Genomic DNA, 71,375 nt, shown 5'->3' with positions numbered 1-71,375 from the left:
CTTATTATGTGCCAAGCACCGTACTACGCTTCGGGGTAGATCCAAGACCATCAGGTGGGATACAGTCCATGTCCCACATAATAATAATAATAATAATAATTACGATAGCAGCCGCATGGCTTAGCGGAAATGGCGCGGACTTGGGAGTCAGAGGACATCATCATCATCATCAATCGTATTTATTGAGCGCTTACTATGTGCAGAGCACTGTACTAAGCGCTTGGGAAGTACAAATTGGCAACATATAGAGACAGTCCCTACCCAACAGTGGGCTCACAGTCTAAAAGAATCATCTAGGACATGGGTTCTAATCCCGGCTCCGCCACTCGTCTGCTGGGTAACCGGGGACGAGTCGCTTAAGTTCTCTGTGCCTCAGGTGCCTCATCTGGAAAATGGGGATGAAGACCGTGAGCCCCACGTGGGACAACCCGATTACCTTGTAACTACCCCAGTGCTTAGATCAGCGCTTGGCACATAGTAAGCGCTGAACAAATACCATAATTATAATAACTGTGGTGTTTGTTCAGTGCTTGGCACATAGTAAGCGCTTAATAAATACCATAATTATAATAACTGTGGTATCTGTTAAGCACTTACTATGTGCCAAGCACTGATCTAAGCACTGGGGTAGGCACAGGACAATCAGGTTGGAAACAGTTCACGTACCACAGCATCATAATAATAATTGTGGAATATGTTAAGTGCTCACTATGTGCCAAGCACTTTCCTAAGTACTGGAGTGCATACAAGCAAATCAGATTGGACACGGTCCCTGTCCCACAAAGGGCTCATGGTCTTGATCCCATTTTACAGATGAGGGAACTGAGGCCCAGGGAAGTGAGGTGACTTGCCCAAGGTCACACAGCAGACAGGCGGCGGAGCCGGAATTAGAACCCAGGACCTTTGATTACCAGGCCTCCCCCATCTGCTCTAGGCCGTGATCATCATCATCATCATCAATCGTATTTATTGAGCGCTAACTGTGTGCAGAGCACTGTACTAAGCGCTTGGGAAGTACAAGTTACTGTGATGATTCTCAACACAGTATAGCAGAGGTGGATAGAGCCCGGGCATGGGGGTCAGAAGGTCACGGGTTCTAATCCACCAGAAAAGGGCATTCGTGAGGGTTAAAGCCAAGAAGGGCCTTTAATAAGAAGAATTGTGGCTTTTGTGAAACGCTTTCTAGATCATCATCAATCATCATCAATCGTATTTATTGAGCGCTTACTGCATGCAGAGCACTGGACTAAGCGCTTGGGAAGTACAAATTGGCAACATAAGGAGACAGTCCCTACCCAACAGTGGGCTCACAGTCTAAGAGGGGGAAAGATCTAAAAGATGCCGAGCACTGTTCTAAGCATGGGGGTAGATACAAGATAATCGGGTTGGACACAGTCCCCGTCCCACCGAGGGCTCACGTTCTTAGTACCCATGTTACAGACGAGGGAACCGAGGCCCAGAGGGGTGAAGTGACTTGTCCAGGGTCACCCGGCAGACGGGTGCCGGAGTTGAGATTAGAACCCGGGTCCTTCTGACCCAGGCCCCGGGTCCTTGCCACTAGGCCACGCTGATAGGTCTTCCCTCAGCCCGTCGGATGAGGAAGACCCCGGGATCAGGGCATCCAGAGGTGCGCCCCCCGATAGCTTAAGTCCCCGGGGCTGCGAGTGGGTAAGCGTCAGGGCACAGGCCGGGCCCGGCTCGGCGGCCCCGAGGAAAGCCGGCCGGAGAAGGCCCGGTCCCGCGGACGAGCCCGGGGGTGGGCTGGCGTCTCGGCCGCTGAGCGGCGAGGGTACGGGGGTCGGGGGGTGACGGTCCCCCCGACGGCTCCGAGGCCGGACTCCCAGATTTGTTCGCCCGGGAGCTCCGGTGGCCGCCCGGAACGGTCCGGAATGGCGGCTCGCCCCGGCCTCACCCCGGAAAGTCCCGCCCCATCGCTCACAATGAACAGCTGGCACCTCTGGGTTGGGGTACCCCCGAGAGGAGCGAGTGGGGGGCTGGTGGGCCCAGGGAGGGCCGGGAGGCGGGGTAGGCCGCTGGTGGGGGGAGTCGCACGACGCCTCAAAAGCCCTTTCCCCGTCTCCCCCCCATCCCCGCCCCCCCAGGGGCTGACTGCAGGACAGGACAGGAAGGGAGGGCGGCAGGGCGAGAGGCCCTTGATGTCCTCAGGAACAGCCCGTGCCTACTGCAGGTGGCACTGACCTGCTCACGGGGCTGACGTGGCAGCGTTCGGGGCTCCACCGTGGGGGGAGTGGCAGGCCCGGGCCCGGACCCACCCCTTCCCCCCAACTCAGGGACCCCCGCCCGCCCCCTTATCCCTTGAGCCGCTCAAAATCCGATTCCCGGCCCCCCGCCTCGCTCCGAGCCGGGCCTCGGCCGGGCCCCGGGGCGAGGCCCGCTGGTCCCCCCGAGACCGGGGGAGGGTCCCGAGGGCTTTGAGATTTCTTCTGGCCCCCCCCCGGGGGGATGGGACCCACTGGCAGGGTGTTGCGGCCCCACCCTCCCTCCTCCTCCACCCCGGGAAGGTATAAGTGCGGCCTCCGGCCGGAGCCAGGGCAGTGCCATGCAGCCCGCCAGCCTCTCCCTGCTGCTCCTCTGCGCTGCGGTGCCCTCCCTCGAGGGCCACGATGTCACCGGTGAGTCGGGGGGTGGGCATCCGCAGCTCTGCCCATCCTGCCCTCGGAGGGGTTCGGGTTCCGCGGTTCCCCAGAGGGGGAGAGGAAAGGAGGTGGGGGGACCCATCCCGGTCGGAGATTTCCAGCAAAAACCCCCCGACAAGGGCAGGCCCGTGAGGCGGTCCCTCCCGCCGGATGATGGTAAGATCCTGGAGGGCAGGGATCGTGTCTCCTGACTCCCAACCAACCACTCGATCCATCCGTCAGGAATAATATGAATAACAATGATGATATTTGTTAAGCACGCGCTACGTTCTAAGCGCCGGGGTAGATACAAGGAGAGCAGGTTTGGTCCTTAATATCACTAATAACAATAATAATGATGATATTAAGCACTCACCGTGTGCCCAGCGCCGTTCTAAGCGCCGGGGTAGATACGAGGAGAGCAGGTTTGGTCCTTAATATCAATAATAACAATAATAATGATGATATTAAGCACTCACCATGTGCCCAGCACCGTTCTAAGCGCCGGGGTAGATACGAGGAGAGCAGGTTTGGTCCTTAATATCACTAATAACAATAATAATGATGATATTAAGCACTCACCATGTGCCCAGCACCGTTCTAAGCGCCGGGGTAGATACAAGGAGAGCAGGTTTGGTCCTTAATATCACTAATAACAATAATAATGATGATATTAAGCACTCACCATGTGCCCAGCGCCGTTCTAAGCGCCGGGGTAGATACGAGGAGAGCAGGTTTGGTCCTTAATATCAATAATAACAATAATAATGATGATATTAAGCACTCACCATGTGCCCAGCGCCGTTCTAAGCGCCGGGGTAGATACGAGGAGAGCAGGTTTGGTCCTTAATATTACTAATAACAATAATAATGATGATATTAAGCACTCACCATGTGCCCAGCGCCGTTCTAAGCGCCGGGGTAGATACAAGGAGAGCAGGTTTGGTCCTTAATATTAATAGTAACAATAATAATGATGATATTAAGCACTCACCATGTGCCCAGCGCCGTTCTAAGCGCCGGGGTAGATACGAGGAGAGCAGGTTTGGTCCTTAATATTAATAATAACAATAATATTGATGATATTAAGCACTCACCATGTGCCCAGCGCCGTTCTAAGCGCCGGGGTAGATACGAGGAGAGCAGGTTTGGTCCTTAATATTACTAATAACAATAATAATGATGATATTAAGCACTCACCATGTGCCCAGCGCCGTTCTAAGCACCGGGGTAGATACGAGGAGAGCAGGTTTGGTCCTTAATATTACTAATAACAATAATAATGATGATATTAAGCACTCACCATGTGCCCAGCACCGTTCTAAGCGCCGGGGTAGATACAAGGAGAGCAGGTTTGGTCCTTAATATTAATAGTAACAATAATAATGATGATATTAAGCACTCACCATGTGCCCAGCGCCGTTCTAAGCGCCGGGGTAGATACGAGGAGAGCAGGTTTGGTCCTTAATATTAATAATAACAATAATATTGATGATATTAAGCACTCACCATGTGCCCAGCGCCGTTCTAAGCGCCGGCGTAGATGCAAGGAGAGCAGGTTTGGTCCTTAATATTACTAATAACAATAATAATGATGATATTAAGCACTCACCATGTGCCCAGCGCCGTTCTAAGCGCCGGGGTAGATACAAGGAGGGCAGGTTTGGTCCTTAATCGGTCCCCATTTAACAGATGAGGGAACTGAGTCTCAGAGACGTTAAGTGACTCGCCCAAGGTCACACAGCAGGCGAGAGGATCAGAGCCCGGGCCTGAGAGCCAGACGGGCCTGGGTTCTGATCCCGGCTCCGCCACGTGCCTGCCGTGCTACCTTGGGAGAGCCACTTTTTTTCTTTTTTGATGGCATTTATTAAGCGCTTACTATGTGCAAAGCGCTGTTCTAAGCGCTGGGGGGATCCAAGGTGATCAGGTTGTCCCACGGGGGGCTCAGTCAACCCCCATTTTACAGATGAGGGAACTGAGGCCCAGAGAAGTGAAGTGACTTGCCCAAGGTCACACAGCTGACAACTGGCGGAGCCAGGATTTGAACTTCATTCATTCATTCATTCACTCAATCGTATTTATTGAGCGCTTACTGTGTGCAGAGCACTGTACTAAGCGCTTGGGAAGTCCAAATTGGTAACATATAGAGACGGTCCCTACCCGACAGCGGGCTCACAGTCTAGAAGGGGGAGACAGACAACAAAACGAAACATATTAACAGAATAAAATAAATAGAATAAATACGTACAAGTAAAATAAAGAAATATCACTTCTCTGGGCCTCAGTGACCTCATCTGGAAAGCGGGGGTGGAGACTGTGAGCCCCACGTGGGTCCAACCTGACTAGTTTGTATCTACCCCAGCACTTAGTACAGCGCCTGGAACATAGTAAGCGCTCAACAAATGCCATAAAACCCCCAATCGGCCGTATTTATTGAGCGCGTACTGTACGTCGAGCGCCGTGGTGAGTGCTCGGGAGAGTATACTACGGCTCTAAGCGCCTAGTACAGTGCAGATGAGGAAACTGAGTCACAGAGAAGTGAAGCGATTAGCCCAAGATCGATAGAGCTGAAATTAGAACCCAGGTCCTAGGCCCATGCTCTTTCCACTAGGCCACACTGCTTCATTTTTGTGCTCTCTCAAGCATTTATTACAGTGCTTCGCACGCAGAAGCCCCCCGATTGCTATTTTTTGATTGTAACCTCCTTGAGGGTAGGGATTACGCCTCTCAGCTCTATTTTACTTGCTCAAGAGCTTCGTACAGTGCTCTGCCCACAGTAAGCGCTCAATAAATACGAGTGAATGAATATCGCACTCGCTCTGGAGTTTAGTACAGTGCTCTGCACGCAGAAGATGCCCTACGGCTCTGTGCTGATTTATTTATTGGCAGCTCTGTGAGGGCAGGGATCATGTCTCCTAACATGACCCAATTCATTCATTCAATTGTATTTATTGAGCACTTACGGTGTGCAGAGCACTGTACTGAGCGCTTGGGAAGTACAGGTTGGCAACATATAGAGACGGTCCCTACCCAACAGCGGGCTCGCAGTCTAGAAGGCCCAATGGAAAGAGCCCGGGTTTAGTAGTCCGAGGTTGTGGGTTCTAATCCCGGCTCCCCCACTTATCAGCTGCGTGACTTTGGGCAACTCCGTGCCTCAGTCTCCTCGTCTGCCAAATGGGGGCGAAGACTGTGAGCCCCACGTGGGACAAGCCGATGACCTCGTATCTATGCCAGTGCTGAGAACAGATACCGTCGTCATCATCATCCTAAATTCCTGGTCCTCTCCCAAGCGCTTAGCCCAGTGCTCTGCACACACGGTAGGCGCTCAATAAATACTAATGCCTCGCTGAGCCCTGGCAGTCTTTCGAGGGGCACCCCCGACCCCCGGCCCCTCTCTCTCCCCCCGTCCCCGCACCCTCCCGAGGTCCGGGGCCCACTAGCCGCGGCCGGTGATCCGTGCCCGCTCCGGAGACGGGTCCCCTCGGCTTCTTCCGTGATGATGATGATGACGGCGTTTGTTAAGCGCTTACGATGTGCAAAGCACTGTTCTAAGCGCTGGGGAGGCTACAAGGTGATCAGGTTGTCCCACAGGGGGCTTACGGTCAATCCCCATTTTCCAGATGAGGTAACTGAGGCACAGAGAAGTTAAGTGACTCGCCCAAAGTCACACAGCTGACACTAGGTGGAGCCAGGATTTGAACCCATGACCTCTGACTCCAAAGCCCGGACTCTTTCCACTGAGCCACGCTGCTTCTCTAGCCGCGCTGCTTCTCTGCCCACTCCTACCCTGGTGTCTTCCACCTCCCCGTGCCTTGTACGTATTGTACGTATCTATCATCATCATCAATCGTATTTATTGAGCGCTTCCTATGTGCAGAGCACTGTACTAAGCGCTCGGGAAGTACAAATTGGCAACATGTTAGTAAGTTTGGTTTTGTTCCCTGTCTCCCCCTTTTCGACCGCGAGCCCGCTGTGGGGTAGGGACCGTCTCTAGATGTTGCCAACCTGGACTTCCCAAGCGCTTAGTCCAGTGCTCTGCACACAGGAAGCGCTCAATAAATACGATTGATGATGATGTGCCCATCTGATAAAGTTCTCCTATTGTTCTCCGCTCACAATGGCCCCGGCCCTCGCTTCGCCGGCCCAGGAGCCCCGTTTTTAGACCCAGCTTCATCCTGGGAGGGAGGAGGAGGTGCTCAGGAATTTCCGGGGCGATCCCGGGGCCCCCCGCCATTCCGGGGTCCTTCGTTCGGGCAGCCACGGGAACGGTCATTCGACCGAGAAGCGGCGTGGCGGGGCGGAGAGAGCCCGGACTTTGGAGTCAGAGGTCGTGGGTTCGAATCCCGGCGCTGCCACTTATCAGCCGTGTGACTTTGGACAAGTCAATCGATCAATCGTATTTATTGAGCGCTTACTGTGTGCGGAGCACTGGACTAAGCGCTCGGGAAGTACACATAGAGACAGTCTCTACCCAGCAGCGGGCTCACGGTCTAAAAGAAAGAAACACGACTCTGGTGGGACTCGAACCCACAACCTTTGAGTTGCCTCCTCTACACTAGAAGTCCCACGCGCTATCCGTTGCGCCAGATGCGCGCGCACAGAGAGGTCGCTTCTCTGGGCCTCGGCTACCCCATCTGTAAAATGGGGATGAAGTGGGACGACCTGATTAACTTGCATCCACCCCAGCGCTTAGAACGGAGCTTGGCACATACTAAGCGTTTAACAAATGCCATGATTATTATTATTACTTCGCTTCCCTGGGCCTCATTACCTCATCTAATAATAATGGCATTTATTAAGCGCTTACTATGTGCAAAGCACTGTTCTAAGCGCTGGGGAGGTTACAAGGTGATCAGGTCGTCCCATGGGGGGCTCACAGTCTCAATCCCCGTTTTACAGATGAGGTAACTGAGGCACCGAGAAGCGAAGTGACTTGTCCAAGGTCACACGGCGGACAAGCGGCGGAGCCGGGATTTGAACCCACGACCTCTGGCTCCCAAGCCCGGGCTCTTTCCACTGAGCCGCGCTGCTTCTTTCTCTCCTTCTCCCTGAGACTGTAAGCCCCATGAGGGACAGGGACTGTGCTTGATCTGTTCATCTTGAATATAGCCCAGTGCTTGGCACATAGTAGGGGCTTAATTAATACTACAATTATTATTATTAATAATAACGATTATTATTCGACGGAGCCAAGAATCTTGTAGCTCAGTCCAGCTGGAATTTCCTCCTCACAACCCTGTTGGGGGGTGTATTCTTTCCCAGACCTTAGCACAGCACTGGGCACATAGTAGGAGCTTCAACAAGCGCTTAGTACAGTGCTCTGCACACAGTAAACGCTCAGTAAATACAATTGAATGAATGAATAAATGCTAGTACTTAGAACAATGCTCCAGCGCTTAGAACGGTGCTTTGCACATAGTAAGCGCTTAATAAATGCTATCATTATTATTATAATAATAATGGCATTTATTAAGCGCCTACTATGTGCAAAGCACCGTTCTAAGCGCTGGGGCGGTTACAAGGTGATCAGGTTGTCCCACGGGGGGCTCACTGTCTTAATCCCCATTTTACAGATGAGGTCACTGAGGCCCAGAGAAGTGAAGTGACTCGCCCAAAGTCACACAGCTGACAATCGGCGGAGTCGGGATTTGAACCCGTGACCTCTGACTCCAAAGCCCGGGCTCTTTCCACCGAGCCACGCTGCTTCCCCTAATGAAATAAAAGCATAAATGCTAGTAACTAGTATCTATTCTTTCAATCGTATTTATTGAGCGCTTACTGTGTACAGAGCACTGCATCATCATCATCAATCGTATTTATTGAGCGCTTACTGTGTGCAGAGCACTGCACTAAGCGCTTGGGAAAGTAATGATGATAATAATAATAATTGCAGAATTTGATAAGTGCTTACTAGGCACTGTACTAAGCGTTGGGTTGGGTACAGGCAGATTGGGTTGGACAGAGTCCCTGTCCCACGCGGGGCTCACAGTCTTAATCCCCATTTCACAGACGAGGGAAGTGAGGCTCAGAGACGTGAGGTGTCTTGACCGAGGCCACACAGTAGATAAATGGCGGAGGCGGGATTAGAACCCATGACCTTTTGACGCTCTAGGCCCTACTCCTGGGTGACGTTAACCCGTCCCCCTCCTTCCCTTCCGGGATAAATGAACCCCCTCTGAGCCCCCCAATTCCTGGCCATCACCAGGAGAAGCGACGTGGCTCAGTGGAAAGAGCCCGGGCTTGGCAGTCAGAGATCACGGGTTCGAATCCCGGCTCCGCCAATTGTCAGCCGGGTGACACTGGGCGAGTCGCTTCACTTCTCTGGGCCTCAGTGACCTCCTCTGTAAAATGGGGATGACGACTGTGAGCCCCCACCCCGGGACAACCTGATCACCTTGTGACCTCCCCTGGGCTTGGAACATAGTAAGCGCTTAATAAATACCATCGTTATTATTACCACCGCTGGGGCTGGGCTAATGATAATAAGAATAATAACGATAATAATGATAATCGGCGCGGTATTTGTTAAGTGCTTACTACGTGCCAAGCACTGGGGGTGATACTAGATTATCAGATGCCACGTGGGGCTTACAGTCTAAGTAGGAGGGAGACGGGGGATCACATCCCCATTTTGCACTGAGGAAACTGAGGCCCGGAGGAGGGAAGTGACCCGTCCAAGGTCACGCAGCGGCCACGTGGTAGAGCCGGGATGAAGGTCCTCTGACCCCCAAGCTAGGGTTCTTTCCTCCGGGCCATATTGTTTCTGGGTGTTTGTTTTATGTGAGGTCACCCAGGGGAGGGAAATGACTCACCCAAGGTCACCCCGCCAACAAGTGGGGGGCCGGGATGAGACCCCAAGTCCTCTAACTAACGCCCAGGCCCGGGCTCTTTCCTCTGGGCCACATTGCTTCTCTATATGTTGCCAATTTGTACTTCCCAAGCGCTTAGTACAGTGCTCTGCACATAGTAAGCGCTCAATAAATACGATTGATGATGATGATGATGATTGCTTAGGGAAGCGCTTACTCTGTACAGAGCACTGCACTAAGCACTTGGGAAAGTAATAATGATAATAATGATAATTACAGAATTTGATAAGTGCTTACTACGTGTCAAGCAGCGTGGCTCAGTGGAAAGAGCCCAGGCTTTGGAGTCAGAGGTCACGGGTTCAAACCCCGGCTCCGCCAACTGTCTGCTGTATGACTTTGGGCGAGTCCCTTAACTTCTCTGAGCCTCAGTTTCCTCATCTGTAAAATGGGGATGAAGACTGTGAGCCCCCCCGTGGAACAACCTGATTACCTTGTAATCTCCCCAGTGCTTAAAACAGTGCTTTGCCCATAGTAAGCGCTTAATAAATGCCATAATTATTATTATTATCAGTGATACTTACTGAGTGCACCGTATTAAGCGCTTGGGAGAGTGATTGATTCTAATCCCGGCCCCCCCCCGCTTGTTTGCTGTGTGACCTCGGGCAAGGCACTTCACTTCTCTGGACCTCAGTGACCTCATCTGTAAAATGGGGATGAAGACTGTGAGTGGGAAACCTGATGACCTTGTAACCTCCCCAGCGCTTAGAACAGTGCTTTGCCCATAGGAAGCGCTTAATAAATGCCATAATTATTATTATTATCAGTGATACTTACTGAGTGCACCGTATAAAGCGCTTGGGAGAGTGATTGATTCTAATCCCGGCGCCCCCGCTTGTTTGCTGTGCGACCTCGGGCAAGACACTTCACTTCTCTGGGCCTCAGTGACCTCATCTGTAAAATGGGGATGAAGACTGTGAGTGGGAAACCTGATGACCTTGTAACCTCCCCAGCGCTTAGAACAGTGCTTTGCACGTTAGGAAAAATTGAATCACCCAAGGTCACGCGGGCAACGAGCGGCGGGGCCGGGACGGGAACGCGGGTCCCCCGACTCCGAGGCCCGGCCTCGGTGGCCCCGGGGGGAGGCCTGGGCGGGCGGGCCGGGGCCACGCCGGGGGATCCTGTTAAGCAGAACAGCGTGGCTCAGTGGAAAGAGCCCGGGCTTTGGAGTCCGAGGTCATGGGTTCGAATCCCAGCTCCACCAACTGTCTGCTGGGTGCCTTTGGGCAAGTCACTTCACTTCTCTGGGCCTCATCCGGAAAATGGGGATGAAAACTGTGAGCCCCCCGTGGGACAACCTGATGACCTCGTAACCTCCCCAGCGCTTAGAACAAGGATTTGCACATAGTAAGCGCTTAACAAACACCATCATTATTATCAGCGCTTAGACCAGTGCTTTGCACATAGTAAGCGCTTAATAAATACCCAAACTATTATTACCCTGACCCGCTCGGCGGGCCGGGCGCCACGCAGCGAAGCGGGGCGTGTGCCCGCTGGCCGCCGGGGACCAGTTCGCCCAGTGCATGGTGCTCTGCCTGAAGGACGAGGACTGCCCGGGGGTCGGCAAGTGCTGCAGCAACGGCTGCGGGTGGGTCTGCCTGGAGCCCGCCCAGGGTAAGGCCCGGCCCCCGGCCCTGCCCCTGCCCCCTGAACTGCCCCCTGGCCCGGCCCCTGCCCCTGGCATTACCCAGCTTTGCCCCCTGGCCCGGCCCCCGCCCCACCCTGCCCTATCCCCCACCCCTGGCATCGCCCTGGCTCCCGGCCTTCCCTCGCCCTCCTTCTGAGAAGCAGCGGGGCTCAGTGGAAAGAGCCCGGGCTTTGGAGTCAGAGGGCACGGGTTCAAATGCCGGCTCCTCCACTTGTCAGCTGGGTGACTTTGGGCGGGTCACTTGGCTTCTCTGGGCCCCAGTTCCCTCATCTGGAAAATGGGGATGGAGACTGGGAGCCCCCCGCGGGCCCACTTGATCGCCTTGTAAGCTCCCCAGCTTTTAGGACGGTGCTTGGCACATGGTAAGCGCTTAACAAATGCCATCAGCAGCATCATCTGGAAAATGGGGATGGAGACTGTGAGCCCACCATGGGCCCACTTGATCGCCTTGTAACCTCCCCAGCTCTTAGAGCGGTGCTTGGCACATAGTAAGCGCTTACCAAATGCCATCAGCATCATCATCTGTAACTGTGAGCCCCCTGTGGACCCACTTGATCGCCTTGTAACCTCCCCAGCTCTTAGAGCGGTGCTTGGCACATAGTAAGCGCTTACCAAATGCCATCAGCAGCATCATCTGGAAAATGGGGACGGAGACTGTGAGCCCCCCGTGGGCCCACTCGATCGCCTTGTAACCTCCCCAGCTCTTAGAGCGGTGCTTGGCACATAGTAAGCGCTTAACAAATGCCATCATCAGCATCATCATCTGTAAAATGGGGATGGAAACTGTGAGGCCCCCGTGGGCCCACTTGATCGCCTTGTAACCTCCCCAGCTCTTAGAGCGGTGCTTGGCACATGGTAGGCGCTTATCACATGCCATCAGCGTCCTCCTCCTCCTGCCGTGCCCCTCGGTGGGGGGTGGGGTCCCCCGGGGGTGGGTGCGTGAGGGTGCCAGGGTCCGGGGGGGGGTGCGGCCCCCCCCCACCCCCCTTGTCGTTGTTGCAGAGAAGCCCGGGGCCTGCCCGGCTCTGCCCGGCCGCGTGCGGGGCCCCTGCCTCACCAGCTGCCAGGCCGACCTCGACTGCCCCGCCAAGAGGAAGTGCTGCAGCAACGGCTGCGGACGGAGGTGCCAGAGCCCCGTCTGGGGTGAGACACACCGGGCACACACACACCGGGCACACACCGGGCACACACACACACACACAAACACACCGGGCGCCCGCGGACGGCAGGGCCGGCGGCGGTGGGTGGACGGGGATGGCGGGACGCCGCCAGGGGGCGCCGGGGGAGGCCGCACCGCCGGGGGGGACGCCGCCAGGGGGCGCCAGAGCGCACCGCCGGGGGGAGGCCGCACCGCCCCGGGGACGCCGCCAGGGGGCGCCAGAGCGCACCGCCAGGGGGGAGGCCGCACCGCCCGGGGGACGCCAACAGGGGGCGCCAGAGCGCACCGCCGGGGGGACGCCGCCAGGGGGCGCCAGAGCGCACCGCCGGGGGGACACCGCCAGGGGGCGCCAGAGCGCACCGCCGGGGGGACACCACCAGGGGGTACCAGAGCGCACCGCCAGGGGGGACGCCGCACCGCCAGGGGGACACCGCCAGGGGGCGCCAGAACGCACCGCCGGGGGGAGGCCGCACCGCCCGGGGGACACCGCCAGGAGGTGCCAGAGCGCACCGCCGGGAGGTGGGGGGGCACCCCCAGGGGGGAGACCGCACCCTCGGGGGGACGCCGCCAGGGGGCGCCAGAGCGCACCGCCGGGGGGACGCCGCCAGGGGGCGCCAGAGCGCACCGCCGGGGGGACACCGCCAGGGGGTGCCAGAGCGCACCGCCGGTGGGACACCGTCAGGGGGTGCCAGAGCGCACCACCGGGGGGGGGTTTGTGTGTGTGACACCGCCAGGGGGTGCCAGAGCGCACCGCCGGGGGGGGGGGTGACACCCCCAGGGGGGAGACCGCGCCCTCGGGGGGACGCCGCCAGGGGGCGCCAGAGCGCACCGCCGGGGGGACACCACCAGGGGGTGCCAGAGCGCACCGCCGGGGAGGGGGGGACACCCCCACGGGGGAGACCGCACCCTCGGTGGGACGGCGCCAGAGCGCACTGCCTGGGGGACACCGCCAGGGGGCACCAGACCGCACCGCCGCGGGTTGGGGGGCACCGCCAGGGGGCGCCAGAGCGCACCGCCGGGAGGGGGGGCACCCCCAGGGGGGAGACCGCACCCTCGGGGGGACGCCGCCAGGGGGCGCCAGAGCGCACCGCCGGGGGAACACCGCCAGGGGGTGCCAGAGCGCACCGCCGGGGACGGGGGGACACCCCCGGGGGGAGACCGCACCCTCGGGGGGACGCCGCCAGGGGGCGCCAGAGCGCACCTCCTGGGGGACACCGCCAGGGGGCACCGGACCGCACCGCCGCTGGGGGAGACCGCACCCTCGGGGGGACGCCGCCAGGGGGCGCCAGAGCGCACCGCCAGGGGGCGCCAGAGCGCTCCACCGGGCGGGGACACCGCGGGAGGGGGAGACCGCACTGCCGGGGGGACACCGCCAGGGGGCGCTCGGGTGTGGGGGGGGACACTGCACCACCAGGGACTGCCCGCCGGGGGTCGCCAGGGTGTTTTTTTTTTTGCATTTGTTAAGCGCTTACTATGTGCAAAGCACTGTTCTAAGCGCTGGGGGAATCCAAGGTGATCAGGTTGCCCCACGTGGGGCTCACCATCTTCATCCCCATTTTACAGATGAGGGAACAGGCTCAGAGAAGTGAAGTGAGGTGCCCAAGGCCACACAGCAGGCATGTGGCGGAGGCGGGATTCGAACCCATGACCTCCGAGTCCCAAGCCCGGGCTATTTCCACTGAGTCATGCTGGGTTGTCAGGGGGCGCCAGGGGGGCTGCAGAGGGGACTGGGAGGGGGGAGAAGATGGGGGCCGGTGACAGGGGGATGGGGTGGGAGAGGGAGGACAGGGGGTGGGGAATAATCATAATTTTGGTATTTATTAAGCGCTTACTATGTGCAAAGCACTGTTCTAAGCGCTGGGGAGGTTCCAAGGTGATCAGGTTGCCCCACGTGGGGCTCCCAGCCTTCATCCCCACAGATGAGAGGCCCAGAGAAGTGAAGTGACTCGCCCAAAGTCACACAGCTGACAATTGGCGGGGCTGGGATTGGAACCCACGACCGCTGACTCCAAAGCCCGGGCTCTTTCCACCGAGCCACGGAAGTGGGGAAGGGGGTGAGGAAGGGGAGGACGGGGGCAGGTATCCGGGGAGGCAGAAGGTGAGGAATGTAGAGGAGGAGAGAACCCCGGGGGGCTGGAGCCCCCTTTTAGACTGTAAGCCCACTGCTGGGTAGGGACTGTCTCTATATGTTACCGACTTGTGCTCTCCCAAGCGCTTAGTACAGTGCTCTGCACACAGTAAGCGCTCAGTAAATACGATTGATGATGGAGAGAGAGCGGGGTGGAGGGAGGGCCTTGACCCATTGCTGACCTCGGCCCTGATATCCCCCGCCTTTTTAACCCGGGGCTCAGCCTGCTGTGGCGCCCCCTGCTGTCAAAGGGCTGAGCCCGGTGTAGCGCTCCCTGCCAAGGGGCCGAGCGCGGTGTGGCGCCCCCTGCTGCCACGTGGCTGCCACGTGGTTTAGCGCGGTATAGCGCCCCCTGCTGTCACGGGGCAGATGCGGTGTGGCGCCCCCTGCTGCAAAAGTGGCTGAGCGCCCTCTGGCGCCCCCTGCTGCCAAGTGGCTGAGCGCGGCACAGCGCCCGCTGCTGCAAAAGTGGTTGAGCGCGGTGTGGCGCCCCCTGCTGTCACGGGGCAGGTGCGGTGTGGCGCCCCCTGCTGTCACGGGGTAGATGCGGTGTGGCGCCCCCTGCTGCAAAAGTGGCTGAGCGTGGCGTGGCGCCCCCTGCTGCCACGTGTCTGAGCGCGGTGTGGCGCCCCCTGCTGTCACGGGGCAGATGCGGTGTGGCGCCCCCTGCTGCCAAATGGCCGAGTGGGGCGTAGCGCCCCCTGCTGCCAAATGGCCGAGTGGGGCGTAGCGCCCCCTGCTGCAAAAGTGGCTGAGCGCGGTGTGGCGCCCCCTTACTGCCACGTGTCTGAGCACGGTATGGCGCCCCCTGCTGCCAAGTGGCTGAGCGCGGTGTGGTGCCCCCTGCTGCCAAGTGGCTGAGCACGGCATAGCGCCCCCTGCTGCCAAGTGGCTGAGCACGGTGTGGCGCCCCCTGCTGCCAAGTGGCTGAGCACGGTGTGGCGCCCCCTGCTGCCAAGTGGCTGAGTGCGGCATAGCGCCCTCTGTTGCAAAAGTGTCTGAGCGCGGTGTGGCGTCCCCTGCTGTCACGGGGCAGATGAGGTGTGGCGCCCCCTGCTGCAAAAGTGGCTGAGCGCGGCATGGCGCCCCCTGCTGCCACGTGTCTGAGTGCGGTGTGGCGCCCTCTGCTGCCACGTGGCTGAGCGCGGTGTGGCGCCCCCTACTGCCAAGTGGCTGAGCGCAGCATAGCGCCCCCTGCTGCAAAAGGGGCTGAGCGCGGTGTGGCGCCCCCTGCTGCTACGTGTCTGAGCGTGGTGCGGCGCCCCCTGCTGCCACGTGTCTGAGCGCAGTGTGGCGCCCCCTGCTGCCACGTGTCTGAGCGCGGCATAGCTCCCCCTGCTGCCACGTGTCTGAGCGCGGTGCGGCGCCCCCTGCTGCCACGTGTCTGAGCGCGGTTTAGCGCCCCCTGCTGCAAGAGCGGCTGAGCGCGGTTTAGCGCCCCCTGCTGCCACGTGTCTGAGCGCGGTTTAGCGCCCCCTGCTGTCCCGGGGCAGATGCGGTGCGGCGCCCCCTGCTGCCACGTGCCTGAGCGCGGCGTGGCGCCCCCTGCTGGCAGTCGGTAGAGGTCGGTAGAGCGCCCCCTGCCGTTGCCCCTGCCCTGACCCCCCGCCCGCTGTGGTCCCCATGGGCTGGGTTCCCCCCCAAGGAGTGTGCCTGCTGCCCCGCTGGCCGGGGCCCTGTTTGGCCTTCGTCCTGCGCTTCTTCTACAACCCCGCATCCCAGAGGTGCGAGCGCTTCATCTTCGGCGGCTGCCACGGGAACGGCAACAACTTCGAGACCAGAGAGGCCTGTCTGTGGGCCTGCAGCAGGAAGCCGGGTGAGGGGCTCCCCCGGGGCCTGGCCGGAGGAGAGGGGGGTCCGTGGGGGCCGGAGGAGGGACGGGCTGGTTGTCCGGGGGGGTCTGGGCGAAGAGGTTGTCAGTCTGGGGGGGCTAAAATCCTCCCCTTCCTCTCCATCGCTCATGTTACAATCCAATCAATCAATCAATCAATATTTATTGAGCGCTTGCTATGTGCAGAGCGCTGTACTAAGGCTTGGGAAGTACAAATTGGCACCATCGGCAACGTCCAGCGCCTAGAACAGTGCCCAGCGCTTAGAAAACAGGGCTTCGCACATAGTAAGCGCTTAATCAATCAATCAATCATATTTATTGAGCGCTTACTATGTGCAGAGCACTGTACTAAGCGCTTGGGAAGTACAAATTGGCATCACATAGAGACAGTCCCTACCCAACAGTGGGCTCACAGTCTAAAAGGGGGAGACAGAGAACAGAACCAAACATACCAACAAAATAAAATAAGTAGGATAGAAATGTACAAGTAAAATAAATAAATAAATAGAGTAATAAATATGTATGTATGTATGTATGTATACATATGTATGTATGTATGCTTAACTATGAGAAGCAGCGTGGCCCACTGGAAAGAGCACGGGATTTGGAGTCGGAGGTCACGGGTTCAAATCCCAGCTCCGCCAATTCATCATCATCATCATCATCAATCGTATTTATTGAGCGCTTACTGTGTGCAGAGCACTGGACTGAGCGCTTGGGAAGCACAAATCGGCAACATATAGAGACAGTCCCTGCCCAACAGTGGGCTCACGGTCTAAAAGATCACCACGTTCAGAAACCCGCTGAGCCAGATGGCTCTCTCTCCTAATTCTGAGGATTTTCACCACAGGATAATACTAAATAATGAGAATGATGGTATTTGTTAAGCACTCACTATGTGCCAAGCGCTGTTCTAAGCGCTGGGGTAGGCACACGGTAATCAGGTTGTCCCACGTGGGGCTCACAGTCTTCAGCCCCGTTTTACAGATGAGGTCACTGAGGCACAGAGAAGTTACGTGGCCTTGTCGGCTGTGTGACCTTGGGCAAGTCACTTCACTTCTCTGCGGCTCAGTGACCTCATCTGGAAAATGGGGATTAAGACTGTGAGCCCCCCGTGGGACAGCCTGATCACCTTGTAACCTCCCCAGCGCTTAGAACAGTGCTTTGCACATAGTAAGCGCTTAATAAATGCCATTATTATTATTATTATTATTAACAAATGCCATCATTATTATTAATCACTCATCCTGTCCCGCCTTGATGACTGTATTGGCCTCCTCGCCGACCTTCCTAGCCTCCTGTCTCTCCCCTCTCTGATCCATACCTCGCCCTCCCGCCCGAATCATTTTGCCGCAAAAACGTCCAGGACGGGTCTCCCCGCTCCTCAGGAGTCTCCATTGGTTTCCCATCCATCCCATAGAGGAGCGGCGTGGCTCAGTGGAAAGAGCCCGGGCTTTGGAGTCCGAGGTCATGGGTTCAAATCCCGGCTCTGCCGATTGTCAGCTGTGTGACTTCGGGCAAGTCACTTCACTTCTCTGTGCCTCAGTTACCTCATCTGAAAAATGAGGATTAAGACTGTGAGCCCCCTGTGGGACAACCTGATCAATCAATCAATCGTATTTATTGAGCGCTTACTGTGTGCAGAGCACTGTACTAAGCGCTTGGGAAGTACGAGTTGGCAACATCTAGAGACAGTCCCTACCCGACAGTGGGCTCGCAGTCTAGAAGGGGGAGACAGAGAACAAAACCAAACCTACTAACAAAATAAAATAAATAGAATAGATAGGTACGGGTAAAATAAATAAATAAATAAATAGAGGAATAAATATGTACAAACATATATACATATATACAGGTGCTGTGGCGAAGGGAAGGAGGTAAGATCACCTTGTAACCTCCCCAGCGCTTAGAACAGTGCCTTGCACGTAGGAAGCGCTTAATAAATGCCGTTATTATTAGTAGTAGTAAGCGCTTAACAAGTACCATTATTATTAGTATTATTATTATCCACCTCCGCATCAAATTAAAACTCCTCACCTTTGGCTTTAAAGCCGTCCACCTCCCTCGCCTCCTCTCACCTCGCTCCTCTCCGTCTACGGCCCAGTCCGCCCGGTTCGCTCCTCTGATGCCCACTTTCTCACTGTACCTCCATCTCAGCCTCATCCTCCCTCTGGCCTGGAAAGCCCTCCCTCCTCAAATCATCATCATCATCATCATCAATCGTATTTATTGAGCGCTTACTATGTGCAGAGCACTGTACTAAGCGCTTGGGAAGTCCAAATTGACAACATCGAGAGACAGTCCCTACCCAACAGCGGGCTCACAGTCTAAAAAGGGGGAGACAGAGACCAAAACCAAATGACCGACACTGACTCTCCCCGCTTTCAAAGCCTTGTTGAAGGCCGCCTCCTCCTCCGAGAGGCCTTCCCTGATTAAATCCCCCTTTCCTCTTCTCCCACACCCTTCCGCGTCGCCCCGATTTGCCCCGTTTATTCATCGCCCTTCCCAGCCCCTCGCCGCTTATGTACACGTCTTCCCCTCCATCGCTCGTGTTACAATCCAATCAATCAATCAATATTTATTGAGCGCTTACTATGTGCAGAGCACTGTACTAAGCGCTTGGGAAGTACAAATTGGCAACACTGGCAATTTATTTAGTTATATCGGTGGCCGTCTCCCCCTCTAGACTGTAAGCTCGTTGTGGGCGGGGAATGTGTCCGTTCATTGTTCTATTGCACTCTCGTTCATTCAGTCGTATTTATTGAGCGCTTACCGTGTGCAGAGCGCTGTACTAAGCGCTTGGGAACGGCGTGGCCCAGTGGAGAGAGCCTGGGCTTTGGAGTCAGAGTTCATGGGTTCGAATCCCGGCTCCGCCAACTGTCAGCTGTGTGACTTTGGGCAAGTCTCTTCACTTCTCTGTGCCTCAGTTAACTCTTCTGTAAAACAGGGATTAAAACTGCGAGCCCCCCCGGGCCAACCTGATCACCTTGTCACCTCCCCAGCGCTTAGAACAGCGCTTTGCACATAGTAAGCGCTTAACAAACATCATCATCATCATATACAGACGGTCCCTACCCAACAGCGGGCTCACAGCCTAGAAGGGGGAGACGGACAACAAAACAAAACATGCGGACCGGTGCGAATACTGTCAGAATAAATAGAATTATAGCTATATGCACGTTAATAAGCACTGGCTCAGTGGAAAGAGCATGGGCTTTGGAGTCAGAGGTCATGGGTTCGAATCCCGGCTCTGCCAATTATCAGCTGTGTGACTTTGGGCAAATCACTTCACTTCTCTGTGCCTCAGTTACCTCATCTGTAAAATGGGGATTAAGATTGTGAGCCCCCCGTGGGACAACCCGCTCACTTGTAACCTCCCCAGCAGCTGGAACAGTGCTTTGCACATAGTAAGCGCTTAATAAATGCCATTATTAAGCGCTTAGTACAGTGCTCTGCACATAGTAAGCGCTCAATAAATACGATTGATTGATTGATTGGTTAATAAAATAAATAGAATAGTAAATATGTACAATAGAGCAGTAAATCTGTCCAAACATATATACAGGGGCTGTGGGGAGGCGGGGGGGATGGGGAGGAGGAGAGGAAAAAGGGGGCTCAGTCTGGGAAGGCCTCTTGGAGGAGGTGAGCTCTCCCAAGCGCTTAGTACAGTGCCCTGCACTGTGTAAGCGCTCGCTAGGTACGGTTGAGTGAATGAATCCCATCCGGCCCCTCCCTTGGCCCGGTCCCTTCGAGGGGCCCCCCCAGATTGACCCCAGCTCCCCCCCCCCCGGGCTGTCCTGCAGAAGATGACCCCCTGGAGCCCGCCAAGATGCAGAAGGTGCCAGTCTCGATTCCGGGTCCCCGCGTCTTCGGTACGTGATGGGCCCGGCACCCCCGCCCTTTGGGGTAGGGGGACTGGGGGCCGGCCCAGCTGGACCCCCCCATGGGCGGGGGTGGACCTGGGGGCAGGGGAATGGGTCGGCCAAACAGTATCTCAGCTACAGGTAAGCCCGGGGCCTGCCCGGAGGCGCCGTTGGGGACCACTGGGAACTGTGGACTGCAGTGCCGCTCCGACCACGACTGCAAGGGCAGCACGAAGTGCTGCAGCAATGGCTGTGGCCTCGTCTGCAAGTTCCCGGTGTTCAGTGAGTGATCGCCCCTCCTCCGGGAAGGCGCCTGGGTTCCTCCTCTGCCTCCTCCCGTCTCTTCTTCCCCGGCTTAGACCCCAGCCCACGGCCCTCTGCCCCTGTTCTTCTCTTGCTCTGCCCTACGCGCCTCCCCTGCTGTTATTAGTAGTAGTAATGATAATAGTAATGGTGTTTGTTAAGCGCTTACTATGTTCTAAGCGCTGGGGTAGACCCAAGGTAATCAGGCTGTCGCGGCTCAGTGGAAAGAGCACGGGCTTTGGAGGCAGAGGTCCCGGTCGTCTGCCAGTTGTCAGCTGTGTGGCTCTGGGCGAGTCACTTCACTTCTCTGGGCCTCGGTTCCCTCCTCTGGAAAATGGGGATTAAAGCTGTGAGCGCCCCCCCGTGGGACGGCCTGATCACCTTGTAACCTCCCCAGCGCTTAGAACGGGGCTTTGCACATAGTAAGCGCTTAATAAATACCATCATTATTATTATTAGTAGTAGTAGTAGTAATAATGATAATGGTATTTGTTAAGCGCTTACTATGTTCTAAGCGCTGGGGTAGATACAAGGTAATCAGGTTGTCGTGGCTCAGTGGAAAGAGCCCGGGCTTTGGAGGCAGAGGTCGTGGGTTCAAATCCCGGCTCTGCCAATTGTCAGCTGTGTGACTCTGGGCAAGTCACTTCACTTCTCTGGGCCTCCGTTTCCTGATCTGTAAAATGGGGATGACCCGTGGGACAACCTGATCACCTTGTAACCTCCCCAGCGCTTAGAACGGGGCTTTGCACATAGTAAGCGCTTAATAAATACCATCATTATTATTATTATTAGTAGTAGTAGTCATAATGATAATGGTATTTGTTAAGCGCTTACTATGTTCTAAGCGCTGGGGTAGATACAAGGTAATCAGGTTGTCGTGGCTCAGTGGAAAGAGCCCGGGCTTTGGAGGCAGAGGTCGTGGGTTCAAACCCCGGCTCTGCCAATTGTCAGCTGTGTGACTCTGGGCAAGTCACTTCACTTCTCTGGGCCTCCGTTTCCTGATCTGTAAAATGGGGATGACCCGTGGGACAACCTGATCACCTTGTAACCTCCCCAGCGCTTAGAACGGGGCTTTGCACATAGTAAGCGCTTAATAAATACCATCATTATTATTATTATTAGTAGTAGTAGTCATAATGATAATGGTATTTGTTAAGCGCTTACTATGTTCTAAGCGCTGGGGTAGATACAAGGTAATCAGGTTGTCGTGGCTCAGTGGAAAGAGGCCGGGCTTTGGAGGCAGAGGTCGTGGGTTCAAATCCCGGCTCTGCCAATTGTCAGCCGTGTGACTCCGGGCAAGTCACTTCACTTCTCTGGGCCTCAGTTACCTCATCTGGAAAATGGGGATTAAAACTGTGAGCCCCCCGTGGGATGACCTGATCACCTTGTAACCTCCCCAGTGCTTAGAACATTGCTTTCCACCCAGTTAGCGCTTAATAAATGCCATCATTATTATTGTTATTATTATTCATTCATTCAATCATATTTATTGAGGGCTTACTGTGTGCAGAGCACTGTACTAAGCACTTGGAAAGTACAATTAGAACAGTTCTTTGCACCTAGTAAGTGCTTAACAAATGCCATCATTATGATTACAAATAATAATAATAATAATGGCATTTATTAAGTGCTTACTAGGTGCAAAGCACTGTTCTAAGCACTGGGGAGGTCACAAGGTGATCAGGTTGTCCCACGGGGAGCTCACAGTCTTAATCCCCATTTTACAGATGAGGTGACTGAGGCCCAGAGAAGTGAAGTGACTCGCCCAAAGTCACACAGCTGACAATTGGCGGAGCCGGGATTTGAACCCGTGACCTCTGACTCCAAAGCCCGGGCTCTTTCCACTGAGCCACGCTGCAATTCAGCAACAAGTAGCCGCAATCCCTGCCCAACAACGGGCTCACGGTCTAGAAGGGGGGGAATAATAATAATGGTATTTGTTAAGCGCTTACTATGTGCCAGGCACTGTTCTAGGCGCTGGGGTAGATACAGAGTAATCAGGTTGTCCCCCGCGGGGCTCGTATTCTTAATCCCCATTTTACAGATGAGGTAGCTGAGGCACAGAGAAGTTAAGTGACTTGCCCGAGGTCACACGGCAGACAAGCGGCGGAGGAGCCGGGATTAGAACCCACGTCCTCTGACTCCTAAAGCCCGGGCTCTTTCCACTAAACCTCGCTGCTTTTCAATGCTTGCCAATAATAATCACAATAATAATGAAAATCGTATTTGAGATGATCTTACTATGTGCCAAGCACTGTGCTGATTCTGGGGTGGGTAGGAGGTCATCAGGTCTCGCAGGAGACTCGTAATAATAATAATAATAATAATAATAGTATTTGAGAAGACCTTACTATGTGCCAAGCACTGTGCTGAGGCTGGGGTGGGTGGGAGGTCATCAGGTCTCGCAGGAGACTCGTAATAATAATAATATCAATCAATCAATCAATCAATCGTATTTATTGAGCACTTACTGTGTGCAGAGCACTGTACTAAGCGCTTGGGAAGTGCAAGTTGGCAACATATAGAGACAGTCCCTGCCCAACAGTGGGCTCACAGTCTAAAAGGGGGAGACAGAGAACAAAACCAAACATACTAACACAATAAAATAAATAGAGTAGATATGTAGTAAAATAAATAAATAAATAGAGTAATAAATATGTACAAACATATATACATATATCCACGTGCTGTGGGGAAGGGAAGGAGGTAAGATGGGAGGGATGGAGTGGGGGACGAGGGGGAGAGGAGGGAAGGGGCTCAGTCTGGGAAGGCCTCCTGGAGGAGGTGAGCTCTCAGTAGGGCCTATACTATATACTACATACTACTGTATACTATATAGTATACTATACTATATACTATACTATATATATACTATATATGCTATATACTATATATACTATATGCTATATATACTATATACTATACTATATATACCTATACTATAGATAGTATAGATATATAGATAGTATAGACATATATATAGTATAGTATATACTATATACTATACTATATATATCTATACTATCTATAGTATAGATATATATAGTATACATATATACCATATACTACTAAACTATACTATAAATACTACAATAATAGTATTTGAGAAGACCTTACTATGTGCCAAGCACTGTGCTGAGTCTGGGGTGGGTAGGAGGTCATCAGGTCCCCCATGAGACTCGTAATAATAATAATAATAATAATGATAGTATTTGAGAAGACCTTACTATGTGCCAAGCACTGTGCTGAGTCTGCGGCGGGTGGGAGGTCATCAGATCCCGCTGGAGACTCATAATAATAATAATAATAATAACAGTATTTGAGAAGACCTTACTATGTGCCAAGCACTGTGCTGAGTCTGGGGTGGGTAGGAGGTCATCAGGTCCCGCTGGAGACTAGTAATAGTAATAATAATAATAATAGTATTTAAGAAGACCTTACTATGTGCCAAGCACTGTGCTGAGTCTGGGGTGGGTAGGAGGTCATCAGGTCTCGCAGGAGACTCATAATAATAATAATAATAATAGTATTTGAGAAGACCTTATTATGTGCCAAGCACTGTGCAGAGTCTGGGGTGGGTAGGAGGTCATCAGATCCTGCTGGAGACTTGTAATTATAATAATAATAATAGTATTTGAGAAGACCTTACTATGTGCCAAGCACTGTGCTGAATCTGGGGTCGGTAGGAGGTCATCAGGTCCCCCATGAGACTTGTAATAATAATAATAATAGTATTTGAGAAGACGTTACTATGTGCCAAGCACTGTGCAGAGTCTGGGGTGGGTGGGAGGTCATCAGATCCCGCAGGAGACTCGTAATAATAATAATAATAGTATTTGAGAAGACCTTACTATGTGCCAAGCACTGTGCTGAGTCTGGGGTGGGTGGGAGGTCATCAGATCCCGCAGGAGACTCCCAGTATAAGTCGGAGGGAGACCAGGTAATTTTGCAGCTGAGGGAACTGAGGCCTAGGGAAGTGACCTACCCAAGGTCACGCAGCAGGAGGGGGGCAGAGCTGGGATTAGGCACATGGCCTATCCTTCCCACCACCCCTGGTTTTTCTGACGCGGGGCCACCTTGCAAAATGACGCTTTATCGTCGGGGCCACTTTGCAAAATTATGGTTTATCGTTATCGTCGCCGGTAATAATCCTGACCCCGCTCCGCGCGGCCCCCCGTCCCCGATCGCTTTTTGGCAGACAAGCCCGGGGTCTGCCCGCTGGACACCCGAAGCTGCCCCCAGCCTGGCCGTCCCCTCTGTTTCAGCGACAGCCACTGCCCGCTCCGCCAGAAATGCTGCTACTACGCCTGCCACCTTCGTTGCACGGTGCCCGTCCTAGGTAACCCCTCGGCCGGGGCTGGTGGCGGAGTGCTCACGCTGTCCTAAGCGCTGGGGAGAGGCCGGTGGAGTTGTTAGACGTTATCCCCGCCCCCGAGGAGCTTACGGTCGAGCCCGGGAACGTGCAGCGTGACGGTGGACGGGTACACTTCCTGCCCACGGCGGGCTTACGGTCTAGAAATAAACGACCGGTTTGGATTTAAGTGGCGTGGGGCTGGGAGCGGGAGAGAATAAAGGGAGCAAGTCAGGGCAGAAGGGAGTGGGGGAAGAAGAAAGGAGGGCTTATTAATTCATTCAGTTGTATTGAGCGCTTACAGTGTGCGGAGCGCTGTACTAAGCGCTTGGGAAGTACAAGTCGGCAACATATAGAGACGGTCCCTACCCAACAGCGGGCTAACAGTCTAGAAGGGGGAGACGGACGACAAAACCAAACACGTGGACGGGTGTCAAGTCGTCAGAACAAATAGAATTAAAGCTAGAGGCACATCATCAACCAAATAAATTAATAATAATGGCATTGTTTTTTAAGCACTTACTAGGTGCCAAGCACTGTCCATTCATTCATTCATTCATTCAATCGTATTTATTGAGCGCTTACTGTGTGCGGAGCGCTGGACTAAGCGCTTGGGAAGTACAAGTCGGCAACTTTATAGAGACGGTCCCTACCCAACAATGGGCTCACAGTCTAGAAGGGGGAGACGGACGACAAAACCAAACACGTGGACGGGTGTCAAGTCGTCAGAACAAATAGAATTAATGGTAGCTGTACATCATCAACCAAATAAATTAATAATAATGGCATTGTTTTTTAAGCGCTTACTAGGTGCCAAGCACTGTCCATTCATTCCTTCAGTCGTATTTATTGAGCGCTTACTGTGTGCGGAGCACTGGACTAAGCGCTTGGGAAGTACAAGTCGGCCACTTATAGAGACGGTCCCTACCCAACAGCGGGCTCACAGTCTAGAAGGGGGAGACGGACGACAAAACCAAGCACGTGGACGGGTGTCAAGTCGTCAGAACAAATAGAATTAAAGCTAGCTGTACATCATCAACTAAATAAATTAATAATAATGGCATTGTTTTTTAAGCGCTTACTAGGTGCCAAGCACTGTCCATTCATTCATTCATTCATTCATTCATTCAATCGTATTTATTGAGCGCTTACCGTGTGCGGAGCGCTGTACTAAGTGCTTGGGAAGTACAAGTCGGCAACTTTATAGAGACGGTCCCTACCCAACAGCGGGCTCACAGTCTAGAAGGGGGAGACGGACGACAAAACCAAACACGTGGACGGGTGTCAAGTCGTCAGAACAAATAGAATTAAAGCTAGAGGCACATCATCAACCAAATAAATTAATAATAATAGAATTGTTTTTTAAGCACTTACTAGGTGCCAAGCACTGTCCATTCATTCCTTCAGTCGTATTTATTGAGCGCTTACTGTGTGCGGAGCGCTGTACTAAGCGCTTGGGAAGTACAAGTCGGCCACTTATAGAGACGGTCCCTACCCAACAGCGGGCTCACAGTCTAGAAGGGGGAGACGGACGACAAAACCAAACACGTGGACGGGTGTCAAGTCGTCAGAACAAATAGAATTAAAGCTAGCTGTACATCATCAACCAAATAAATTAATAATAATGGCATTGTTTTTTAAGCGCTTACTAGGTGCCAAGCACTGTCCATTCATTCATTCATTCATTCATTCATTCAATTGTATTTATTGAGCGCCTACTGTGTGCAGAGCACTGGACTAAGCGCTTGGGAAGTCCAAGTTGGCAACATCTAGAGACGGTCCCTACCCAACAGCGGGCTCACAGTCTAGAAGGGGGAGACAGACAACAAAATGAAACATATTAACAAAATAAAATAAATAGAATAAATATGTACAAATAAAATAGAGTAATAAATACGTACAAACATATATACATATATACAGGTGTTCTGTATACATATAGACACTGTTCTAAGCGCTGGGGCAGACACCAGGTTATCAGGTTGTCCCACGTGGGGTTCACCGTCTTAGGCCCCATTTTCCAGATGAGGTCACTGAGGCCCAGAGAAGTTAGGTGACTCGCCCAAAGCCACCCAGCTGACGAGTGGCGGAGCCGGGATTCGAACCCATGCCCTCCGACTCCCAAGCTCGGGCTCCTGCTCCCGAGGCACGCTGCTTCTCCGGGATGGCCTGCTTGGAGGAGATGTGCCTTCGCTAAGGCGACGCTCCGTCGTCGCAGCTGCATCATCATCATCAATCGTATTTATTGAGCGCTTGCTGTGTGCAGAGCACTGGACTAAGCGCTTGGGAAGTCCAAGTTGGCAACATCTAGAGACAGTCCCTACCCAACAGCGGGCTCCCAATCAATCAATCAATCAATCGTATTTATTGAGCGCTTACTATGTGCAGAGCACTGTACTAAGCGCTTGGGAAGTACAAATTGGCATCACGTAGAGACAGTCCCTACCCAACAGTGGGCTCACAGTCTAAAAGGGGGAGACAGAGAACAGAACCAAACATACTAACAAAATAAAATAAATAGAATAGATAGGTACAAGTGAAAGAAATAGAGTAATAAATATGTACAAACTACATATATACAGGTGCTGTGGGGAAGGGAAGGAGGTAAGATGGGGGGGGATGGAGAGGGGGACGAGGGGGAGAGGAAGGAAGGGGCTCAGTCTGGGAAGGCCTCCTGGAGGAGGTGAGCTCTCAGCAGGGCCTTGAAGGGAGGAAGAGGGATCGGGGGCATTCCGGGCCCGGGGGATGAGGCGGGCCGGGGGTCGACGGCGGGACGGGCGAGAACGAGGTACGGTGAGGAGATTAGCGGTGGAGGAGCGGAGGGTGCGGGCTGGGCTGGAGAAGGAGAGCCGCATTTTCCCCACCCCAGGATCCCAGAGGGCATCGTATCCCGGGAACGCCGGGCCCGAGCCCGGCCTGGGGAGTCCTTCTGGCCCCCGCCCTCCCCGAGGGCGAGGAGTCGGGGCCTCCCCGTCGGCCGGTCGCAGGCCTCGAGGCCGGACCCGTCCTCTCCTCAGGTCGCCCCGGCCGCTGCCCGCCGGAGGCCATCCGCTGCGTCCGCCCGGAGCCGGACCAGTGCCGGAGCGACGACGACTGCCTGGACCTGAAGAGATGCTGCTACCACCGCTGCGGCCTCAAGTGCGTGGAGCCGGCGGGCCGGCCCTGGCCCCACATGGGGCCCGCCATGCCCCCGGCCCACCCCCCGGGGCCTTCCCCCCTTTCCAGAGCCCTCCCGCCCCGGCCCGCCATCCCGTCCCGGGCCCGGGCAGGGGGCCCGACCCCTCGGCTCCCCAAATTCTGCACCCTGCCCTTCGTCACGGGGCCCTGCAAGGCCTGGATGCCTCGCTTCTTCTTCAACGTGGCCACCACGCGCTGCGAGAGGTTCATCTACGGCGGCTGCCGAGGGAACCGGAATAACTTCCCCAGCGAGGCCGAGTGCCGGCACGTGTGTCGGAAGCTGGGTGAGCGGGCCGGGGGTCCCGGGGCGGAGAGGAGGGAAGAGGACCGGCGTGGCTCCCAAAGCCAGAGGTCATGGGTTCGGATCCCGGCTCCGCCACATCATCAGGCGTGTTTATGGAGCGCTTGCTATGTGCAGGGCACTGGACTAAGTGCCACACGGCCGTCGCGTGACCTGGGGCAGGTCGCGTAACTCCCCGGAGCCTCGGCGGCCTCAGCTGCAAAATGGGGATGAGGACCGTGAGCCCCACGTGGGACGACCCGGTCGCCTTGTATCCCCCCAGCGCTTAGAACAGTGCTTCGCACATAGTAAGCGCTTACAAATGCCATCATTATTACTATTATTATTATTATCCCCCCAGCGCTTAGAACAGTGCTTCGCACATAGTAAGCCCTTAACAAATGCCATCATTATTACTATTATTACTCTCCCAGCGCTTAGAACAGTGCTTCGAACATAGTGAGCGCTTAACAAATACCATCATTATCACTATTATTATTATTATCCCCCCTAATGCTTAGAACAGTGCTTCGCACATAGTAAGCCCTTAACAAATGCCATCATTATTACTATTATTATTACCCCAGCGCTTAGAACAGTGCTTCACACATAGTAAGTGCTTAACAAATGCCATCATTATTACTATTTTTATTATTATCCCCCCAGCGCTTAGAACAGTGCTTTGCACATAGTAAGCGCTTAACAAATGCCATCATTATTACTATTATTATCCCCCCCAACGCTTAGAACAGTGCTTTGCACATAGTAAGCGCTTAACAAATGCCATCATTATTACTATTTTTATTATTATCCCCCCGGCGCTTAGAACAGTGCTTTGCACATAGTAAGCGCTTAACAAATGCCATCATTATTACTATTATTATTATCCCCTCAGCGCTTAGAACAGTGCTTCGCACATAGTAAGCGCTTAACAAATGCCATCATCATTATTATCCCCTCAGCGCTTAGAACAGTGCTTCGCACATAGTAAGCGCTTAACAAATGCCATCATTATTACTATTATTATTATCCCCCCCAGCGCTTAGAACAGTGCTTCGCACATAGTAAGCCCTTAACAAATGCCATCATTATTACTATTATTATTATCCCCCCCAGCGCTTAGAACAGTGCTTTGCACATAGTTAGCGCTTAACAAATGCCATCATTATTACTATTATTATTATCCCCTCAGCGCTTAGAACAGTGCTTCGCACATAGTAAGCGCTTAACAAATGCCATCATCATTATTATCCCCTCAGCGCTTAGAACAGTGCTTCGCACATAGTAAGCGCTTAACAAATGCCATCATTATTACTATTATTATTATCCCCCCCAGCGCTTAGAACAGTGCTTCGCACATAGTAAGCCCTTAACAAATGCCATCATTATTACTATTATTATTATCCCCCCCAGCGCTTAGAACAGTGCTTCGCACATAGTGAGCACTTAACAAATGCCATCATTATTACTATTATTATTATCCCCCCAGCGCTTAGAACAGTGCTTCGCACATAGTAAGCGCTTAACAAATGCCATCATTATTACTATTATTATCATCCCCCCAGCGCTTAGAACAGTGCTTCGCACATAATAAGCGCTTAGCAAATGCCATCATTATTACTATTATTATTATCCCCCCCAGCGCTTAGAACGGTGCTTCGCACATAGTAAGCGCTTACAAATGCCATCATTATTACTATTATTATTATTATCCCCCCAGCGCTTAGAACAGTGCTTCGCACATAGTAAGCCCTTAACAAATGCCATCATTATTACTATTATTATTATCCCCCCAGCGCTTAGAACAGTGCTTCGCACATAGTAAGTGCTTAACAAATGCCATCATTATTACTATTATTATTATTATTATCCCCCCAGCGCTTAGAGCAGTGCTTCGAACATAGTGAGCGCTTAACAAATGCCATCATTATTACTATTATCATTATCCCCCCAGCGCTTAGAACAGTGCTTCGCACATAGTAAGCGCTTAACAAATGCCATCATTATTACTATTATTATTATCCCCCCAGCGCTTAGAACAGTGCTTCGCACATAGTAAGCGCTTAACAAATGCCATCGTTATTACTATTATTATTATCCCCCAGCGCTTAGAACAGTGCTTCACACATAGTAAGCGCTTAACAAATGCCATCATTATTACTATTATTATTATTATTATCCCCCCAGCGCTTGAACAGTGCTTTGTACATAGTGAGCGCTTAACAAATGCCATCATCAATGGAGCCCCTACCGGGTGTCGAGCACTGTACTGAGCGCTCGGGAAAGGACCCCTGAGCTCTACCCTCAAAGAGCCTCTCAGTCCATACTACGTGTTGAGCGCCTACGGTGTGCAGATCACTGTACTAAGCACCTGGGAGAGTCCAAACGCGTGTGTAGACACAGTCCCTGCCCGGAAGGAGCTGACAGTCGATCGGTAGGGCCTATCAAGCGCCCACTTTGTGCAGAGCACTTGGAAAAGGACAACGGATGTGGAAAGTTCACTCTTTCCCCTCGGGAAGTTGCCAATCTAACGGATGGGGCAGGAGCCCGAGGAAAGGGCCCGGAGAATGGGGTGGGGCGGGGGGCAACCGGAGAGAGGAGGCGCGACCACCTGGAGGGAGAGCAGTGATAAATAATCAATGATGAATATCGGCGACAATAATAATAACGATGGTACTTGTTAAGCGCTTACTTTGCGCCAAGCACTGTTCTAAGCGCTGGGGAAGATACAAGGTAAGCAGGTTCTCCCACGGTGGGCTCGCCGTCTTCATCCCCATTTGACAGGTGAGGTCACTGAGGCCCAGAGAAGGTAAGTGACTTGCCCAGGGTCACACAGCAGACGGGTGGCAGGGCCGGGATTCGAACCCACGGCCTCCGGCTCCCAAGCCCGGGATTGTGCCCCTGAAGGCACGCTGCTTCTTAGTGAAGCGCGTACTATGTGCCCAAGCACTGTTTTAAGCGCTGGGGTATATTACAAGCCAATCAGGCTGTCCCGCACGGGGCTCACGCTCTTAACCCCCGTTTTACGGACGAGGAAACTGAGGCCCGGAGAAGTGACGCTAAGAGTGGTGTTGATTCGGTGCCGGAGTCGACACGAGATAACGGGTCAGACGCGGTTCCTCGGGGCCCGCGGCCTAAGCGGGGGGGAGAATGGGTCCATCTTTTTGTCTCGTCCCACGCCGTCGAGCCATCTCTCCCACGATGTCCCGCTCTTCCGGCCGCGGATCCGTAGAGCTGTCTTGGTAAAAATCTGGCAGCGGCTGACCATCTCCGCCTCCCGCGCGGCCAACCGGCGTCTCCGCCCTGGCCCCTCTCTCCCGGCCCGCTGCTGCCCGGCGCGGGGCGGGAGTTGGCTCCAAGCGCTTAGTACGGTGCTCTGCACACCGGAAGCGCTCAAGAAATACGATTGATTGATTTGGACTCGCGGCGGCCGGCCTTCCGCTCGCCGGCCGCTGCCCGAGCGGGGTAGGCCTCGGCCCGACCCTCCCTCCCGTAGCCGAGACCGGCGCGACCTCTCCGGCTGCGACCGCGGGAGGCGAGGCCCGTCTCACCGGCGAGGAAACTGAGGCCCGGGGGACCGGGGGGGGACGGTCAGAGGGGCAGGCGGCGGACCCCTCACGGCCGCCCCTTCCCACCCCGCAGACCTGTGCTTCCTGCCCCCCGTCGAGGGGCCCTGCCAGGCCAAAATCCCCCGCTATTTCTACGACTCCGTCGCCCGCCGGTGCGCTGAGTTCTTCTACGGAGGCTGCAAGGGCAACCCAAATAACTTCGTGGATCGGGAGAGCTGCCAGGCAGCGTGTGCGGCCCGGGGCCGGGACAGGGGCCGCGGGGACCGGAAGGGCCCGGAGGAGGTGTGAGACCCCCAAACCGCGGCCCACGGGGACCCCCTCGCTCCGATGGACCGACCGGGCCCCGGCCCCCGCCGATGGTTCCGCCACTCGGGGGTGGTTGGCAATAAAAGCGTTCCTGCGGCTTCCGCCTGGGCTCCTTCTTCATCAGTCGTATTTACTGAGCGCTTACTACGTGCAGAGCACTGTACTAAGCGCCTGGGAAGCGCCCGCCGGATCCCCCCGGCAGCTGGTGGGCGGACGGCTGTCAGAGAAGGGGTTTGGGGACGTCCCGTCGCCGGCCGGAGGCCCCGGTGTTTCGGGGGGCTGCCCGGGACCCCTGAAGCGTGCAGAGACCCCCCCCCCCCGGAAAAGCACGCTCCCCCGGTAGCCCCGCGAGTCCCGCCGGGGTCCCCCCACTCTTCCTCGTATTCAGCATCCCGACCCAGACAACCCTGTGGCGCGGGTGGTCCCGGGCCTCAGAAGAGGGGCTCAAGCAGTAGCAATAGTAGCAGTGATAGCGGTAGTAGTGGTTATAGCGATAATCAATCTTTTAGACTGCGAGCCCACTGTTGGGTAGGGATGGTCTCTATATGTTGCCAACTTGGACTTCCCAAGCGCTTAGTACGGCGCTCTGCACACAGTAAGCGCTCACTAAATACGATTGATGATGATGCAATCAATCGTATTTACTGAGCGCTCACTGTGTGCAGAGCGCCGGACGAAGCACTTGGGAAGTACAAGCCGGCAACACAATGATGATAATTACGATAATAATGCTAATGTTGGTATTTGCTAAGCGCTTACTAGGTGCAAAGCACTGGGGTAGATGCAAGGTAAGCAGGTTGTCCCGCGAGGGGCTCACGGTCTTCACCCCCATTTTCCGGATGAGGGAACTGAGGCCCAGAGAAGTGAAGCGACTCGCCCAAAGCCACACAGCTGGCGAGTGGCGGAGCCGGGATTTGAACCCATGGCCCCTGACTCCAAAGCCCGGGCTCTTTCCACTGAGCCACGCTGCTTCCCATAATAAATTATGGTATTTATTAAGCACTTACTACATGCTAGGCACTGTACTAAGCACTGGGGGGGGGCGAAACGGGTCGGACACAGCCCCTGTCCCCCTGTGGGGCTCACAATCTCAATCCCCATTTTATAGGTGAGGTCACTGAGGGCCAGAGAAGCAAAGTGACTTGTCCAAGGTCACACAGCAGCCGAGTGGCCGAGCCGGGATTAGAACTCATGACCTTCTTACTCCCAGGCCCGGGCTCTAACCACTTCGCCATGCCGCTTCTTATAATTGTGGTATTTATTAAGCACTAACTATGCGCCATGCACTGTATTATTATTATTATTTGTTAGGCGCTTACTATGTGCAAGGCACTGTATTAAGCGCTGGGGTGGATACAAGCAAATGGGGTTGGACGCAGTCCCTTGCCCCACGTGGGGCTCAAAGCCTCGATCCCCATTTTACAGATGAGGTAACTCGGGCCCCGAGAAGTGAAGTGACTTGTCCAAGGTCACACGGCGGTCCTAGAAGCGGTAACAGTGGAAGTAGTAGCAATAATAATAATAATAATAATAATAATAATGGTATTTGTTAAGCGCTTACTATGTGCAAAGCACTGTTCTAAGCGCTGGGGAGGATACAGGGTGATCAGGTTGTCCCACAGGGGACTCACAAGCTTAACCCCCATTTTACAGATGAGGGTACTGAGGCACAGAGAAGTGAAGTGACTTGCCCGGAGTCACACAGCTGGCATTTGGTGGAGTCAGGATTTGAACCCATGACCTCCGACTCCAAAGCCCGGGCTCTTTCCACTGAGCCACGCCGCTTCTCTACAGCAGTAGTAATAGCAGAATAGCAGTAGTAATAATAGCAAAACTACATCTCCAGCCCTGACCTCACTCCCTTTTCTTTTTTTATATGGTATTTATTAATAATAATAATAATAATAATGGCATTTATTAAGCACTTACTATGTGCAAAGCACTGTTTTAAGCGATGGGGCGGTTACAAGGTGATCAGGTTGTCCCACGGGGGGGCTCACAGATTTCATCCCCATTTGACAGATTGAGGTAACTGGGGCCCAGAGAAGTGAAGCGACTCGCCCAAAGCCACACAGCTGACAGTTGGCGGAGCCGGGATTTGAACCCATGACCTCGGACTCCAAAGCCCGGGCTCTTTCCACTGAGCCACGCTGCTTCTCTATTTGCTCAGCACTTATTATGCGCCAGGCACTGTCCTAAGCACTGGGGTAGATAGAAAGTAATTGTGTTGGTCACAGTCCCTGTCCCGCGTGGGGCCCACGGTCTAAGACCCCATTTTCCGGATGAGGAAACTGAGGCCCAGAGAAGTGAGGCGACATGTCCAAGGTCACACAGCAGACAAGTGCTTAGAACGGCGCTTTGCACATAGGAAGCGCTTAATAAATGCCATGATTAGTATTATTATTAAGTGGCGGAGGCAGGATTAGAACTCAGGTCCTTCCTACTCCCAGGCCTGTGCTCTATCCACTGGGCCCCGCTGCTTCTCCTTCCCTGCGTTCTCGGGTTTTTCCTCCTGAAGTGAGGACGTCTCTACTTGGCGTCTACTTGACGTCTCTACTTGCCAGCATCCAAGAGAAGCAGCGTGGCTCAGTGGGAAGAGCCCGGGCTTTGGAGTCGGAGGTCATGGGTTCAAATCCCGGCTCCTCCACTCGTCAGCTGTGTGCCTTTGGGCAAGTCACCTAACTTCTCTGGGCCTCAGTTCCCTCGGCCGGAAAATGGGGATGAAGACTGGGAGCGCCCCGTGGGACATCACGATCACCTTGTAACCTCCCCACCACTTAGAACAGTGCTTTGCACATAGTAAGCGCTTAATAATAATAATAATAATAATAATAATAATAATAATAATAATAATAATAATGGCATTTGTTAAGTGCTTACTATGTGCAGAGCACTGTTCTAAGCGCTGGGGGGGATACAAGGTGATCAAGTTGTCCCACGTGGGGCTCACGGTCTTCATCCCCATTTTACAGATGAGGGAACTGGGGCTCAGAGAAGTTAAGTGACTTGCCCAAGGTCACACAGCGGACATGTGGCGGAGTCGGGACTCGAACCCGTGACCTCTGACTCCAAAGCCCGGGCTCTTTCCAATGCACCCCACTGCTTCCCCACTGCATTAATAAATGCTATCATTATTAGTATCTAAAACTAAGCACGTTCAAAACAGAACATTCAGTCATTCATTCAATCGTATTTCTTGAGCGCTTACTGTGCGCACTGAGCGCTTAGAACAGTGCATTGCACATAGTAAGCGCTTAATAAATGCTATCATTATTATTATCTAAAACTAAGCATGTTCGAAACAGAACATTCAGTCATTCATTCCTTCAATCATATTTCTTGAGCGCTTACTGTGTGCACTGAGCGCTTAGAACAGTGCTTTGCACATAGTAAGCGCTTAATAAATGCTATCATTATTATTATCTAAAACTAAGCACGTTCAAAACGGAACATTCAGTCAGTCATTCATTCAGTCGTATTTCTTGAACGCTTACTGTGTGCACTGAGCGCTTAGAACAGTGCTTTGCACATAGTAAGCGCTTAATAAATGCTATCATTATTATTATCTAAAACTAAGCACGTTCAAAACAGAACATTCAGTCATTCATCCATTCAATCGTATTTCTTGAGCGCTTACTGTGTGCACTGAGCGCTTAGAACAGTGCTTTGCACATAGTAAGCGCTTAATAAATGCTATCATTATTATTATCTAAAACTAAGCACGTTCAAAACGGAACATTCAGTCAGTCATTCATTCAGTCGTATTTCTTGAGCGCTTAGAACAGTGCATTGCGCACAGTAAGCGCTTAATAAATGCTATCATTATTATTATCTAAAACTAAGCACGTTCGAAACAGAACATTCAGTCATTCATTCATTCAATCGTATTTCTTGAGCGCTTACTGTGTGCACTGAGCGCTTAGAACAGTGCTTTGCACATAGTAAGCGCTTAATAAATGCTATCATTATTATTATCTAAAACTAAGCAGGTTCAAAACAGAACATTCAGTCATTCACTCCTTCAGTCGTATTTCTTGAGCGCTTACTGTGCGCACTGAGCGCTTAGAACAGTGCATTGCACATAGTAAGCGCTTAATAAATGCTATCATTATTATCTAAAACTAAGCACGTTCAAAACAGAACAGTCATTCATTCATTCATTCAATCGTATTTCTTGAGCGCTTACTGTGTGCACTGAGCGCTTAGAACAGTGCTTTGCACATAGTAAGCGCTTAATAAATGCTATCATTATTAGTATCTAAAACTAAGCACGTTCGAAACAGAACATTCAGTCAGTCATTCATTCAGTCGTATTTCTTGAGCGCTTACTGTGCGCACTGAGCGCTTAGAACAGTGCTTTGCACATAGTAAGCGCTTAATAAATGGTATCATTATTATTATCTAAAACTAAGCACGTTCAAAACAGAACATTCAGTCATTCATCCATTCAGTCGTATTTCTTGAGCGCTTACTGTGTGCACTGAGCGCTTAGAACAGTGCATTGCACATAGTAAGTGCTTAATAAATGCTATCATTATTATTATCTAAAACTAAGCACGTTCAAAACAGAACATTCAGTCATTCATTCCTTCAGTCATATTTCTTGAGCGCTTACTGTGTGCACTGAGCGCTTAGAACAGTGCTTTGCACATAGTAAGCGCTTAATAAATGCTATCATTATTATTATCTAAAACTAAGCAGGTTCAAAACAGAACATTCAGTCATTCACTCCTTCAGTCGTATTTCTTGAGCGCTTACTGTGTGCACTGAGCGCTTAGAACAGTGCTTTGCACATAGTAAGCGCTTAATAAATGCTATCATTATTATCTAAAACTAAGCACGTTCAAAACAGAACAGTCATTCATTCATTCATTCAATCGTATTTCTTGAGCGCTTACTGTGTGCACTGAGCGCTTAGAACAGTGCTTTGCACATAGTAAGCGCTTAATAAATGCTATCATTATTAGTATCTAAAACTAAGCACGTTCGAAACAGAACATTCAGTCAGTCATTCATTCAGTCGTATTTCTTGAGCGCTTACTGTGCGCACTGAGCGCTTAGAACAGTGCTTTGCACATAGTAAGCGCTTAATAAATGCTATCATTATTATTATCTAAAACTAAGCACGTTCAAAACAGAACATTCAGTGATTCATCCATTCAATCGTATTTCTTGAGCGCTTACTGTGTGCACTGAGCGCTTAGAACAGTGCTTTGCACATAGTAAGCGCTTAATAAATGCTATCATTATTATCTAAAACTAAGCACGTTCAAAACAGAACAGTCATTCATTCACTCATTCAATCGTATTTCTTGAGCGCTTACTGTGTGCACTGAGCGCTTAGAACAGTGCTTTGCACATAGTAAGCGCTTAATAAATGCTATCATTATTATTATCTAAAACTAAGCACGTTCAAAACAGACCATTCATTCATTCATTCATTCAGTCGTATTTCTTGAGCGCTTACTGTGCGCACTGAGCGCTTAGAACAGTGCTTTGCATAGTAAGCGCTTAATAAATGCTATCATTATTACTATCTAAAACTAAGCACGTTCAAAACAGAACATTCATTCATTCATTCAGTCGTATTTCTTGAGCACTTACTGTGTGCACTGAGCGCTTAGAACAGTGCTTTGCACATAGTAAGCGCTTAATAAATGCTATCATTATTATTATATAAAACTAAGCACGTTCGAAACAGAACATTCAGTCATTCATTCATTCAGTCGTATTTCTTGAGCGCTTACTGTGTGCACTGAGCGCTTAGAACAGTGCTTTGCACATAGTAAGTGCTTAATAAATGCTATCATTATTATTATCTAAAACTAAGCACGTTCGAAACAGAACATTCAGTCATTCATTCATTCATTCAATCGTATTTCTTGAGCGCTTACTGTGTGCAGAGCACTGGACTAAGCGCCCAAAGCCTGTCCTCCCATTGTCTTTCCCATCACTGTAGACCAAACAACCGTCCTGCCCATCTCCCAACCCTGGCGTTGTCCTCTGTCACTCAACCCCCACAGATTCCCCGTCACCGAATCCTGTCCGTTCTCCCTTTACCCCGGAGAAGCGGCGTGGCTCAGTGGAAGGAGCCCAGGCTTTGGAGTCCGAGGTCGTGGGTTCAAATCCCGGCTCCGCCAACTGTCAGCTGGGTGACTTTGGGCGAGTGGCTTCACTTCTCTGGGCCTCAGTTCCCTCATCTGGGAAATGGGGATGAAGACCGGGAGCCCCCCGCGGGACAACCTGATCACCTTGTAACCTCCCCAGCGCTTAGAAGAGTGCTTTGCACATAGTAAGCACTTAATAAATGCCATCGTTATGATTATTATAAAATGGGGATGAAGACTGTGAGCCCCATGTGGGACAACCTGATCACTTTGTATCCCCCCAGCTCTGAGAACAGTGCTTTGCACATAGTAAGCGCTTAACAAATGCCATCATTATTATTATTATTATTTGCACACAGTAAGCGCTTAACAAATACCATCATTATTATTATTATGGTTAAGATCCGCCCTTTCCTCTTCATCCAAACTCCTACTGTGTCGATCCAAACGCTCATCCTGTCCCGTCTCGACCGCCACCTCGGCCTCCTCGCTGACCTCCCTGCCTCCCGCCTCTCCGCACACCAGTCCGTATTTCGATCATTCATTCGATCGTATTTATTGAGCGCTTCCTGTGTGCAGAGCACTGTCCTAAGCGCTTGGGCAGTACAAATTCATTCATTCATTCATTCCGTCGTATTTATCGAGCGCTCACTGGACTGAGCGCTTGGGAAGTCCAAGTTGGCAACATCCATTTATTTATTTATTTTATTTGTACGTATCTATTCTATTTATTTTATTTTGTTAGTATGTTTGGTTTTGTTCTCTGTCTCCCCCTTTTAGACTGTGAGCCCACTGTTGGGTAGGGACTGTCTCTATATGTTGCCAATTTCTACTTCCCAAGCGCTTAGTACAGTGCTCTGCACATAGTAAGCGCTCAATAAATACGATTGATTGATTGATTGATTGATCTAGAGATGGTCCCTACCCGACAGCGGTCTCACAGGCTAGAAGGGGGAGACAGACGACAAAACGTATCAACCGAATCAAATAAATAGAATAAATATGTACAAATAAATAGAGTAATAAATCCGTACAAATATATATACAGGTGCTGTGGGGAGGGGAAGGAGGTGAGGCGGGAGGAAGGAGGGGGCTCAGTCTGGGAAGGCCTCCTGGAGGAGGGGAGCTCTTAGTAATAAGAGCTTTTAGACTGTGAGCCCAATGTTGGGTAGGGACTGTCTCTATATGTTGCCAATTTGTACTTCCCAAGCGCTTAGTACAGTGCTCTGCCCATAGTAAGCGCTCAATAAATACGATTGATTGATTGATTGATTGATCTAGAGATGGTCCCTACCCGACAGCGGGCTCGCAGGCTAGAAGGGGGAGACAGATGACAAAATATATTAACCGAATAAAAGAAATAGAATAAATATGTACAAATAAATAGAGTAATAAATCCGTACAAATATATATACAGGTGCTGTAGGGAGGGGAAGGAGGTGAGGCGGGAGGAAGGAGGGGGCTCAGTCTGGGAAGGCCTCCTGGAGGAGGGGAGCTCTTAGTAATAAGAGCTTTTAGACTGTGAGCCCAATGTTGGGTAGGGACTGTCTCTATATGTTGCCAATTTGTACTTCCCAAGCGCTTAGTACAGTGCTCTGCCCATAGTAAGCGCTCAATAAATACGATTGATTGATTGATTGATTGATCTAGAGATGGTCCCTACCCGACAGCGGGCTTGCAGGCTAGAAGGGGGAGACAGACGACAAAATATATCAACCGAATCAAATAAATAGAATAAATATGTACAAATAAATACAGTAATAAATCTGTACAAATATATATACAGGTGCTGTGGGGAGGGGAAGGAGGTGAGGTGGGAGGAAGGAGGGGGCTCAGTCTGGGAAGGCCTCCTGGAGGAGGTGAGTTCTTAGTAGGGCTGAGATTGGCCGCCCGGATCGTTTTTCTACAAAAACGTTCAGTCCCCCCTCCTCAAGTGGCTCCGGCAAATTGCCCCTCCACTTCCGCGTCCTCGCCGTCGGCTTTCAAACCTTCAACCGGTTCACCCTCCAACCTCGCTTCCCTGATGGACTACAGCCCAGGCTCCATACTGGACTCCTCCAGCGCCAGCTTACGCCCCGTGCCTCGTCGATCCCGCCGCTGACCCCTCACCCGCGCCCTGTGGAACTCCGTCCCCCTCCATCCATCCAGCAATCAATCAGTCGTCGTATTTATTGAGCGCTTACTGTGTGCAGGGCGCTGTACTAAGCGCTTGGGAAGTACAAGTTGGCAACATATACAGGCCCTACCCAACAGCGGGCTCACAGTCTAAAAGGGGGAGACCGAGAACAAAACCAAACATCCGAAGATATTTGCCATATTTGCCCCACCTTCATAGTCCTCCCAAGGCCACACCTCCTCCAGGAAGCCTTCCCCGATTCAGTCTTCCCTTCCCCGGTTCCCTCTCCCTTCTGCGTCGCTTGTGCACTGGAGTCTGTGACTTTTGGGCATTTAGTACTGGTCCCACGCTCAGCCCCGCGGCGCTTACGTCCGTATCCGTAATTTATTAATTGACATTAACGTCTGTCTCTCCTCTAGACTGTAAACTAGTGTCCATCAATGCGATTAGATTGTTAGTATCCATAATTTATTAATTGACATTAACGTCCGTCTCTCCTCTAGACTGTAAACTAGTGTCCATCAACGCGATTATATTGTTAATAATAATAATGGCATTTATTAAGCGCTTACCATGGCACTTATGTCCGTATCCATAATTTATTAATTGACATTAATGCCCATCTCCCCTCTAGACTGTAAACTAGTGTCCATCAACGCGATTAGATTGTTAATAATAATAATGACATTGATTAAGCGCTTACCACGGCACTTACGTCCGTGTCCGTAATTTATTAATTGACATTAACGTCCGTCTCTCCTCTAGACTGTAAACTAGTGTCCATCAACGCGATTAGATTGTTAATAATAATAATGGCATTGATTAAGGGCTTACCACGGCACTTACGTCCGTATCCGTAATTTATTAATTGACATTAATGTCCGTCTCCCCTCTAGACTGTAAACTAGTAATAATGATACTAATAATGTAATAATAATGGCATGTATTAAGCGCTTACTATGTGCAAAGTCTCTCCTCTAGACTGTAAACTAATAATAATCATGACATTTATTAAGCGCTTACTATGTGCAAAGCACTGTTCTAAGCACTGGGGAGGTTACAAGGTGATCAACTGGTCCCACGTGGGGCTCACAGACTTCATCCCCATTTTACAGATGAGGTAACTGAGGCACAGAGAAGTTAAGGGACTGGCCCAAAGTCACACAGCTGACAATTGGCGGAGCCGGGATTTGAACCCGTGACCTCTGACTCCAAAGTCCATGCTCTTTCCACTGAGCCACGCTGCTTCCCTCCTCTGGGCCTCAGTGACCTCATATAAAAGAAACACCCAGGAGCAATCATCATCATCATCATCATCATCAATCGTATTTATTGAGCGCTTACTATGTGCAGAGCACTGTACTAAGCGCTTGGGAAGTACAAATTGGCAACATATAGAGAAGCAGTGTGGCCCAGAGGAAAGAGCCCAGGCCTGGGAGTTAGTTAGAGGACTTGGGGTCTCATCCCGGCCCCCCACTTGTTGGCGGGGTGACCTTGGGTGAGTCACTTCCCTCCCCTGGGCCTCAGTGACCTCACATAAAACAAACACCCAGAAACAATATGGCCCGGAGGAAAGAACCCCGGCCTGGGGGTCAGAGGACCTTCATCCCGGCTCCACGACGAGGCCGCTGCGTGACCTTGGACGGGTCACTTCCCTCCTCCGGGCCTCAGTTTCCTCAATGCAAAATGGGGATGTGCTCCCCCGTCTCCCTCCTACTTAGACTGTAAGCCCCACGTGACATCTGATAATCTGATAATCCCCAGTGCTTGGCACATAGTAAGCACTTAACAGACACCACACCGACTATCATTATGATCGTTATTATTCTTTTTATCATTAACAATAATAATGATAATAATGGCATTTATTAAGCGCTTACTATGTGCTAAGCACTGGGGAGATTACAAGGTGATCAGGTTGTCCCACGGGGGGCTCACAGTCTTCATCCCCATTTTACAGATGAGGGAACTGAGGCCCAGAGAAGTCAAGTGACTTGCCCAAAGTCACCCAGCTGACAACTGGCAGAGCCGGGATTTGAACCCGTGATCTCTGACTCCAAAGCCCGGGCTCTTTCCACCGAGCCACGCTGCTTCTAGTGAGCGCTTAACAAATACCGTAATTATTGTTGTTACTATTACAATACAGCAATGATTCAGCGGTATTTATTGAGCGATTAGAGTGCGCAATCAATCAGTGGTAATTATTGAGCGCTTTCTATGTGGAGAGCATTGTATTCGTTCGTTCATTCATTCAATTGTATTTATTGAGTGCTTACCGTGTGTTGGGTAGGGACTGTCTCTATAAGTTGCCAATTTGTACTTCCCAAGCGCTTAGTACAGTGCTCTGCACACAGTAAGCGCTCAATAAATGCGGTTGAATGAATGAATGAATGGAGCACTGTACTAAGCACTTGGAAAGTCCAATTCAGCAATAAAAAGAGGCCATCCCTGCCCACATTGGGTTTACAGTGTAGAGGAGGGAGACGGACATCAAAACAAGGAAACAAGCACCAATATAAATAAATAGAATTATAGATCTGTGCACATCAAAACAAGTAAATGGGCATCAATATAAATGGGTGGATGAATGAATGAATGAATAATCAGAGTCTATCACTGAGGAAAGATTTCTCTCTCCAGGAAGACAATGCTAGGTCCAAAATTAGGGCCCTGCCCAGGAGTTTACAGCGGCCTTGCGGGGGAAGAAGGAAACAGGCACCAATATAAATAAATAGAATTATAGATCTATACACATCAAAACAAGTAAATAGGCATCAATACAAATAAATAGAATTATACATATAATAATGATGGCATTTGTTAAGCACCTACTATGTGCAAAGCACTGTTCTAAGCGCTGGGGAGGTTACAAGGGGATCAGCTTGTCCCACGGGGGGCTCCCAGTTTTGATCCCCATTTTACAGATGAGGTCACTGAGGCCCAGAGAAGTGAAGTGACTTGCCCAGAGTCACACAGCCGACAGCTGGCGGAGCCGGGATTTGAACCCGTGGCCTCCGACTCCAAAGCCGATGCCCTTTCCACTGAGCCACGCTGCTGCCGCGGGGTCGGGGGGAGAGCAAAGGGAGCGAGTGGAGTTGATGCAGATGGAAGAGGGAGCCGAGGAAAATGGGGGGTACTAAGCGCTTGTAAGCGTTTAATACGGCAGAATTAGTTATCCCGTTCCCTGCCCAGATCACAGTCTAATATATAAGACTGGGGAGCCATAATAGCACTAAATCAATCAGTCAGTCGAACTGTGGAAAGAGCTGAGGCCTGGGTGTCGGAAGGACCTGGGTTCTAATCCTGGTTCTGCCACCTGTCTGCTAAGTGACCCTGGACAAGTCACTTCCCTTCTCTGTGCCTCAGTTAACTCATCTGTAAAAATGGGGATTAAGACTGTGAGCGCCACGTGGGACGGAGTCCAACCTGAAGAGCTGGTATCTGCCCCAGTGCTTAGCACCGTGCCTGGCCCATGGGAAGCACTTAACAAATGCCGTAAAACAATTCAAACGGAAGGACAAGACAGGCCCGGGACGCCCTGGTTTTCAAATTTTTCCAAATTCAAAAACTCCATGGCTTTCGAAATTGCTCCAGGGGCTGGAAAGATCGGCACAAGAGTTGATTCCAGCCCAGGGTCACACCACCCCAGCTCAAATCCTTACTCAAAGTGAATGTGAAATCCAACCCACGTGAAGCCCATGGAATCTGAATAAATAAACCAGGAATTCCATCAATTATTCAGTCCACCAGTGGTATTTACTGAGCACATGCTGTCTGGCATTTATTAAGCACACACTGGGTGCAGAAAATCGGGAGAATTTTCATTCCACAAATTTCCCTCCTCCTAATAATAATAATAATGACGATGGCATTTATTAAGCGCCTACTATTCATTCATTCATTCAATCGTATTTATTGAGCGCTTACTGTGTGCAGAGCACTGTGCTAAGCGCTTGGGAAGTACAAATTGGCATCACATAGAGACAGTCCCTACCCAACAGTGGGCTCACAGTCTAAAAGGGGGAGACAGAGCACAAAACCAAACATACTAACAAAATAAAATCAATAGAATAGATAGGTACAAGTGAAATAAATAGAGTAATAAATATGTACAAACTACATATATACAGGTGCTGTGGGGAAGGGAAGGAGGTAAGATGGGGGCGATGGAGAGGGGGACGAGGGGGAGAGGAAGGAAGGGGCTCAGTCTGGGAAGGCCTCCTGGAGGAGGTGAGCTCTCAGCAGGGCCTTGAAGGGAGGAAGAGGGATCGGGGGCATTCCGGGCCCGGGGGATGAGGCGGGCCGGGGGTCGACGGCGGGGCGGGCGAGAACGAGGTACGGTGAGGAGATTAGCGGCGGAGGAGCGGAGGGTGCGGGCTGGGCTGGAGAAGGAGAGCCGCATTTTTCCCACCCCAGGATCCCAGAGGGCATCGTATCCCGGGAACGCCGGGCCCGAGCCCGGCCTGGGCAGTCCTTCTGGCCCCCGCCCTCCCCGAGGGCGAGGAGTCGGGGCCTCCCCGTCGGCCGGTCGCAGGCCTCGAGGCCGGACCCGTCCTCTCCTCAGGTCGCCCCGGCCGCTGCCCGCCGGAGGCCATCCGCTGCGTCCGCCCGGAGCCGGACCAGTGCCGGAGCGACGACGACTGCCTGGACCCCGAAGAGATGCTGCTACCGCCGCTGCGGCCTCAAGTGCGTGGAGCCGGCGGGCCGGCCCTGGCCCCAGATGGGGCCCGCCATGCCCCCGGCCCACCCCCCGGGGCCTTCCCCCCTTTCCAGAGCCCTCCCGCCCCGGCCCGCCACCCCGCCCCGGGCCCGGGCAGGGGGCCCGACCCCTCGGCGCCCCAAATTCTGCACCCTGCCCTTCGTCACGGGGCCCTGCAAGGCCTGGATGCCTCGCTTCTTCTTCAACGTGGCCACCACGCGCTGCGAGAGGTTCATCTACGGCGGCTGCCGAGGGAACCGGAATAACTTCCCCAGCGAGGCCGAGTGCCGGCACGTGTGTCGGAAGCTGGGTGAGCGGGCCGGGGGGACGGGAGGGCGGAGAGGAGGGAAGAGGACCGGCGTGGCTCCCAAAGCCAGAGGTCATGGGTTCGGATCCCGGCTCCGCCACATCATCAGGCGTGTTTATGGAGCGCTTGCTATGTGCAGGGCACTGGACTAAGCGCCACACGGCCGTCGCGTGACCTGGGGCAGGTCGCGTAACTCCCCGGAGCCTCGGCGGCCTCAGCTGCAAAATGGGGATGAGGACCGTGAGCCCCACGTGGGACGACCCGGTCGCCTTGTATCCCCCCAGCGCTTAGAACGGTGCTTCGCACGTAGTAAGCGCTTAGCAAATGCCATCATTATTACTATTATTATTATCCCCCCCAGCGCTTAGAACGGTGCTTCGCACATAGTAAGCGCTTAACAAATGCCATCATTATTACTATTATTATTATCCCCCCAGCGCTTAGAACAGTGCTTCGCACATAGTAAGCGCTTACAAATGCCATCATTATTACTATTATCCCCCCAGCGCTTAGAACAGTGCTTCGCACATAGTAAGCCCTTAACAAATGCCATCATTATTACTATTATTACTCTCCCAGCGCTTAGAACAGTACTTCGAACATAGTGAGCGCTTAACAAATACCATCATTATCACTATTATTATTATTATCCCCCCAGCGCTTAGAACAGTGCTTCGCACATAGTAAGCCCTTAACAAATGCCATCATTATTACTATTATTATTACCCCAGCGCTTAGAACAGTGCTTCGCACACAGTGAGCGCTTAACAAATGCCACCATTATTACTATTATTATCCCCCCCAACGCTTAGAACAGTGCTTTGCACATAGTAAGCGCTTAACAAATGCCATCATTATTACTATTTTTATTATTATCCCCCCGGCGCTTAGAACAGTGCTTTGCACATAGTAAGCACTTAACAAATGCCATCATTATTACTATTATTATTATCCCCTCAGCGCTTAGGACAGTGCTTCGCACATAGTAAGCGCTTAACAAATGCCATCATTATTACTATTATTATTATCCCCCCCAGCGCTTAGAACGGTGCTTCGCACATAGTAAGCGCTTAACAAATGCCATCATTACTATTATTATTATCCCTCCCAGCACTTAGAACAGTGCTTCGCACATAGTAAGCGCTTACAAATGCCATCATTATTACTATTATTATTATTATCCCCCCAGCGCTTAGAACAGTGCTTCGCACATAGTAAGCCCTTAACAAATGCCATCATTATTACTATTATTACTCTCCCAGCGCTTAGAACAGTGCTTCGAACATAGTGAGCGCTTAACAAATACCATCATTATCACTATTATTATTATTATCCCCCCCAATGCTTAGAACAGTGCTTCGCACATAGTAAGCCCTTAACAAATGCCATCATTATTACTATTATTATTACCCCAGCGCTTAGAACAGTGCTTCACACATAGTAAGCGCTTAACAAATGCCATCATTATTACTATTTTTATTATTATCCCCCCAGCGCTTAGAACAGTGCTTCGCACATAGTAAGCGCTTAACAAATGCCGTCATTATTACCATTATTATTATCCCCCCAGCGCTTAGAACAGTGCTTCGCACATAGTAAGCGCTTAACAAATGCCATCATCATTATTATCCCCCCAGCGATTAGAACAGTGCTTCGCACATAGTAAGCGCTTAACAAATGCCATCATTATTACTATTATTATCCCCCCCAATGCTTAGAACAGTGCTTTGCACATAGTAAGCGCTTAACAAATGCCATCATTATTACTATTATTATTATCCCCCCCAGCGCTTAGAACAGTGCTTCGCACATAGTAAGCGCTTAACAAATGCCATCATTATTACTATTATTAGTATTATTATCCCCCCAGCGCTTGAACAGTGCTTTGTACATAGTGAGCACTTAACAAATGCCATCATCAATGGAGCCTCTACCGGGTGTCGAGCACTGTACTGAGCGCTCGGGAAGGGACCCCTGAGCTCTACCCTCAAAGAGCCTCTCAGTCCATACTACGTGTTGAGCGCCTACGGTGTGCAGATCACTGTACTAAGCACCTGGGAGAGTCCAAACGCGTGTGTAGACACAGTCCCTGCCCGGAAGGAGCTGCCAGTCGATCGGTAGGGCCTATCAAGCGCCCACTTTGTGCAGAGCACTTGGAAAAGGACAACGGATGTGGAAAGTTCACTCTTTCCCCTCGGGAAGTTGCCAATCTAACGGATGGGGCAGGAGCCCGAGGAAAGGGCCCGGAGAATGGGGTGGGGCGGGGGGCAACCGGAGAGAGGAGGCGCGACCAGCTGGAGGGAGAGCAGTGATAAATAATCAATGATGAATATCGGCGACAATAATAATAACGATGGTACTTGTTAAGCGCTTACTTTGCGCCAAGCCCTGTTCTAAGCGCTGGGGAAGATACAAGGTAAGCAGGTTCTCCCACGGTGGGCTCGCCGTCTTCATTCCCGTTTGACAGGTGAGGTCACTGAGGCCCAGAGAAGGTAAGTGACTTGCCCAGGGTCACACAGCAGACGGGTGGGCAGGGCCGGGATTCGAACCCACGGCCTCCGGCTCCCAAGCCCGGGATTGTGCCCCTGAAGGCACGCCGCTTCTTAGTGAAGCGCGTACTATGTGCCCAAGCACTGTTTTAAGCGCTGGGGTATATTACAAGCCAATCAGGCTGTCCCGCACGGGGCTCACGCTCTTAACCCCCGTTTTACGGACGAGGAAACTGAGGCCCGGAGAAGTGACGCTAAGAGTGGTGTTGATTCGGTGCCGGAGTCGACACGAGATAACGGGTCAGACGCGGTTCCTCGGGGCCCCGCGGCCTAAGCGGGGGGGAGAATGGGTCCATCTTTTTGTCTCGTCCCACGCCGTCGAGCCATCTCTCCCACAATGTCCCGCTCTTCCGGCCGCGGATCCGTAGAGCTGTCTTGGTAAAAATCTGGCAGCGGCTGACCATCTCCGCCTCCCGCGCGGCCAACCGGCGTCTCCGCCCTGGCCCCTCTCTCCCGGCCCGCTGCTGCCCGGCGCGGGGCGGGAGTTGGCTCCAAGCGCTTAGTACGGTGCTCTGCACACCGGAAGCGCTCAAGAAATACGATTGATTGATTTGGACTCGCGGCGGCCGGCCTTCCGCTCGCCGGCCGCTGCCCGAGCGGGGTAGGCCTCGGCCCGACCCTCCCTCCCGTAGCCGAGACCGGCGCGACCTCTCCGGCTGCGACCGCGGGAGGCGAGGCCCGTCTCACAGGCGAGGAAACTGAGGCCCGGGCGGCCGGGGGGGACGGTCAGAGGGGCAGGCGGCGGACCCCTCACGGCCGCCCCTTCCCACCCCGCAGACCTGTGCTTCCTGCCCCCCGTCGAGGGGCCCTGCCAGGCCAAAATCCCCCGCTATTTCTACGACTCCGTCACCCGCCGGTGCGCTGAGTTCTTCTACGGAGGCTGCAAGGGCAACCCAAATAACTTCGTGGATCGGGAGAGCTGCCAGGCAGCGTGTGCGGCCCGGGGCCGGGACAGGGGCCGCGGGGACCGGAAGGGCCCGGAGGAGGTGTGAGACCCCCCCATCCGCGGCCCACGGGGACCCCCTCGCTCCGATGGACCGACCGGGCCCCGGGCCCCGCCGATATTTCCGCCACTCGGGGGTGGTTGGCAATAAAAGCGTTCCTGCGGCTTCCGCCTGGGCTCCTTCTTCATCAGTCGTATTTACTGAGCGCTTACTACGTGCAGAGCACTGTACTAAGCGCCTGGGAAGCGCCCGCCGGATCCCCCCGGCAGCTGGTGGGCGGACGGCTGTCAGAGAAGGGGTTTGGGGACGTCCCGTCGCCGGCCGGAGGCCCCGGTGTTTCGGGGGGCTGCCCGGGACCCCTGAAGCGCACAGAGACCCCCCCCCCCCCCGGAAAAGCACGCTCCCCCGGTAGCCCCGCGAGTCCCGCCGGGGTCCCCCCACTCTTCCTCGTATTCAGCATCCCGACCCAGACAACCCTGTGGCGCGGGTGGTCCCGGGCCTCAGAAGAGGGGCTCAAGTAGTAGCAATAGTAGCAGTGATAGCGGTAGTAGTGGTTATAGCGATGATCAATCTTTTAGACGGCGAGCCCACTGTTGGGTAGGGACGGTCTCTATATGTTGCCAACTTGGACTTCCCGAGCGCTTCGTCCGGCGCTCTGCACACAGTAAGCGCTCAATAAGTACAATTGATGATGATACAATCGTATTTATTGAGCGCTCACTGTGTGCAGAGCGCCGGACGAAGCGCTTGGGAAGTACAAGCCGGCAACACAATGATGATAATTACGATAATAATGCTAATGTTGGTATTTGCTAAGCGCTTACTAGGTGCAAAGCACTGGGGTAGATGCAAGGTAAGCAGGTTGTCCCGCGAGGGGCTCACAGTCTTCACCCCCATTTTCCGGATGAGGGAACTGAGGCCCAGAGAAGTGAAGCGACTCGCCCAAAGTCACACAGCTGGCGAGTGGCGGAGCCGGGATTGGAACCCATGGCCTCTGACTCCAAAGCCCGGGCTCTTTCCACTGAGCCACGCTGCTTCCCTTAATAAATTACGGTATTTATTAAGCGCTTACTACGTGCTAGGCACTGTACTAAGCACTGGGGGGGGGGGGGCGAAACGGGTCGGACACAGCCCCTGTCCCCCTGTGGGGCTCACAATCTCAATCCCCATTTTATAGGTGAGGTGACTGAGGGCCAGAGAAGCGAAGTGACTTGTCCAAGGTCACACAGCAGCCGAGTGGCCGAGCCGGGATTAGAACTCATGACCTTCTTACTCCCAGGCCCGGGCTCTAACCACTTCACCATGCCGCTTCTTATAATTGTGGTATTTATTAAGCACTAACTATGCGCCATGCACTGTCATTATTATTATTATTTGTTAGGCGCTTACTATGTGCAAGGCACTGTACTAAGCGCTGGGGTGGATACAAGCAAATGGGGTTGGACGCAGTCCCTTGTCCCACGTGGGGCTCAAAGCCTCGATCCCCATTTTACAGATGAGGTAACTCGGGCCCCGAGAAGTGAAGTGACTTGTCCAAGGTCACACGGCGGTCCTAGAAGCGGTAACAGTGGAAGTAGTAGCAATAATAATAATAATAATAATAATGGTATTTGTTAAGCGCTTACTATGTGCAAAGCACCGTTCTAAGCGCTGGGGAGGATACAAGGTGATCAGGTTGTCCCACAGGGGACTCACAAGCTTAACCCCCATTTTACAGATGAGGGTACTGAGGCACAGAGAAGTGAAGTGACTTGCCCGGAGTCACACAGCTGGCATTTGGTGGAGTCAGGATTTGAACCCATGACCTCCGACTCCAAAGCCCGGGCTCTTTCCACTGAGCCACGCCGCTTCTATACAGCAGTAGTAATAGCAGAATAGCAGTAGTAATAATAGCAAAACTACATCTCCAGCCCTGACCTCACTCCCTTTTCTTTTTTTATATGGTATTTATTATTAATAATAATAATAATAATGGCATTTATTAAGCGCTTACTATGTGCAAAGCACTGTTCTAAGCGCTGGGGAGGTTACAAGGTGATCAGGTTGTCCCACGGCGGGGGGGGCTCACAGTTTTCATCCCCATTTGACAGATTGAGGTAACTGGGGCCCAGGGAAGTGAAGCGACTCGCCCAAAGCCACACAGCTGACAGTTGGCGGAGCCGGGATTTGAACCCATGACCTCGGACTCCAAAGCCCGGGCTCTTTCCACTGAGCCACGCTGCTTCTCTATTTGCTCAGCACTTATTATGCGCCAGGCACTGTCCTAAGCACTGGGGTAGATAGAAAGTAATTGTGTTGGTCACAGTCCCTGTCCCGCGTGGGGCCCACGGTCTTAGACCCCATTTTCCGGATGAGGAAACTGAGGCCCAGAGAAGTGAGGCGACATGTCCAAGGTCACACAGCAGACAAGTGCTTAGAACGGCGCTTTGCACATAGGAAGCGCTTAATAAATGCCATGATTAGTATTATTATTAAGTGGCGGAGGCAGGATTAGAACTCAGGTCCTTCCTACTCCCAGGCCTGTGCTCTATCCACTGGGCCCCGCTGCTTCTCCTTCCCTGCGTTCTCGGGTTTTTCCTCCTGAAGTGAGGACGTCTCTACTTGGCGTCTACTTGACGTCTCTACTTGCCAGCATCCAAGAGAAGCAGCGTGGCTCAGTGGGAAGAGCCCGGGCTTTGGAGTCGGAGGTCATGGGTTCAAATCCCGGCTCCTCCACTCGTCAGCTGTGTGCCTTTGGGCAAGTCACCTAACTTCTCTGGGCCTCAGTTCCCTCGGCCGGAAAATGGGGATGAAGACTGGGAGCGCCCCGTGGGACATCACGATCACCTTGTAACCTCCCCACCACTTAGAACAGTGCTTTGCACATAGTAAGCGCTTAATAATAATAATAATAATCATAATAATAATAATGGCATTTGTTAAGTGCTTACTATGTGCAGAGCACTGTTCTAAGCGCTGGGGGGGATACAAGGTGATCAAGTTGTCCCACGTGTGGCTCACGGTCTTCATCCCCATTTTACAGATGAGGGAACTGAGGCCCAGAGGAGTTAAGTGACTTGCCCAAGGTCACACAGCGGACATGTGGCGGAGTCGGGACTCGAACCCATGACCTCCGACTCCAAAGCCCGGGCTCTTTCCGATGCGCCCCACTGCTTCCCCACTGCATTAATAAATGCTATCATTATTAGTATCTAAAACTAAGCACGTTCAAAACAGAATATTCAGTCATTCATTCATTCAATCGTATTTCTTGAGCGCTTACTGTGCGCACTGAGCGCTTAGAACAGTGCTTTGCACATAGTAAGCGCTTAATAAATGCTATCATTATTATTATCTAAAACTAAGCACGTTCAAAACAGAACATTCAGTCATTCATTCAATCGTATTTCTTGAGCGCTTACTGTGTGCACTGAGCGCTTAGAACAGTGCTTTGCACATAGTAAGCGCTTAATAAATGCTATCATTATCATTATCTAAAACTAAGCACGTTCAAAACGGAACATTCATTCATTCATCCATTCAATCGCATTTCTTGAGCGCTTACTGTGTGCACTGAGCGCTTAGAACAGTGCATTGCACATAGTAAGCGCTTAATAAATGCTATCATTATTATTATCTAAAACTAAGCACGTTCGAAACAGAACATTCATTCATTCATCCATTCAATCGTATTTCTTGAGCGCTTACTGTGTGCACTGAGTGCTTAGAACAGTGCTTTGCACATAGTAAGCGCTTAATAAATGCTATCATTATTAGTATCTAAAACTAAACACGTTCAAAACAGAACATTCAGTCATTCATTCATTCAATCGTATTTCTTGAGCGCTTACTGTGTGCACTGAGCGCTTAGAACAGTGCTTTGCACATGGTAAGCGCTTAATAAATGTTATCATTATTATTATCTAAAACTAAGCACGATCAAAACAGAACATTCAGTGATTCATCCACTCAATCGTATTTCTTGAGCGCTTACTGTGTGCACTGAGCGCTTAGAACAGTGCATTGCACATAGTAAGCGCTTAATAAATGTTATCATTATTATTATCTAAAACTAAGCACGTTCAAAACAGAACATTGTCATTCATCCATTCAGTCGTATTTCTTGAGCGCTTACTGTGTGCACTGAGCGCTTAGAACAGTGCATTGCACATAGTAAGTGCTTAATAAATGCTATCATTATTATTATCTAAAACTAAGCACGTTCAAAACAGAACATTCAGTGATTCATCCATTCAATCGTATTTCTTGAGCGCTTACTGTGTGCACTGAGCGCTTAGAACAGTGCTTTGCACATAGTAAGCGCTTAATAAATGCTATCATTATTATCTAAAACTAAGCACGTTCAAAACAGAACAGTCATTCATTCATTCATTCAATCGTATTTCTTGAGCGCTTACTGTGTGCACTGAGCGCTTAGAACAGTGCTTTGCACATAGTAAGCGCTTAATAAATGCTATCATTATTATTATCTAAAACTAAGCACGTTCAAAACAGAACATTCATTCATTCATTCATTCAGTCGTATTTCTTGAGCGCTTACTGTGTGCACTGAGCGCTTAGAACAGTGCTTTGCACATAGTAAGCGCTTAATAAATGCTATCATTATTATTATCTAAAACTAAGCACGTTCAAAACAGACCATTCATTCATTCATTCATTCAGTCGTATTTCTTGAGCGCTTACTGTGCGCACTGAGCGCTTAGAACAGTGCTTTGCACATAGTAAGCGCTTAATAAATGCTATCATTATTATTATCTAAAACTAAGCACGTTCAAAACAGAACATTCATTCATTCATTCAGTCGTATTTCTTGAGCGCTTACTGTGCGCACTGAGCGCTTAGAACAGTGCTTTGCACATAGTAAGCGCTTAATAAATGTTATCATTATTATTATCTAAAACTAAGCACGTTCAAAACAGAACATTCAGTGATTCATCCATTCAATCGTATTTCTTGAGCGCTTACTGTGTGCACTGAGCGCTTAGAACAGTGCACTGCACATAGTAAGCGCTTAATAAATGGTATCATTATTATCTAAAACTAAGCACGTTCAAAACAGAACAGTCATTCATTCATTCATTCAATCATATTTCTTGAGCGCTTACTGTGTGCACTGAGCGCTTAGAACAGTGCTTTGCACATAGTAAGCGCTTAATAAATGCTATCATTATTATCTAAAACTAAGCACGTTCAAAACAGAACAGTCATTCATTCATTCATTCAATCGTATTTTTTGAGCGCTTACTGTGTGCACTGAGCGCTTAGAACAGTGCTTTGCACATAGTAAGCGCTTAATAAATGCTATCATTATTAGTATCTAAAACTAAGCACGTTCGAAACAGAACATTCAGTCAGTCATTCATTCAGTCGTATTTCTTGAGCGCTTACTGTGCGCACTGAGCGCTTAGAACAGTGCTTTGCACATAGTAAGCGCTTAATAAATGTTATCATTATTATTATCTAAAACTAAGCACGTTCAAAACAGAACATTCAGTGATTCATCCATTCAATCGTATTTCTTGAGCGCTTACTGTGTGCACTGAGCGCTTAGAACAGTGCACTGCACATAGTAAGCGCTTAATAAATGCTATCATTATTATTATCTAAAACTAAGCACGTTCAAAACAGAACATTCAGTCATTCATCCATTCAGTCGTATTTCTTGAGCGCTTACTGTGTGCACTGAGCGCTTAGAACAGTGCTTTGCACATAGTAAGCGCTTAATAAATGCTATCATTATTATTATCTAAAACTAAGCACGTTCAAAACAGAACATTCAGTGATTCATCCATTCAATCGTATTTCTTGAGCGCTTACTGTGTGCACTGAGCGCTTAGAACAGTGCTTTGCACATAGTAAGCGCTTAATAAATGCTATCATTATTATCTAAAACTAAGCACGTTCAAAACAGAACAGTCATTCATTCATTCATTCAATCGTATTTCTTGAGCGCTTACTGTGTGCACTGAGCGCTTAGAACAGTGCATTGCACATAGTAAGCGCTTAATAAATGCTATCATTATTATTATCTAAAACTAAGCACGTTCAAAACAGAACATTCATTCATTCATTCATTCAGTCGTATTTCTTGAGCGCTTACTGTGTGCACTGAGCGCTTAGAACAGTGCTTTGCACATAGTAAGCGCTTAATAAATGCTATCATTATTATTATCTAAAACTAAGCACGTTCAAAACAGACCATTCATTCATTCATTCATTCAGTCGTATTTCTTGAGCGCTTACTGTGCGCACTGAGCGCTTAGAACAGTGCTTTGCACATAGTAAGCGCTTAATAAATGCTATCATTATTACTATCTAAAACTAAGCACGTTCAAAACAGAACATTCATTCATTCATTCAGTCGTATTTCTTCAGCGCTTACTGTGTGCACTGAGCGCTTAGAACAGTGCTTTGCACATAGTAAGCGCTTAATAAATGCTATCATTATTATTATCTAAAACTAAGCACGTTCAAAACAGACCATTCATTCATTCATTCATTCAGTCGTATTTCTTGAGCGCTTACTGTGCGCACTGAGCGCTTAGAACAGTGCTTTGCACATAGTAAGCGCTTAATAAATGCTATCATTATTACTATCTAAAACTAAGCACGTTCAAAACAGAACATTCATTCATTCATTCAGTCGTATTTCTTCAGCGCTTACTGTGTGCACTGAGCGCTTAGAACAGTGCTTCGCACATAGTAAGCGCTTAATAAATGCTATCATTATTATTATCTAAAACTAAGCACGTTCAAAACAGAACATTCAGTCATTCATTCATTCAATCGTATTTCTTGAGCACTTACTGTGTGCACTGAGCGCTTAGAACAGTGCTTTGCACATAGTAAGCGCTTAATAAATGCTATCATTATTATTATCTAAAACTAAGCACGTTCGAAACAGAACATTCAGTCATTCATTCATTCAGTCGTATTTCTTGAGCGCTTACTGTGTGCACTGAGCGCTTAGAACAGTGCATTGCACATAGTAAGCGCTTAATAAATGCTATCATTATTACCTAAAACTAAGCACGTTCAAAACAGACCATTCATTTATTCATTCATTCAGTCGTATTTCTTGAGCGCTTACTGTGCGCACTGAGCGCTTAGAACAGTGCTTTGCACATAGTAAGCGCTTAATAAATGTTATCATTATTATTATCTAAAACTAAGCACGTTCAAAACAGAACATTCAGTGATTCATCCATTCAATCGTATTTCTTGAGCGCTTACTGTGTGCACTGAGCGCTTAGAACAGTGCACTGCACATAGTAAGCGCTTAATAAATGCTATCATTATTATTATCTAAAACTAAGCACGTTCAAAACAGAACATTCAGTCATTCATTCATTCAATCGTATTTCTTGAGCACTTACTGTGTGCACTGAGCGCTTAGAACAGTGCTTTGCACATAGTAAGTGCTTAATAAATGTTATCATTATTATTATCTAAAACTAAGCATGTTCGAAACAGAACATTCATTCATTCATTCATTCAATCGTATTTCTTGAGCACTTACTGTGTGCAGAGCACTGGACTAAGCGCCCAAAGCCTGTCCTCCCATTGTCTTTCCCATCACTGTAGACCAAACAACCGTCCTGCCCATCTCCCAAGCCCATAACCTTGGCGTTGTCCTCTGTCACTCAACCCCCACAGATTCCCCGTCACCGAATCCTGTCCGTTCTCCCTTTACCCCGGAGAAGCGGCGTGGCTCAGTGGAAGGAGCCCGGGCTTTGGAGTCCGAGGTCGTGGGTTCAAATCCCGGCTCCGCCAACTGTCAGCTGGGTGACTTTGGGCGAGTGGCTTCACTTCTCTGGGCCTCAGTTCCCTCATCTGGGAAATGGGGATGAAGACCGGGAGCCCCCCGCGGGACAAGCTGATCACCTTGTAACCTCCCCAGCGCTTAGAAGAGTGCTTTGCACATAGTAAGCGCTTAATAAATGCCATCGTTATGATTATTATAAAATGGGGATGAAGACTGTGAGCCCCATGTGGGACAACCTGATCACTTTGTATCCCCCCAGCTCTGAGAACAGTGCTTTGCACATAGTAAGCGCTTAACAAATGCCATCATTATTATTATTATTATTTGCACATAGTAAGCGCTTAACAAATACCATTATTATTATTATTATGGTTAAGATCCGCCCTTTCCTCTTCATCCAAACTCCTACTGTGTCGATCCAAACGCTCATCCTGTCCCGTCTCGACCGCCACCTCGGCCTCCTCGCTGACCTCCCTGCCTCCCGCCTCTCTGCACACCAGTCCGTATTTCGATCATTCATTCGATCGTATTTATTGAGCGCTTCCTGTGTGCAGAGCACTGTCCTAAGCGCTCGGGCAGTACAAATTCATTCATTCATTCATTCCGTCGTATTTATCGAGCGCTCACTGGACTGAGCGCTTGGGAAGTCCAAGTTGGCAACATCCATTTATTTATTTATTTTATTTGTACGTATCTATTCTATTTATTTTATTTTGTTAGTATGTTTGGTTTTGTTCTCTGTCTCCCCCTTTTAGACTGTGAGCCCACTGTTGGGTAGGGACTGTCTCTATATGTTGCCAATTTCTACTTCCCAAGCGCTTAGTACAGTGCTCTGCACATAGTAAGCGCTCAATAAATACGATTGATTGATTGATTGATTGATCTAGAGATGGTCCCTACCCGACAGCGGTCTCGCAGGCTAGAAGGGGGAGACAGACGACAAAACGTATCAACCGAATCAAATAAATAGAATAAATATGTACAAATAAATAGAGTAATAAATCCGTACAAATATATATACAGGTGCTGTGGGGAGGGGAAGGAGGTGAGGCGGGAGGAAGGAGGGGGCTCAGTCTGGGAAGGCCTCCTGGAGGAGGGGAGCTCTTAGTAATAAGAGCTTTTAGACTGTGAGCCCAATGTTGGGTAGGGACTGTCTCTATATGTTGCCAATTTGTACTTCCCAAGCGCTTAGTACAGTGCTCTGCCCATAGTAAGCGCTCAATAAATACGATTGATTGATTGATTGATTGATCTAGAGATGGTCCCTACCCGACAGCGGGCTCGCAGGCTAGAAGGGGGAGACAGATGACAAAATATATTAACCGAATAAAAGAAATAGAATAAATATGTACAAATAAATAGAGTAATAAATCCGTACAAATATATATACAGGTGCTGTGGGGAGGGGAAGGAGGTGAGGCGGGAGGAAGGAGGGGGCTCAGTCTGGGAAGGCCTCCTGGAGGAGGTGAGCTCTTAGTAATAAGAGCTTTTAGACTGTGAGCCCAATGTTGGGTAGGGACTGTCTCTATATGTTGCCAATTTGTACTTCCCAAGCGCTTAGCACAGTGCTCTGCCCATAGTAAGCGCTCAATAAATACGATTGATTGATTGATCTAGAGATGGTCCCTACTCGACAGCGGGCTCACAGGCTAGAAGGGGGAGACAGATGACAAAATATATCAACCGAATAAAAGAAATAGAATAAATATGTACAAATAAATAGAGTAATAAATCCGTACAAATATATATACAGGTGCTGTGGGGAGGGGAAGGAGGTGAGGCGGGAGGAAGGAGGGGGCTCAGTCTGGGAAGGCCTCCTGGAGGAGGTGAGCTCTTAGTAATAAGAGCTTTTAGACTGTGAGCCCAATGTTGGGTAGGGACTGTCTCTATATGTTGCCAATTTGTACTTCCCAAGCGCTTAGTACAGTGCTCTGCCCATAGTAAGCGCTCAATAAATACGATTGATTGATTGATTGATTGATCTAGAGATGGTCCCTACCCGACAGCGGGCTCGCAGGCTAGAAGGGGGAGACAGATGACAAAATATATTAACCGAATAAAAGAAATAGAATAAATATGTACAAATAAATAGAGTAATAAATCCGTACAAATATATATACAGGTGCTGTAGGGAGGGGAAGGAGGTGAGGCGGGAGGAAGGAGGGGGCTCAGTCTGGGAAGGCCTCCTGGAGGAGGGGAGCTCTTAGTAATAAGAGCTTTTAGACTGTGAGCCCAATGTTGGGTAGGGACTGTCTCTATATGTTGCCAATTTGTACTTCCCAAGCGCTTAGTACAGTGCTCTGCCCATAGTAAGCGCTCAATAAATACGATTGATTGATTGATTGATTGATCTAGAGATGGTCCCTACCCGACAGCGGGCTCGCAGGCTAGAAGGGGGAGACAGACGACAAAACATATCAACCGAATCAAATAAATAGAATAAATATGTACAAATAAATACAGTAATAAATCTGTACAAATATATATACAGGTGCTGTGGGGAGGGGAAGGAGGTGAGGTGGGAGGAAGGAGGGGGCTCAGTCTGGGAAGGCCTCCTGGAGGAGGTGAGCTCTTAGTAATAAGAGCTTTTAGACTGTGAGCCCAATGTTGGGTAGGGACTGTCTCTATATGTTGCCAATTTGTACTTCCCAAGCGCTTAGTACAGTGCTCTGCCCATAGTAAGCGCTCAATAAATACGATTGATTGATTGATTGATTGATCTAGAGATGGTCCCTACCCGACAGCGGGCTCACAGGCTAGAAGGGGGAGACAGATGACAAAATATATCAACCGAATAAAAGAAATAGAATAAATATGTACAAATAAATAGAGTAATAAATCTGTACAAATATATATACAGGTGCTGTGGGTAGGGGAAGGAGGTGAGGCGGGAGGAAGGAGGGGGCTCAGTCTGGGAAGGCCTCCTGGAGGAGGGGAGCTCTTAGTAATAAGAGCTTTTAGACTGTGAGCCCAATGTTGGGTAGGGACTGTCTCTATATGTTGCCAATTTGTACTTCCCAAGCGCTTAGTACAGTGCTCTGCCCATAGTAAGCGCTCAATAAATACGATTGATTGATTGATCTAGAGATGGTCCCTACCCGACAGCGGGCTCGCAGGCTAGAAGGGGGAGACAGATGACAAAATATATCAACCGAATAAAAGAAATAGAATAAATATGTACAAATAAATAGAGTAATAAATCCGTACAAATATATATACAGGTGCTGCGGGGAGGGGAAGGAGGTGAGGCGGGAGGAAGGAGGGGGCTCAGTCTGGGAAGGCCTCCTGGAGGAGGTGAGTTCTTAGTAGGGCTGAGATTGGTTGCCCGGATCGTTTTTCTACAAAAACGTTCAGTCCCCCCTCCTCAAGTGGCTCCGGCAAATTGCCCCTCCACTTCCGCGTCCTCGCCGTCGGCTTTCAAACCTTCAACCGGTTCACCCTCCAACCTCTTTTCCCTGATGGACTACAGCCCAGGCTCCATACTGGACTCCTCCAGCGCCAGCTTACGCCCCGCGCCTCGTCAATCCCGCCGCTGACCCCTCACCCGCGCCCTGTGGAACTCCGTCCCCCTCCATCCATCCATCAATCAATCAGTCGCCGTATTTATTGAGCGCTTACTGTGTGCAGGGCGCTGTACTAAGCGCTTGGGAAGTACAAGTTGGCAACATATACAGGCCCTACCCAACAGTGGGCTCACAGTCTAAAAGGGGGAGACCGAGAACAAAACCAAACATCCGAAGATATTTGCCATATTTGCCCCACCTTCATAGTCCTCCCAAGGCCACACCTCCTCCAGGAAGCCTTCCCCGATTCAGTCTTCCCTTCCCCGGTTCCCTCTCCCTTCTGCGTCGCTTGTGCACTGGAGTCTGTGACTTTTGGGCATTTAGTACTGGTCCCACGCTCAGCCCCGCGGCGCTTACGTCCGTATCCGTAATTTATTAATTGACATTAACGTCTGTCTCTCCTCTAGACTGTAAACTAGTGTCCATCAATGCGATTAGATTGTTAGTATCCATAATTTATTAATTGACATTAACGTCCGTCTCTCCTCTAGACTGTAAACTAGTGTCCATCAACGCGATTATATTGTTAATAATAATAATGGCATTTATTAAGCGCTTACCATGGCACTTATGTCCGTATCCATAATTTATTAATTGACATTAATGCCCATCTCCCCTCTAGACTGTAAACTAGTGTCCATCAACGCGATTAGATTGTTAATAATAATAATGACATTGATTAAGCGCTTACCACGGCACTTACGTCCGTATCCGTAATTTATTAATTGACATTAACGTCCGTCTCTCCTCTAGACTGTAAACTAGTGTCCATCAACGCGATTAGATTGTTAATAATAATAATGGCATTTATTAAGGGCTTACCACGGCACTTACGTCCGTATCCGTAATTTATTAATTGACATTAATGTCCATCTCCCCTCTAGACTGTAAACTAGTAATAATGATACTAATAATGTAATAATAATGGCATGTATTAAGCGCTTACTATGTGCAAAGTCTCTCCTCTAGACTGTAAACTAATAATAATCATGACATTTATTAAGCGCTTACTATGTGCAAAGCACTGTTCTAAGCACTGGGGAGGTTACAAGGTGATCAACTGGTCCCACGTGGGGCTCACAGACTTCATCCCCATTTTACAGATGAGGTAACTGAGGCACAGAGAAGTTAAGGGACTGGCCCAAAGTCACACAGCTGACAATTGGCGGAGCCGGGATTTGAACCCGTGACCTCTGACTCCAAAGTCCATGCTCTTTCCACTGAGCCACGCTGCTTCCCTCCTCTGGGCCTCAGTGACCTCATATAAAAGAAACACCCAGAAGCAATCATCATCATCATCATCATCATCAATCGTATTTATTGAGCGCTTACTATGTGCAGAGCACTGTACTAAGCGCTTGGGAAGTACGAATTGGCAACATATAGAGAAGCAATGTGGCCCAGAGGAAAGAGCCCAGGCCTGGGAGTTAGTTAGAGGACTTGGGGTCTCATCCCGGCCCCCCACTTGTTGGCGGGGTGACCTTGGGTGAGTCACTTCCCTCCCCTGGGCCTCAGTGACCTCACATAAAACAAACACCCAGAAACAATATGGCCCGGAGGAAAGAACCCCGGCCTGGGGGTCAGAGGACCTTCATCCCGGCTCCACGACGAGGCCGCTGCGTGACCTTGGACGGGTCACTTCCCTCCTCCGGGCCTCAGTTTCCTCAATGCAAAATGGGGATGTGCTCCCCCGTCTCCCTCCTACTTAGACTGTAAGCCCCACGTGACATCTGATAATCTGATAATCCCCAGTGCTTGGCACATAGTAAGCACTTAACAGACACCACACCGACTATCATTATGATCGTTATTATTCTTTTTATCATTAACAATAATAATGATAATAATGGCATTTATTAAGCGCTTACTATGTGCTAAGCACTGGGGAGATTACAAGGTGATCAGGTTGTCCCACGGGGGGCTCACAGTCTTCATCCCCATTTTACAGATGAGGGAACTGAGGCCCAGAGAAGTCAAGTGACTTGCCCAAAGTCACCCAGCTGACAACTGGCAGAGCCGGGATTTGAACCCGTGATCTCTGACTCCAAAGCCCGGGCTCTTTCCACCGAGCCACGCTGCTTCTAGTGAGCGCTTAACAAATACCGTAATTATTGTTGTTACTATTACAATACAGCAATGATTCAGCGGTATTTATTGAGCGATTAGAGTGCGCAATCAATCAGTGGTAATTATTGAGCGCTTTCTATGTGGAGAGCATTGTATTCGTTCGTTCATTCATTCAATTGTATTTATTGAGTGCTTACCGTGTGTTGGGTAGGGACTGTCTCTATAAGTTGCCAATTTGTACTTCCCAAGCGCTTAGTACAGTGCTCTGCACACAGTAAGCGCTCAATAAATGCGGTTGAATGAATGAATGAATGGAGCACTGTACTAAGCACTTGGAAAGTCCAATTCAGCAATAAAAAGAGGCCATCCCTGCCCACATTGGGTTTACAGTGTAGAGGAGGGAGACGGACATCAAAACAAGGAAACAAGCACCAATATAAATAAATAGAATTATAGATCTGTGCACATCAAAACAAGTAAATGGGCATCAATATAAATGGGTGGATGAATGAATGAATGAATAATCAGAGTCTATCACTGAGGAAAGATTTCTCTCTCCAGGAAGACAATGCTAGGTCCAAAATTAGGGCCCTGCCCAGGAGTTTACAGCGGCCTTGCGGGGGAAGAAGGAAACAGGCACCAATATAAATAAATAGAATTATAGATCTATACACATCAAAACAAGTAAATAGGCATCAATACAAATAAATAGAATTATACATATAATAATGATGGCATTTGTTAAGCACCTACTATGTGCAAAGCACTGTTCTAAGCGCTGGGGAGGTTACAAGGGGATCAGCTTGTCCCACGGGGGGCTCCCAGTTTTGATCCCCATTTTACAGATGAGGTCACTGAGGCCCAGAGAAGTGAAGTGACTTGCCCAGAGTCACACAGCCGACAGCTGGCGGAGCCGGGATTTGAACCCGTGGCCTCCGACTCCAAAGCCGATGCCCTTTCCACTGAGCCACGCTGCTGCCGCGGGGTCGGGGGGAGAGCAAAGGGAGCGAGTGGAGTTGATGCAGATGGAAGAGGGAGCCGAGGAAAATGGGGGGTACTAAGCGCTTGTAAGCGTTTAATACGGCAGAATTAGTTATCCCGTTCCCTGCCCAGATCACAGTCTAATATATAAGACTGGGGAGCCATAATAGCACTAAATCAATCAGTCAGTCGAACTGTGGAAAGAGCTGAGGCCTGGGTGTCGGAAGGACCTGGGTTCTAATCCTGGTTCTGCCACCTGTCTGCTAAGTGACCCTGGACAAGTCACTTCCCTTCTCTGTGCCTCAGTTAACTCATCTGTAAAAATGGGGATTAAGACTGTGAGCGCCACGTGGGACGGAGTCCAACCTGAAGAGCTGGTATCTGCCCCAGTGCTTAGCACCGTGCCTGGCCCATGGGAAGCACTTAACAAATGCCGTAAAACAATTCAAACGGAAGGACAAGACAGGCCCGGGACGCCCTGGTTTTCAAATTTTTCCAAATTCAAAAACTCCATGGCTTTCGAAATTGCTCCAGGGGCTGGAAAGATCGGCACAAGAGTTGATTCCAGCCCAGGGTCACACCACCCCAGCTCAAATCCTTACTCAAAGTGAATGTGAAATCCAACCCACGTGAAGCCCATGGAATCTGAATAAATAAACCAGGAATTCCATCAATTATTCAGTCCACCAGTGGTATTTACTGAGCACATGCTGTCTGGCATTTATTAAGCACACACTGGGTGCAGAAAATCGGGAGAATTTTCATTCCACAAATTTCCCTCCTCCTAATAATAATAATAATGACGATGGCATTTATTAAGCGCCTACTATTCATTCATTCATTCAATCGTATTTATTGAGCGCTTACTGTGTGCAGAGCACTGTGCTAAGCGCTTGGGAAGTACAAATTGGCATCACATAGAGACAGTCCCTACCCAACAGTGGGCTCACAGTCTAAAAGGGGGAGACAGAGCACAAAACCAAACATACTAACAAAATAAAATCAATAGAATAGATAGGTACAAGTGAAATAAATAGAGTAATAAATATGTACAAACTACATATATACAGGTGCTGTGGGGAAGGGAAGGAGGTAAGATGGGGGCGATGGAGAGGGGGACGAGGGGGAGAGGAAGGAAGGGGCTCAGTCTGGGAAGGCCTCCTGGAGGAGGTGAGCTCTCAGCAGGGCCTTGAAGGGAGGAAGAGGGATCGGGGGCATTCCGGGCCCGGGGGATGAGGCGGGCCGGGGGTCGACGGCGGGGCGGGCGAGAACGAGGTACGGTGAGGAGATTAGCGGCGGAGGAGCGGAGGGTGCGGGCTGGGCTGGAGAAGGAGAGCCGCATTTTTCCCACCCCAGGATCCCAGAGGGCATCGTATCCCGGGAACGCCGGGCCCGAGCCCGGCCTGGGCAGTCCTTCTGGCCCCCGCCCTCCCCGAGGGCGAGGAGTCGGGGCCTCCCCGTCGGCCGGTCGCAGGCCTCGAGGCCGGACCCGTCCTCTCCTCAGGTCGCCCCGGCCGCTGCCCGCCGGAGGCCATCCGCTGCGTCCGCCCGGAGCCGGACCAGTGCCGGAGCGACGACGACTGCCTGGACCCGAAGAGATGCTGCTACCGCCGCTGCGGCCTCAAGTGCGTGGAGCCGGCGGGCCGGCCCTGGCCCCAGATGGGGCCCGCCATGCCCCCGGCCCACCCCCCGGGGCCTTCCCCCCTTTCCAGAGCCCTCCCGCCCCGGCCCGCCACCCCGCCCCGGGCCCGGGCAGGGGGGCCCGACCCCTCGGCGCCCCAAATTCTGCACCCTGCCCTTCGTCACGGGGCCCTGCAAGGCCTGGATGCCTCGCTTCTTCTTCAACGTGGCCACCACGCGCTGCGAGAGGTTCATCTACGGCGGCTGCCGAGGGAACCGGAATAACTTCCCCAGCGAGGCCGAGTGCCGGCACGTGTGTCGGAAGCTGGGTGAGCGGGCCGGGGGGACGGGAGGGCGGAGAGGAGGGAAGAGGACCGGCGTGGCTCCCAAAGCCAGAGGTCATGGGTTCGGATCCCGGCTCCGCCACATCATCAGGCGTGTTTATGGAGCGCTTGCTATGTGCAGGGCACTGGACTAAGCGCCACACGGCCGTCGCGTGACCTGGGGCAGGTCGCGTAACTCCCCGGAGCCTCGGCGGCCTCAGCTGCAAAATGGGGATGAGGACCGTGAGCCCCACGTGGGACGACCCGGTCGCCTTGTATCCCCCCAGCGCTTAGAACGGTGCTTCGCACGTAGTAAGCGCTTAGCAAATGCCATCATTATTACTATTATTATTATCCCCCCCAGCGCTTAGAACGGTGCTTCGCACATAGTAAGCGCTTAACAAATGCCATCATTATTACTATTATTATTATCCCCCCAGCGCTTAGAACAGTGCTTCGCACATAGTAAGCGCTTACAAATGCCATCATTATTACTATTATCCCCCCAGCGCTTAGAACAGTGCTTCGCACATAGTAAGCCCTTAACAAATGCCATCATTATTACTATTATTACTCTCCCAGCGCTTAGAACAGTACTTCGAACATAGTGAGCGCTTAACAAATACCATCATTATCACTATTATTATTATTATCCCCCCAGCGCTTAGAACAGTGCTTCGCACATAGTAAGCCCTTAACAAATGCCATCATTATTACTATTATTATTACCCCAGCGCTTAGAACAGTGCTTCGCACACAGTGAGCGCTTAACAAATGCCACCATTATTACTATTATTATCCCCCCCAACGCTTAGAACAGTGCTTTGCACATAGTAAGCGCTTAACAAATGCCATCATTATTACTATTTTTATTATTATCCCCCCGGCGCTTAGAACAGTGCTTTGCACATAGTAAGCACTTAACAAATGCCATCATTATTACTATTATTATTATCCCCTCAGCGCTTAGGACAGTGCTTCGCACATAGTAAGCGCTTAACAAATGCCATCATTATTACTATTATTATTATCCCCCCCAGCGCTTAGAACGGTGCTTCGCACATAGTAAGCGCTTAACAAATGCCATCATTACTATTATTATTATCCCTCCCAGCACTTAGAACAGTGCTTCGCACATAGTAAGCGCTTACAAATGCCATCATTATTACTATTATTATTATTATCCCCCCAGCGCTTAGAACAGTGCTTCGCACATAGTAAGCCCTTAACAAATGCCATCATTATTACTATTATTACTCTCCCAGCGCTTAGAACAGTGCTTCGAACATAGTGAGCGCTTAACAAATACCATCATTATCACTATTATTATTATTATCCCCCCCAATGCTTAGAACAGTGCTTCGCACATAGTAAGCCCTTAACAAATGCCATCATTATTACTATTATTATTACCCCAGCGCTTAGAACAGTGCTTCACACATAGTAAGCGCTTAACAAATGCCATCATTATTACTATTTTTATTATTATCCCCCCAGCGCTTAGAACAGTGCTTCGCACATAGTAAGCGCTTAACAAATGCCGTCATTATTACCATTATTATTATCCCCCCAGCGCTTAGAACAGTGCTTCGCACATAGTAAGCGCTTAACAAATGCCATCATCATTATTATCCCCCCAGCGATTAGAACAGTGCTTCGCACATAGTAAGCGCTTAACAAATGCCATCATTATTACTATTATTATCCCCCCCAATGCTTAGAACAGTGCTTTGCACATAGTAAGCGCTTAACAAATGCCATCATTATTACTATTATTATTATCCCCCCCAGCGCTTAGAACAGTGCTTCGCACATAGTAAGCGCTTAACAAATGCCATCATTATTACTATTATTAGTATTATTATCCCCCCAGCGCTTGAACAGTGCTTTGTACATAGTGAGCACTTAACAAATGCCATCATCAATGGAGCCTCTACCGGGTGTCGAGCACTGTACTGAGCGCTCGGGAAGGGACCCCTGAGCTCTACCCTCAAAGAGCCTCTCAGTCCATACTACGTGTTGAGCGCCTACGGTGTGCAGATCACTGTACTAAGCACCTGGGAGAGTCCAAACGCGTGTGTAGACACAGTCCCTGCCCGGAAGGAGCTGCCAGTCGATCGGTAGGGCCTATCAAGCGCCCACTTTGTGCAGAGCACTTGGAAAAGGACAACGGATGTGGAAAGTTCACTCTTTCCCCTCGGGAAGTTGCCAATCTAACGGATGGGGCAGGAGCCCGAGGAAAGGGCCCGGAGAATGGGGTGGGGCGGGGGGCAACCGGAGAGAGGAGGCGCGACCAGCTGGAGGGAGAGCAGTGATAAATAATCAATGATGAATATCGGCGACAATAATAATAACGATGGTACTTGTTAAGCGCTTACTTTGCGCCAAGCCCTGTTCTAAGCGCTGGGGAAGATACAAGGTAAGCAGGTTCTCCCACGGTGGGCTCGCCGTCTTCATTCCCGTTTGACAGGTGAGGTCACTGAGGCCCAGAGAAGGTAAGTGACTTGCCCAGGGTCACACAGCAGACGGGTGGGCAGGGCCGGGATTCGAACCCACGGCCTCCGGCTCCCAAGCCCGGGATTGTGCCCCTGAAGGCACGCCGCTTCTTAGTGAAGCGCGTACTATGTGCCCAAGCACTGTTTTAAGCGCTGGGGTATATTACAAGCCAATCAGGCTGTCCCGCACGGGGCTCACGCTCTTAACCCCCCGTTTTACGGACGAGGAAACTGAGGCCCGGAGAAGTGACGCTAAGAGTGGTGTTGATTCGGTGCCGGAGTCGACACGAGATAACGGGTCAGACGCGGTTCCTCGGGGCCCGCGGCCTAAGCGGGGGGGGAGAATGGGTCCATCTTTTTGTCTCGTCCCACGCCGTCGAGCCATCTCTCCCACAATGTCCCGCTCTTCCGGCCGCGGATCCGTAGAGCTGTCTTGGTAAAAATCTGGCAGCGGCTGACCATCTCCGCCTCCCGCGCGGCCAACCGGCGTCTCCGCCCTGGCCCCTCTCTCCCGGCCCGCTGCTGCCCGGCGCGGGGCGGGAGTTGGCTCCAAGCGCTTAGTACGGTGCTCTGCACACCGGAAGCGCTCAAGAAATACGATTGATTGATTTGGACTCGCGGCGGCCGGCCTTCCGCTCGCCGGCCGCTGCCCGAGCGGGGTAGGCCTCGGCCCGACCCTCCCTCCCGTAGCCGAGACCGGCGCGACCTCTCCGGCTGCGACCGCGGGAGGCGAGGCCCGTCTCACAGGCGAGGAAACTGAGGCCCGGGCGGCCGGGGGGGACGGTCAGAGGGGCAGGCGGCGGACCCCTCACGGCCGCCCCTTCCCACCCCGCAGACCTGTGCTTCCTGCCCCCCGTCGAGGGGCCCTGCCAGGCCAAAATCCCCCGCTATTTCTACGACTCCGTCACCCGCCGGTGCGCTGAGTTCTTCTACGGAGGCTGCAAGGGCAACCCAAATAACTTCGTGGATCGGGAGAGCTGCCAGGCAGCGTGTGCGGCCCGGGGCCGGGACAGGGGCCGCGGGGACCGGAAGGGCCCGGAGGAGGTGTGAGACCCCCCCATCCGCGGCCCACGGGGACCCCCTCGCTCCGATGGACCGACCGGGCCCCGGGCCCCGCCGATATTTCCGCCACTCGGGGGTGGTTGGCAATAAAAGCGTTCCTGCGGCTTCCGCCTGGGCTCCTTCTTCATCAGTCGTATTTACTGAGCGCTTACTACGTGCAGAGCACTGTACTAAGCGCCTGGGAAGCGCCCGCCGGATCCCCCCGGCAGCTGGTGGGCGGACGGCTGTCAGAGAAGGGGTTTGGGGACGTCCCGTCGCCGGCCGGAGGCCCCGGTGTTTCGGGGGGCTGCCCGGGACCCCTGAAGCGCACAGAGACCCCCCCCCCCCCCCGGAAAAGCACGCTCCCCCGGTAGCCCCGCGAGTCCCGCCGGGGTCCCCCCACTCTTCCTCGTATTCAGCATCCCGACCCAGACAACCCTGTGGCGCGGGTGGTCCCGGGCCTCAGAAGAGGGGCTCAAGTAGTAGCAATAGTAGCAGTGATAGCGGTAGTAGTGGTTATAGCGATGATCAATCTTTTAGACGGCGAGCCCACTGTTGGGTAGGGACGGTCTCTATATGTTGCCAACTTGGACTTCCCGAGCGCTTCGTCCGGCGCTCTGCACACAGTAAGCGCTCAATAAGTACAATTGATGATGATACAATCGTATTTATTGAGCGCTCACTGTGTGCAGAGCGCCGGACGAAGCGCTTGGGAAGTACAAGCCGGCAACACAATGATGATAATTACGATAATAATGCTAATGTTGGTATTTGCTAAGCGCTTACTAGGTGCAAAGCACTGGGGTAGATGCAAGGTAAGCAGGTTGTCCCGCGAGGGGCTCACAGTCTTCACCCCCATTTTCCGGATGAGGGAACTGAGGCCCAGAGAAGTGAAGCGACTCGCCCAAAGTCACACAGCTGGCGAGTGGCGGAGCCGGGATTGGAACCCATGGCCTCTGACTCCAAAGCCCGGGCTCTTTCCACTGAGCCACGCTGCTTCCCTTAATAAATTACGGTATTTATTAAGCGCTTACTACGTGCTAGGCACTGTACTAAGCACTGGGGGGGGGGGGGCGAAACGGGTCGGACACAGCCCCTGTCCCCCTGTGGGGCTCACAATCTCAATCCCCATTTTATAGGTGAGGTGACTGAGGGCCAGAGAAGCGAAGTGACTTGTCCAAGGTCACACAGCAGCCGAGTGGCCGAGCCGGGATTAGAACTCATGACCTTCTTACTCCCAGGCCCGGGCTCTAACCACTTCACCATGCCGCTTCTTATAATTGTGGTATTTATTAAGCACTAACTATGCGCCATGCACTGTCATTATTATTATTATTTGTTAGGCGCTTACTATGTGCAAGGCACTGTACTAAGCGCTGGGGTGGATACAAGCAAATGGGGTTGGACGCAGTCCCTTGTCCCACGTGGGGCTCAAAGCCTCGATCCCCATTTTACAGATGAGGTAACTCGGGCCCCGAGAAGTGAAGTGACTTGTCCAAGGTCACACGGCGGTCCTAGAAGCGGTAACAGTGGAAGTAGTAGCAATAATAATAATAATAATAATAATGGTATTTGTTAAGCGCTTACTATGTGCAAAGCACCGTTCTAAGCGCTGGGGAGGATACAAGGTGATCAGGTTGTCCCACAGGGGACTCACAAGCTTAACCCCCATTTTACAGATGAGGGTACTGAGGCACAGAGAAGTGAAGTGACTTGCCCGGAGTCACACAGCTGGCATTTGGTGGAGTCAGGATTTGAACCCATGACCTCCGACTCCAAAGCCCGGGCTCTTTCCACTGAGCCACGCCGCTTCTATACAGCAGTAGTAATAGCAGAATAGCAGTAGTAATAATAGCAAAACTACATCTCCAGCCCTGACCTCACTCCCTTTTCTTTTTTTATATGGTATTTATTATTAATAATAATAATAATAATGGCATTTATTAAGCGCTTACTATGTGCAAAGCACTGTTCTAAGCGCTGGGGAGGTTACAAGGTGATCAGGTTGTCCCACGGCGGGGGGGGCTCACAGTTTTCATCCCCATTTGACAGATTGAGGTAACTGGGGCCCAGGGAAGTGAAGCGACTCGCCCAAAGCCACACAGCTGACAGTTGGCGGAGCCGGGATTTGAACCCATGACCTCGGACTCCAAAGCCCGGGCTCTTTCCACTGAGCCACGCTGCTTCTCTATTTGCTCAGCACTTATTATGCGCCAGGCACTGTCCTAAGCACTGGGGTAGATAGAAAGTAATTGTGTTGGTCACAGTCCCTGTCCCGCGTGGGGCCCACGGTCTTAGACCCCATTTTCCGGATGAGGAAACTGAGGCCCAGAGAAGTGAGGCGACATGTCCAAGGTCACACAGCAGACAAGTGCTTAGAACGGCGCTTTGCACATAGGAAGTGCTTAATAAATGCCATGATTAGTATTATTATTAAGTGGCGGAGGCAGGATTAGAACTCAGGTCCTTCCTACTCCCAGGCCTGTGCTCTATCCACTGGGCCCCGCTGCTTCTCCTTCCCTGCGTTCTCGGGTTTTTCCTCCTGAAGTGAGGACGTCTCTACTTGGCGTCTACTTGACGTCTCTACTTGCCAGCATCCAAGAGAAGCAGCGTGGCTCAGTGGGAAGAGCCCGGGCTTTGGAGTCGGAGGTCATGGGTTCAAATCCCGGCTCCTCCACTCG

General features: G+C 51.2%; 2 protein-coding genes across 2 annotated transcripts; both read left to right on the top strand.

The window, feature by feature from the left end:
• The first annotated feature begins 12,020 nt into the window (after nt 1–12,020).
• WFDC8 (WAP four-disulfide core domain 8) lies at nt 12,021–32,460 on the top strand. The gene is made up of 10 exons (XM_038750052.1): nt 12,021–12,048; nt 12,153–12,293; nt 16,083–16,253; nt 20,072–20,140; nt 20,267–20,413; nt 24,633–24,773; nt 27,803–27,923; nt 28,117–28,246; nt 31,885–32,170; nt 32,342–32,460. The coding sequence occupies exons 1-10, from the start codon at nt 12,021–12,023 to the stop codon at nt 32,458–32,460; spliced, it is 1,353 nt and encodes a 450-aa protein (XP_038605980.1).
• Nucleotides 32,461–40,247: 7,787 nt separating this feature from the next.
• LOC119931408 (papilin-like) lies at nt 40,248–68,703 on the top strand. Its single transcript, XM_038750051.1, has 8 exons — nt 40,248–40,301; nt 44,838–45,030; nt 45,158–45,349; nt 48,673–48,881; nt 49,109–49,247; nt 64,720–64,853; nt 64,972–65,164; nt 68,489–68,703. The coding sequence occupies exons 1-8, from the start codon at nt 40,248–40,250 to the stop codon at nt 68,701–68,703; spliced, it is 1,329 nt and encodes a 442-aa protein (XP_038605979.1).
• Nucleotides 68,704–71,375: the final 2,672 nt, after the last annotated feature.

This window comes from Tachyglossus aculeatus, chromosome 8, assembly GCF_015852505.1.
Source record: "Tachyglossus aculeatus isolate mTacAcu1 chromosome 8, mTacAcu1.pri, whole genome shotgun sequence".
Lineage (NCBI taxonomy): Eukaryota > Metazoa > Chordata > Mammalia > Monotremata > Tachyglossidae > Tachyglossus > Tachyglossus aculeatus.
The sequence above is the reverse complement of the archived record's forward strand: the minus strand, read 5'-3'. Positions and strand labels throughout refer to the sequence as shown.

Bases quoted from the DNA above. Each gene is read 5' to 3' on its own strand.
- LOC119931408 (XM_038750051.1), top strand. From the start codon at position 40,248: ATGGACTACAGCCCAGGCTCCATACTGGACTCCTCCAGCGCCAGCTTA. The intron at 45,350-48,672 runs GTGAGCGGGCCG...CCCACCCCGCAG, and splicing joins GCACGTGTGTCGGAAGCTGG to ACCTGTGCTTCCTGCCCCCC. The intron at 65,165-68,488 runs GTGAGCGGGCCG...CCCACCCCGCAG, and splicing joins GCACGTGTGTCGGAAGCTGG to ACCTGTGCTTCCTGCCCCCC.
- WFDC8 (XM_038750052.1), top strand. From the start codon at position 12,021: ATGCCATCAGCGTCCTCCTCCTCCTGCC. The intron at 20,414-24,632 runs GTGAGTGATCGC...GCTTTTTGGCAG, and splicing joins CTGCAAGTTCCCGGTGTTCA to ACAAGCCCGGGGTCTGCCCG. The intron at 28,247-31,884 runs GTGAGCGGGCCG...CCCACCCCGCAG, and splicing joins GCACGTGTGTCGGAAGCTGG to ACCTGTGCTTCCTGCCCCCC.